The 72,089-nt window shown below is 36.8% G+C and overlaps 1 protein-coding gene and 4 non-coding genes across 7 annotated transcripts; 4 read left to right on the plus strand and 1 right to left on the minus strand.

Annotated features, from left to right (window-relative positions):
- Window positions 1-14,655: 14,655 nt before the first annotated feature.
- Window positions 14,656-14,728, plus strand: TRNAM-CAU. The gene has a single exon. It is a non-coding gene; the product is annotated as a tRNA-Met (tRNA).
- Window positions 14,729-15,637: 909 nt separating this feature from the next.
- On the plus strand, window positions 15,638-15,710 carry TRNAM-CAU. The gene has a single exon. It is a non-coding gene; the product is annotated as a tRNA-Met (tRNA).
- A 491-nt stretch (window positions 15,711-16,201) lies between these two features.
- TRNAM-CAU lies at window positions 16,202-16,274 on the minus strand. The gene has a single exon. It is a non-coding gene; the product is annotated as a tRNA-Met (tRNA).
- Window positions 16,275-22,327: 6,053 nt separating this feature from the next.
- On the plus strand, window positions 22,328-44,550 carry LOC582205. Of its 3 annotated transcripts, XR_004064718.1 has the most exons (10): window positions 22,329-22,867; window positions 27,126-27,444; window positions 28,971-29,069; window positions 29,550-29,642; window positions 31,550-31,726; window positions 33,018-33,521; window positions 33,968-34,163; window positions 34,705-35,268; window positions 38,307-38,309; window positions 44,538-44,550. XR_004064718.1 is itself a non-coding variant. In XM_011666404.2 (8 exons), exons 1-8 carry the CDS (start codon window positions 22,823-22,825, stop codon window positions 34,808-34,810), a joined length of 1,527 nt encoding a protein of 508 aa, XP_011664706.1. In that variant the 5' UTR covers window positions 22,328-22,822; the 3' UTR covers window positions 34,811-37,545. The 3 variants fall into 3 exon arrangements, 2 of the variants coding, with proteins under 2 accessions (XP_011664706.1, XP_787258.2); XM_011666404.2 differs by lacking the exons at window positions 38,307-38,309; window positions 44,538-44,550 and having other exon boundaries at window positions 22,328-22,867; window positions 33,018-33,509; window positions 34,705-37,545; XM_782165.5 differs by lacking the exons at window positions 38,307-38,309; window positions 44,538-44,550 and having other exon boundaries at window positions 34,705-37,545.
- On the plus strand, window positions 40,029-40,101 carry TRNAM-CAU. Its single transcript has one exon. It is a non-coding gene; the product is annotated as a tRNA-Met (tRNA).
- Window positions 44,551-72,089: the final 27,539 nt, after the last annotated feature.

Consider the following 72,089-nt stretch of genomic DNA (forward strand, 5'->3'; position numbering starts at 1 on the left):
CAATGTTAATAATATTGATGATAATAATAATGAGGATAATAATAATGAGAATAATAATGATAATAATAACAATGATAAAAGCAATAATAATAACAACAACAACAACAGCAACAATACTTTATTATACATCTTGTTTATATATAAGTTGTATCATATCATTATTAAATTGTACATCATGAGATTCACTAAATCCACTAGCACAAATTCTTCATTCAATCAAAGAATTATAAACTATGCTCTAAACAAACGGACTTACATAATTTCAAATTCATCATTATTGCGGGGGGTTTCCGATTCTGTTTGGAATAAATCATGTTTACTTAGCCCCTTTTCACCCCAAATATTGTTCTGCAAATTTTATTTGTGTTCGTCCATTCATATCATCGCCATGACTGAGGTTTTGTAACAATGTTGGGTAAATAGTTAATCATCACCTTTGATCATACAAAACAATGTTGAATAATTCCCCTTTGTTCCCTTTTTGGGAGGTCTAAATTAGTTTCAACTTCGTAATTAAGCAAATATTTTCGTTCACCAGCATCTGAATGAATGGTATTTTCGTTCATTTATCACGTCTAGTACAATTTTAATTTCAATTTCAATTTAATTTATGTTTTCGACCACACATTACAAATCAATTATAATCATTTACACAAATTAAGGAATACATATTGGAAACAGAGGGGTTGATTAAAAAGCAATGCTTGTACAGTTGTGGACCTCTCAAATGAAACCACCGGTAGGAATAATAAGTAATTAAATTAACAAAATCGAAATTACAAAAAGTACAGCAGACTTCTGGTCTTACCAAACATGCTACAGAAACTTTGACATTCTCCTCCAAAGGAATAATAATAATAATCTGGATTTATATAGCGCTAATTAATACGAAATACCGTCTTTAAGCGCTTTACAGAATGATATCATTACCCCTGTCATCGGATTCATTCATGCACAATGTGCACCATCTCCACTTCCCGGAGAGTATTTCTGTATGGTCACCGTGAGGGCATATGGCAATCACTAGAACAAAGGCTTTCGTCATCCTACCAGGTCCCCATTTCAATCCTGGGTATGGAGTGGCAAATGTAGATTAATGCCTTGTTGAAAGGATATTAGTGACGTGTCAGGGATCGAACCCATGACCTTTACATTTCACGTCAAGTGCTCAAACCACTCGACTACGACACCTCAGTACTAGTCATACATGTTGAATACAAAACGTAATGTGGAACCTGAATTGTATCAAAACCATGTGCTTATCATTTAGCTCATTTTGTTTTAAATGATAATTTCCATTGTGAATTCAGTATATCTCCAATTTGCATAAACAATCAACATACTAGTATCGGTTTGGGTATTGAATGGCAAAAATGCTTACAGGAGTAACTGAGAAAGTTATATGAATAATAATTACATTTCATGTTTAATTTATGTCAACACTTACGATGCATTGAACACTGGCATTCATTTCCTACATGTTCTTCGGTGATTAAACTCACTTATGGAATGATTTCTCTCTATCCATGGACCTACTACATTTAATTCCATGCTCTATTTCTCTCTTGGAAGGGGGAGGGGGGGGGGGGGTTATGGCCCCTCTCCGATTTCCCCTCTAGAACCGCTACTGGCTTTGCTGAAGTAGGCATATTAAAACTATTTAAAATACATCAAAGTATAATATCTTACGGGCAAACAATAGATTGGCGTGTGAACCAAAATATCATAATCGTGAAATCACGCCTCGATAATCTCTCTCGAATGAATCCATCGATTGCCAAGTCCTGAAAAATTTGAAAAGAATGGACACTTTTAAAAGATAAGTATGAACGTAATCTTCAAGTTGAGCTTATTTCAACTTCGATTTTCTTTTTGAAAACGTTAATCGGAGCAAGTATGCTTGACGGTAGGGGTGCATGTCGGTCAAGTAAGGAGCATCAATGAACAATTAGGTGGGGGTATAGAGAGAAAGAGAGATAAGGGGAGAGAGAGAGAGAGAGAGAGAGAGAGAGAGGGAGAGAGAGAAAAGAGATGGGAAATGAGAGAGAAAATGACAGAGAGAGAGATAGAGAGAGAGAGAAAGAGAAAGAGAAAAAAAGAGAAAAACTGTGCGAGAAATAAGAAAAGGGTCTGTGTGTCTATTTGTTAAATTTGTTTATGTTAATATGATTTGTTTCTGTTAAAGCCCCACTGTACTACTTGTAGCTACTTGCTCCCTCTATATAGAAAAACTTTCCTAATCGGTGTCTGTTGGTCCCCCATGATCCTCTTTTTCTTATGTTAATTGAGAGCTGATTTGATGAGATAGCCACCTGTCAGTGACCTCGCTGTGTGGTCTAAATCTCGTCTGGCTAAACTAGTACAGATGGCCTTTAATATGTCTCTTTCTCCCCCTCTCTCTCTTTCTCTCTCTCTCCCTCTCTTTCTCTCTCTCTCCCTCTCTCTCTCTCTCTCTCTCTCTCTCCCTACTTCTACCAACTAGTCTATCTGGTGAAAATTATCCATCTTATCCAGCCGATGAAGCGCAACACATCACAAGAACAAAGTTTATGTTCCGGCGCTTGTCGCCAGAATAATGTCCTTAGTGTGGATTAGGTGAGATTTTGCCCACTTTCTGTTACCCCTTCACTACCTGAATGGATTAGCAAAGGGGCGATTTAAAGCTCAAGAGGACTACAGATTACGGTGTTCAAGCTCAAATCTCAAGCACGTTATGCAATGGAAGACTTGGCTCAGCAAGAGTTTGTTAATAGTTCTCTGTTATTAAAGACCATGCCGTCAGTATCCTACAATATATTATGACCGTTAGAAAACTGGTTTATTTTAGTCAGGAATTTGATTTACACGGTTTTCTAAATGTACACCGACAAACTCTCAGTAAAATGTGGATTATATAGCGATATTGTGTATGTGTGCGTGTGTGTGCGTGTGTGTGTGTGTGTGTGTGTGTGTGTGTGTTTGTTGGGCTGGAGCGGCGGGGGGGGGGGGGGGTGGTAGCTTCTCCGGCTCTCATTTTTGCCCAAATTATATCAAATCTAGTCCATAGATATTACTATATGACATTACAAATTAAGGATTGTCAATGTAGTATATTTTAACAAAATGTCTAAAAGGCCAAACACCGAAATCATCAAGATGAACAAATTCAAATAGACAAATAAAATTAAATAATATTTGGACCCGACTTCGTGGTCAAAGCCACAGCATTACTCTTACTCTATTCGTAGGCTCCATGCTCTATCCATCCATTTCTGTCGACGCCTGGCCGCCGAAATCCGCCTTCAAAGACGTCATAATGGGAGCAATTCAGTGCTAATCAACTCGCCCCATTCACGACTTGTATTTTCATCAAACGTCAACGTCATCGAGCAGTTTGATTCAGAGGGGCGATTTATCTTGAATGGAGGGGCCTATTCAGACGGATCGAGGGCAATCGGGGCGCCTAATTGTCAGGGGGTTCGTTATTAAAGAGGGCACAATAGACAGTTTATAGGATCAATGACTGCGACCACCCTAAAGCATGTATTGTCGCTTGTACCTGTGTAGTGTATAGTGCCAAAGTTGATACGCTAGAGTCCTGTACAGCCATGTGATACGTACATGTAGTTCGTTTTGGGAGAAGCGAGTCCAAGTTTGAAATCTACAATCTGTTAAAGATATAGACCGGTAGTGGTAAAATTGCGGTTCAAGGGTTTTTGGTGCAAAATATCCATTCAATATTCTTTAAATATTGCGGCCTCCAGAGGGTATAGATGGCAATACTTCAACCTGAATTCGCAGAACAACAGAAATATATGCCCAAATGTTCAATGTTGAAGTGCATTTGCGATATCTATCCAGGCCGGATCGATATGATAATTTACCAAATATATCAATATCAGTAGGCAGTTTTCCGGCAAAATTTATATCATCACGCATTCTTTGACATGATTGGTAACAAGAGCTTCCATTTCATTTTTTGAGGGGGGGGGGGGGGGGGGGGGGGGTTGGCAAACACTTTGTACTGATGCCAAGAGAGACGTTGTACTTTTTGCCTCAGCTTAAGTTTCAATGTTTGAACACTTTTAACACGGCTTAATCGAGATTGATGTTTAAAACCAGATGATCACGAAATATGAAGTTGCTGAAGAGCAGCAGAAGATAAGTACATCTGCAAAAATATGTTTGTTTAAGAAAGCATCCCACGCCGGAAGACAACCCTAGATAAAATGTAAATTGAGATGGGCGGTAAAACCACTATCAGACCGTTTAATAATAACTTGAAGAGTAATAATTATGTAGGACTGATAATTATTGTTCCAGTAATGATGAAAAAAGAATCTTTGAGCTGTATCATTCTTTGAGCACGGTTGCCCATAAAGTTGGAATAATTTGTTCTCAGCTATTTCATGAAATGATTGTGATTGTATGATTCACTCTTGGTAGTTAAAGATATAGACCAGTTTTGGAAACGCCCCCCCCCCTCCTCCCCTCTCAAAAAATGAAATGGAAGCTCTTATTACCAATCATGTGAAAGAATATGTTTTGACTAATACGCGATGTTACAAATTTTGCCGGGAAACCGCCTACTAATTGATATATTTGGTAAATTATCATATCTATCCGTCTGGATAGATATCACGTAGTCCCATATACATCTTTCTGTGTACAGTGCTTGCAACTTTACCAAGACTGGGCCGAATTTCTTATCATTTCGATGATTCCAGAACTTTGCAGTACATTATGATCAACTTTTTCTGATCCATTCCACAACGTTTCTTTCACAATGCCATCGCATGACCTGAACTGGCCTATACCTTTAAGTTTATTTCTTCTCAGAGGTTAATTGATAAATCTCTGTGACTCTTTAGATATATCAATAAACTCCGATAAACTCTGTCATACTCTGAAAATGAACTGCAATTTGTAACTGACATCTATAAATGTATGTTCTTATCATATTTTGAATGGCCAAGAATATCATTTTGAAATTCTGCATGTATATATCTCTTCTTGTACACATAATATGAACGATATTATTTTATAAAGGAGACCTGTGGAAGGGGGACAATCAAATAAAAGATAAAAAAATAAACTCCGAGAAGATATAAACTTTATCTTTAAACATGATCAAGAATACATCACATCATCACAATCATTTCATGAAATAGGGTTACCTGAATTATCCCAACATATTATGGGCAACAATGTATGTCTGTTTGGAAGAGTGACATAGTAATGATAGCAGATGAATGTCTCCTGAAAACGATTCCTCCTCCTCACCATATCGCTGAAAAAGTTGGTCCAAACATTTTTCTGTAGTCCCATATACCCTTTTCTGCGTTCATCACATGTTAACTCCAGGAAAAGTGCGTGAATTTCTTATAATTTTGATCACTACCAAAACTAATATCAGTAAACATCCATTCTAATGTACTACATGATACTCGACCTTTCCCAATTGTTTCCAAACATTTTTTTTTTGTTCCTCATTGTGATTCCCTGACCAGAACTCAACTTTAAAAGAAGGTCATGATTTATAATTTCCCTCGGACAAGTTAATTTCTTTACATGAACCTCATCTGAAGAGTCTTATTTCTCCCACAAAACTCAAAATTTAGACTGTTGCCCACAACATTTGAATAATTCTTCCTAACTCTCTTCATGGAACGAGCTTAAAGCTTATCTGCCATAGTTTACAGGAGGGATTAGAGCGCCCTGCAAGGTCACTGGCCAGGTGGCTATCTCATAAACTCAGCTCTCAGTTAACATAAGAAAAAGAGGATCATGGGGGACCAATGGTCACCGATTAGGCATTGTTTGTTATATAGAGGGCGCAAGTAGCTACAAGTAGTGCAGTGGGCCTTTAAAGAGGCGGTTATTCGATATGCTCGAGACAAGAAAAAGTAGATCGAGGGAGAGAAGAGCAATCATGGCGCGAAAGTATAGAGGGAAAATTCTGACTTTAATAAATGACGATGATGGTGAATGTGACATTATGGTTTGATAATAATAATGATAATAATAACAAAACGGTGCTTATAATGCGCTTTTCCCTGAAGTCTCTAAGCGTTTATCCTTAATACTAAAGTTCTCAGAACCTTATTCATCTAGATCAATATATAAAGTGTCACAGCGATTGTTCATTTAAGTTCGAATGAACTTTATCTACCAAGAATAAACTATATGATTGTCACAATTACTACCTGAAAAGAGAAGAAAAAAAAACAATTTCGTCCAATTTAATGTGAAACGGTGCACGTACCATGCCTTGTATGCGACTTTACTTATATCAATCACACATTGTACAAGGGCGGAGCTTGGTATTTTTCTGAAAGGGCGGGGGTATATACCGAAAAAGGGACAGCAAATTGTTTTCATCCACCATCGCTAACGAAAAACTGAATTGCCTATCGTTCTTCAATGTTAGTTATGCCTCTCCCGACAAGTTTAACTTTCATTTTTATCTTAAACACTCGGTGAAATATCATCTCTATTTAGATAAATGAGGCACATACATTAATCAGAGTACTGTCTGTGATTCGACTGAATTAAAATGGTATGATTTTTATTCTGATGATTTAATGACTGTTACTTTTGATTAAATGTGGGTGGCAAAGTAAAAGCTAAAATTGACCAAGGCATATCAAATATCATTTTTTTTTCTAGATTCGTTCTTGTATGTTTCAACAACAAAGCGTCTGAGTTTCTTGTTTTTAATGCAAACAAGCTATCACTTCTACAGCGGATCATATTATTCTTGACGAGACACGCAAAGATGTTAGTAAGAAAAATAAATTTTGTTATTTTTGTTAATCGTATACACTGTATTAAGACTAGTATTATTTTCTATGTTCTGTATGTGCACCAAAAAGAGTTCACAATTTGGCCGGGGTGCATACGAGTACATTGGTAACTTGTTTTTGTTTTTGTTACTCAGATATATTTTAGTGTACGGACAGTTTGGTTTATGAGACTTCCCTACCCCTACCCCTACCCCTACCCCCTACCCCCTCCTCCCCCCTCCTCCCCCGGGATCCGCCACTAAATAAGCACGTCTGTGAAGCCAAAGAGCAAACCCCGGAATGATCGTGATGATGAAGAAACAAACTTGAGATGGTCATCAAAATCCAATCAAAAATATGCTAATTAGCAGAAGATCCGTGTTGGTGTTTATTTTAACAAACTTAAAGGCAAACTAGTCCTGAAGATGTTTTATCACCTCATTTGAAATTAATTTTAAAGCTGTCAAAAAGTGCTAGCCCTGCTTTTTCATTGCGTTCGGTTTTGTGGCACAGAACAAACCATTATCATGATAATGCATCTTCATGAAGCTATATCCTCGCATTCCTTTAAATTCTTTGTTGAAGTAATACTGTATTGTTGTTTAAGGACTATCAAACATCTTTATTTAATGTTTAGCTCTATACAGCGTATAAAGTGAGAACCAATTGTGCAATTCCCGTCTTGACTTTCCGAATAATACAATTTCCAGAAGGTCAAGAAATAACAAGAACTCAATTGAAAGGTTCCAAAATCTCATACACACGTTTGCTCCATTTTACTACATAGTCAACTGCTCAAACTAAATGCAACCACATGATCAATATACAACTTCACCTTTCAACACAACTATTCTGCCACTTACATTTTAATGCCTCTTTGAGTCGTATGTTTCCTTTAAGTTGTTATGTGACGCACATTAATTAAAATTGGTTCAATGTTCTCGAGTAGGCCTAGTTGTTTATTCAGATTTCATATCATTACGATTGGTAAGGATAATACTCAATGGATAGAAATAACAGAAGATAATAATAAATATGAATATGATTATGTAGCGCTTAATATAATACCGTCTCAAAGCGCTTAAAATATAAAGTGTTGCCCATCAGGTTGGAATAATTTTTCTCATCTCTGACTTTTGTAAGAATGTGGTTTATTCTTGCAATAGATGAAGTTGATATCTTATCAGACCTTTACCGATCAATGTAAATAGTCGTATCGATTGATCAGTAAAGTTATGAGAATTAGATATAAACTATAGTATCAAGAAAATATTCATGTTCTCACAATCATTGTATGAAAAGAGGTTAGAAAAATGTATTCCAAATTTTTGGGCAATGGTTTTTTATCATTACCCTGTCATCGAATTCATTCACAAACGGTGTACTCCATCTCCACTCCCTGGGGAGTATTCCTACCATATGGCCACCGTGAGGGCATATGGGAATTTATACCATCACAGAAGCTTTCGTCGTCCTACCAGGTCCCCATTTCTCTCCTTGCTATTGAGTGGCAATTTAGATTAGTACCTTGCCAAAGGACGTTAGTGCCATGTCGGGGATCGAACCCACCACCTTTTCAGTCAAGTGCCTAAACCACTCCAAAACCTCTACTTCTATTAATTCAATGGATATCATACCGTTTTGTAATAAACACATCCTTTTAACAATAAGGATATTCACTATTATAAACAGAGCGTCAAGTCGAGTGAATTAAAAATATAATCTATAATTATCTATACTTTTGCTTGGTATATACATGTATAGGCCTTCTATAGCATCTCCCGCGCTGTTTTGAAACTGGCCTACTGAAGCCGATGACCACTACAACAAGACCTATTCGTCATTTTCATTCTGAGAATAAAATGTCGTCCTGTTTCGTTTACAAAGAGCAAATGGTCTTTGACTTGTCATAGTGCCTTGTTCAAGAATAGACAGAATTAGCGTGGGATCTTTTACAACAAAGATAGATATCTGTTCTTGAAGAAATGAAAGTAACCAGGATTCTAATAGTTTGTTTACAAGCCTATCCATGCTTAACTAATATGCAGACAACTCTCGTGAAGTATGCGAAGACCATTTAGCGACTTGTTCTTTTTTGTCTTCGATCGAATTAACTCGGAGTCGGTGAGTAACAAACTTGTTTCGTCATCTGGTTTCTTGCTTTCTTTCATTTCGTGCTTTTGTTGGTTGTGTTGTTGTGTTGTTGTTATTGTTGTTGTACACTCTTTTCTTGTTTTACCATGTTTACTTGACATTTCGTTAGCGTTTGAGAGCACGCATTTGCCTTGTAATAAAATGACGATAAAATACAGAAAATGGCGTGGTATATCGGGAGAGTCACAGCTTCTAAATAATCTAACTTTATAACAAAGTATACAACTGTTCTTAACTTGGAAGACAGGTTCGAATAGGCTATGTAATTTGTAATTTTAAGTATAGTTTTGACTCTTTTAATTTGCCATGTTGGCAGCACATGCATACATGGATCTACATTAAAAAAAACACATTGGGGAGAAGCTTTACGTCTGTAGAATATAACATGAAAGAAAAGAAACGAAATTAGCAACCTGAGACGTTCCTTTAAACACTTACGATCCGAGGCAAAAGTACTTATTCCAATTGATTCATTGTGTGAAAAAATATAGAATTAAACTACTCAAAGAACTCTTAGCGTGAGCACATGATCAAGAGAATATTAGATTTATTGCATCTGCAAAGTAAATCATATCTAGTTATTCAGCTCGTTATTCATATTAATTTCAATGGTTAGTTGGTTCCGAGCCAAAACCAACTCGAAATGAATTCTTCACAGTCATGTGCAAAACGAGTATCATTCAGAACGGGTCGGCTCTGTCGATGGAGAGGAGGTGGGTGGAGGGAGGGAGGGGGAGTGAGTGACAGTGATATAGAGGTAGATAGAGATAGAGAGAGAGATAGAGAGAGAGAGAGAGAGAGAGAGAGAGAGAGAGAGAGAGAGAGAGAGAGAGGGAGAGATACTTACAAATAAAAGAAGATAAAAATGAAGAGGTTGGAATGGCAAAATTACCGTATGTATAAAAGAGAGAGAGAGAGAGAGAGAGAGGGGGAAGAGGTAGACAGGGGGAGTGAGTGACAGTGATAGAGAGGTAGATAGAGAGAGAGAGAGAGAGAGAGAGAGAGAGAGAGAGAGAGAGAGAGAGAGAGAGAGAGAGAGAGACATAAATAAATGGATAGAGATATTCAAAACTTCAGAAAGAGGGATCTAGGCCTATATAATAGAGAGAGAGAGAGATAGAGAGATTTAAAAAAAAACATATAACCAAAACAAAAGAGAAAGAGATGGGGAAAGAGAGAGACGAGAGAGAAAAGGAGGTAGAGAGAGAGAGAGAGAGAGGGAGAGAAGAGAAGAGAAGAGAGGAGAAGAGAGGAGAGGCAGAAAGATAACTTTGTGCACGCGCTGCTGTTGAGTGGCAGTGCTTACAGATTGCAAGGAATGTATTTTTTTGTTAAGTTTGGTTCCTAGGGTTTGAGACACTAAAACATATCTCATGCCGAATGAAATGTATAGCTGAAGAATCTATTAATATTACAAGCATAGATAAGTGCATTTGTCTATCCAAAATACTTGAAAGAGATAATTAACGATGCTTGAAAAACGACGAGATTGTCATTGGATCTTGACGAAAATGTCTAGCTAATATTCCGAACCACAACAATTATGTGTCAAATAAATCATACAGCCACGTTTATGAATGAAACAAACGATTTTATTACAATATCATAAATATGAACAGAGGACTTTAAAGCTCATTTTTGAGTAATAAATTTAACTACAAAGCCAACAGTACTAAATGATGATGGCTACCTCAGTTGCTAGATAATTTACACAATTATAAATCTTATAAAAATGCCATGGAAACTATAAGGAATGGCTGATATCTTATTCAATAACGTTCGTGAATGGCATCAAGACTCGGATATGTTGATGTAATTATTTTTTTTTATAGTTAATCTTATCTCATCCTCATTTGAGACCCGAGAGATAAATATTATGACACGGATACAAATTAAAAATATGGAACCTAAAACTATCGCCGTATTTCTAGGATGACTAGTGATTTCTTTATTCAAGTAATGTATCTTCCTGCGGTAATATTGAGTAGTTGTTGTCTTTTCCAATGTGTTTTAAAGGCATTGTTTAACAATCAATGCCAAATCTGAGATGCACTGCCCTATGTGTTATCAGCGTCTGCGATATGGTGTAATAATGGAACCCCTAAAAAAATTGTGCTTCAATATGATCATGAAGTGCCTCAAAAAAGTAAAAAAATCTTTGAGTGACCGGTTTTATCTTACTCATTTTCCCTAAATAGACTGTAGTGTTATAAAAACCGTTAGGAAAACGGTTTTTGAAATTTCGAATTCCCGGGCTGTCACAAATATCTTGATAATCAGACGGGCGATCGGCTTGGAAACGTCATGGGGTTCCTGACTGACCTAACGGTTTTAAAAAGTAATGATTGCAGCATGAGCTAAGTGCATGTAGGTCCATGGCTAAATCCAGGATTTTGTTTAGAAACTGAGACAAAGATATCCAATCCCTTTAATAGCTGTTTTGATTTTTTTGACAATAGATATTATCATATCCACAGTATAAACATTCCACAGAGCAGATCATAATTTCCATTATGATAACAGCAAGAGCATATAGTTTCATGCTCGAAAAACAACAAATATTGAAGGACGGTTTTTAATTTCGTTCGTTATTCACCGCATTCACCGCGTTCACAACAGTAATTACAAAATACAAATATCATGCAAAGCGGGCCACAATCGACCATTTATTTATAGAACGACTTGAAACCTACATTTCATTAATTAGTTGAATGTTCTAATTATGTGTCGAAAGCACGTTGTGTCAAAGAACAAAAAAGTTGTTTGTACTGTGCAACAATTCGTCCAACCATGCTGAATGGGACTTTAAACAACAACAAATATCCCCTTCCACATGGTTCCTTTATTAAATAATATCGTTCACATAATACACGAAGAGATATGTATACATGCAGAATTTAAAATTGATATTCTTGGCCATTCAAACTATTAAAAGAATACATTGATATATATCAGATACAAATTGCTGCACATTCTTAAAACATCACAGATTTACTTGGCGAAACAATTTAGAAGAAATAAACAGTCAGAAACACTAAAGAAACCTTTGGTGCTCATGATTTTGACGTTGTTTTGAGACACATACAGTGAGGGCGATTGGGAGGGGGGATGGGAGGGGCATCCCTGATCGAACCGGTATACCCTAAATACGCGAATGAGAATGCACCCCCTAGTGTTGTGCCCTACCTATACTCAGTACAGCAATTTTGGAACGCAAAAAAGGCATCTCAATCTTATATAACACCAGGGAGTTGGATAACACAGACCTCATAGAATACGCGAAAGTCCGTTATTGCTCGCAGTTGCCATACATTTAGACGTTAAAGGTACTATGTTCCTTTTGCAGCAAACCTCAAATTCTGTAGAACTTTGCAGGAATTATGAATATGTCATGTATGTCCTATCTGTGAAATTTAAACGTTAGCAGTGTCCTCATATTCAAATTATGCAGGGAAACCCGTTTACTTGCTAGACTTCACTGTCAGACACTATTGAGTGACTGACTGGCTTTTTTTCTTCTTTGGTAATAACATACACGAAAAGAGTTGTAAAGGGTACATGAGCATTTGTCTTCATCAATAACCCACTTCTTGTGATGGCCAAGATTAAACTGATTGAATCTTTGCGCAGCATAAAACGTATGACCATTCGGTACAATTGTCTGAAAATCAAGACTATTACTTTTGGGCTCTATAGCCCTAAAGTCGATTTGACAACTAATAGTCGTTATTTTCCAACTTGAAGACATTTTCAAGCCCTACCTTTTTTAGAGAAGTTCTAAGTTAGTATTATCTTTCAAATGCAGTTGGAATTTAACTTTTTCATTTTGGGGCCTGCAAATGGGACATAGTACCTTTAAATGTACTGCGTCTTTTCTGGACAAGCCTCTTGGGTGTATTTCTTTTTCTGCGAGACCGGATTTGGGAAGTCCTCTTTGATCTATAAACCTATCTATCAGTGCAAAACCATGTTCTCTCCGTGTCAAATGAATCTATTCTTTTCTTGTCATTCGTTCGACCTTTTCTTCTCCTGAATCCTCTATTAAATGGCGTTGAATTGCAGGTTAAATGGGCCCCCGTCATGCTCTGATTGAGCCACGTGAAAAGAAGGGAGAAGAAAACACGTTTTAATTGGTACTTTATCTTCGCAATGACGCGCAATACATATTTATGATGTATCTAGCAGCTTTGTCTCTGAAAATGTTTCTATTTTTACTTTTAAAAAATGACAACGCCGTAGCCTCTCTCCCAAATGGTTTTAATTTTCTGTCATTAAAAAAAAAAATCCTATTTTTCATCTCTCTTTTTTCTTCTCTAATCTGTATTGATATAATCTTATGTGTGTCTGTCTGCATGAAGATAATAAGAGAGATATAGAGGAGAAAAACAGAGAGAAAAGGAGAGACAGACAGACAGAGGGGGGGGGGGGGGGGAGAGGCAGACAGACAGACAGAGAGACAGACAGGCAGACAGAGAGGAGGGGGAAGGAGAGAGAGAGAGACAGAAAGGGGGAGGGGAGATAATATATATATATATATATATATATATATAGAGAGAGAGAGAGAGAGACAGACAGACAGACAGAGAGACAGACAGAAACAGAGACAGAGACAGAGACAGAGACAGAGAAGATGTTTGGGGAGGGGGCGGGGGCGACTTTAATAGTGCGAAGGGTGACGAATGAACGATGATAACAACTTGGCGGGAATGGATGAACCCCCCGAATTAAAATAGTCAACCAGCTCTAAGCCCAGCCTAACTGTTGTCATGAAACGGTCCGTGAAAATAATCCCCAAATTCTTTAATAAATCTCCGTGACCAAAAAAGAAACCGGTCCATTAAAAACAAGGTGATTTACAACAGATACCTCATTTAAGAGATCACCCTAAACCCAATCGCAGCTCAAAATATGTGCACAGCTCAAAGTAGCAAATATATTTCGTTTTGGGCGACTTGCTTGCTGGGTATTTTTACGAATATAATTCGATCTGAAACCTCGATTGTAAAGAAACTTCAAAAGAAAGGATCAATGAAGTCATACATGGGATTTAAAACGGAGAGAATTATTTTCTCCTGACCGATTGGACTGTTGGGAAGTAGCAGCTTATGCCGCATCTAAGAAATTATATCGGCGGTGTGAGGGTGTGCATGTGAGAGTGATTTCTTACGGACTCGCATAAAATATTCAAAAGATAGAATCTGGACTTCTTTCGTTGGGAAAGGATAATAATCATATCGACTTTGCACGGTGAGTTGAACTTATTTCCCTATCCATTGTATTCCACTTTTGACTTATTTGAGTTGAGTTCCAACTTGATTTTTCGTAAATGAATTTCGTAAATGAACCGATGTCATGTTACCTTGCATTTTCGAAGATTTGTTCATTTGTTCATTAAATTCTTTGGAAGCACATGTTAATTCTACTGAACTAAATTCAGTGAATCTACGATCATTCTTACACAACTATTTAAGCATTACTAGTACGATCATCCTATGGAGCATTACGGTGTATGTGTCAAGATAAGATTTAGATAAGGTTTCAATATTCATACCTCTAGCCAAAAATCAAGCTACACACATATTCACAACAATATTGTAATTATGTTGAATGTACATTAAATATAGTGTTGACTGTAAAATTTGATTAATTTTGCTTTCCTCTTCTTATATTAACGGATTACCGGAACTGAAGTGCTCATGTTCATAGTTTGTAATCATAACAATCGTCATTATCAGCAGCCTCGTTAGCGCAGTAGGCAGCGCGTCAGTCTCATAATCTGAAGGTCGTGAGTTCGATCCTCACATGGGGCATACTGGTCAGTTTTTTGCACTCCCGGCCTTAAACACTGTTGCCCTTAAATTTGAAATATTATTTATTTTGCTTTCAATATTCATACCTCAAGCCAAAAATGAAGCTACACACATAAACACTACAATATTGTAATTCTGTTGAATGTACATACTGTTGCCTATAAAGTTGGACTAATTTTGCTTTCCACTTCACAACGGATTACCATGCAGAACTGAAAAGCCCATGTTTATATTTGGTTATCAAAAATACCGTCACTATATCGGCAGCCTCGTAGAACCCTCCGTCAGACTCACAAATCTCGATACATTTCGATAGCGCATTAGCCAATCAGTGCCATCATTTCTATCGAGAATTATCGAGAATTATCGAAAATTGACCAATGAAACGACAGGATTCTATCGAAATATTGCGTACAGGCGATAGAAATTTGCGGCTAGCTAGTTATGGGCTCGCTCGATCTCCATCTTTCATAGCACGTCATTATCCGTCACTTTTCTGTCTAAATCGGAGGAACCTTTATTTTTTTTAAATAGATAAACATTCAATTAGGTTATAAGTACGTACATAATGGTTCCTTTTCAATCTGTGCGGGACTGAATGGCTACGTACAATCTGAAAGAGATACAATTCAAGTCTCCGTACAACGAGATGTCTGTTGCGTGTATAAATTATACATTGTCCCATCTATTGCTTACGGTGTTAGTAATTTTCAGTGGAGGTTGCTTTATAGCAAGATATTCAACTGGCGTTGCAATTTGCGGGTCCAAAGTATCTATAAAGATAAAAGTCTGACTAAAACATGGAATGACCTTCGGATTTAGACCAGAATTAATGCTTCTCAACGAATTAAAAACAACAGAAAAGCCTATACGAATATGGTATTATTACAACACTTATGTAGCGTAGCAGCCTCGTTAGCGCAGTAGGCAGCGCGTCAGTCTCATAATCTGAAGGTCGTGAGTTCGATCCTCACATGGGGCACTGCTCATTTTTTAATTTTTTTTTGTCTTCTTCTTTTCATAAAGTGATGGTAACAATACGATATATTTTCATATTTCAAGTTAAATTTGTTTCCACTTTATCAAAATAACATAATTGAACATAATAAACATACAATATAAGAACATAATGTACATGGTATTAGTTTTGACAAAAGACATTTAAAAAAAGTAAATAAAGTGGGGGATCTATTAAGAAGCAAAGCTTGCATTATGTAGGTCCTAATTAATGGTTGTGTACGTAAATTAGGATATCTGAATATAATCTTGCTATATTAGAGTTTATATCTTCCCAATAGTGTAGTGATCGATATAAAGAGTCAAAGAGATTGATCAATAAAGTTCCGAGAAGATATGAACTGTATATATATATGAAGAATAAATCGTATTGCTAATCATATTTACTTCTGAGGAGAGAAAGGCAAACAAAATATATTCCAACAGTGTATAAGGAGTCCAAAAATCTGAGCAGTTTGCCCCATGTGAGGATCGAACTCACGACCTTCAGATTATGAGACTGACGCGCTGCCTACTGCGCTAACGAGGCTGCTGATATTGACAATAATCTTGATTACAAAATATAAACATGGGCTTTTCAGTTCTGGTAATCCGTTGAGAAGCATTTTCTTAATCCAAAGGACATATAGTTTTAGTCAGACTTTTATCTCTACGGGTACTTTAGACCCATAAATTGCAACACAAAATAGTAACTTGCTAGAAAGAAGAATATTTCATTTTCATGAGTGATAGTGTATTTTTGTTCTTTCTTGAAAATAGCCATAATATAATTTTTTTTTTAATGAATTTCTATTTCTGGAATGACTAGCACATTGATGATAAGTTGCATTAAATCATAAAGACTGTCCATCTTCATACTCCTAGGAGGAATAAGAAAAAAATACTACAGCTTGATTATACAAAATGTACGTTTTCAATAAAAAAAAATCTTCCTTCTAAATTTGTAGTTACCATCCATTCTTTATTTCATTTTCATTTTATTTTCATGTTTAAATATATTTTCTCTTGATATTGAAAATCCATTCCCATAGGCCTATTTCTTTTAAATGATCAAGGGTAATTCTTGAATGATCAGTTATTTCATGAGGATACCAATTAATTTGTATCATAACTGTTTATATGTTTGTGTATTTATCAATTTTGTTTTTACTGCTGTTATTTGTTTTATTCTTACCAGACAGGGCATCATGGTAGACCACCAAATTGGTGAAATGTGCCACCCTGTATAAATACAGTATCAGTAATAAATAAGGGTGATTCCCATGCTTCAAACATATTCACATAGAGCTAGGGCCGTTACCAAAGCCACAGGAATAGTCAATGTATTCATACTACTAAGCTCAATCCTAATCCCAAAGCCGATTATCTCTTTTTTGTCATAAATTGACTGGTAGTTTTGTTCAGGGTCAAAACTGAGACTCGGCCGGAAAGGATTAATGTTTGCAAAGAAAGAAGTCAGCGAAGAATTCTCATTAAAATCAAGGTTGGCATTATATACGTCTCTATACCACAGATTTACATGTTTTCGTCTCCTCGGTTCGCTATCTTCAATCAATACAACTGATTTTACGTTTTTTGAGTAAGTATTTTTCTACAAATACAACTGATTGCTGACACAAATGGATTACAAAATTGAAAAAAAAATTGATAAAAAGCACGCAATCCTTCTTCTCTTCGGTTCGTTATCTTCAATCAATACAACTGATTTTGCATTCCCTTGAGTCGGTATTTTTCAATAGATACAACTGATTGCTGACACAAATGGATTACAATATTGAAAAAATATAATAAAAGAAAGGCAATCCGTAAATACCCTCGCTGCAATGTACATTACACATTCAGTCTGTAAAAAAATAATCCCGTTTTCACAGGACTTTCCTGGTAGTCGAAACTACGTGATTGACTGTTAACTTTATACACCGCCAAAACATGCAATTATAATTTCCTTTTGACTTTTCCCCGTCAGTCAAGACTTCAGTGATCACTGTGTATAGACAGGTCATGTTGAAAAATAACAAGTTCCGAAAATATATATGCGTATATATCATATTTATATAGATTTAAACAAATACTTTATACCGGGAGGCTAAGATTCCCCATTAATTTATTACAGCTGTTACATTACCATGTATATAGATTTTAGTGATATCGTAATAATGTGCACCATCTCCACCTCGTAAGGAGCATCCCTTCTTATTATAATGTGTATGGGTATAATCAGGACATCATGGGGAGGGGGAAGATTCATTGTTTTAGAAAGGAGGGGCAATGCTATAGACAGCAGCATAATTTTACATGAATACGATTATGATGATATGATTTGATTCGTCATCAGCCTCCCCGACCCACTCAGTTTGTTCTCCACAAGGGAGAGACGGGGGGGGGAGTATTATTTTGCCCCTACCCCCTCCAACCTCGCCCTTCCCTGATCTGCTGTTCGCAATGTATTTCATATGGATTATCTTGCCTTTGGTGAATGAAAAAGACGTGCAAATACAAATTCCCCCAAAAGGCAAAATAAAAACAAAAAATAATAAAACAAAAACCCAAACAAACAAAAGATCAAACAAAGAAACCTCACTCGAACAAATTTACATTTGAAATATATAAATCACAAACTAAACTGAAACAGAAAACTCTCGAGTCAGTAAATACCAATGGTATCACATTCCATTCCTCATGAACTTACTCTCACATACATTTCCGGAATTTCTGAACGCGAGAATATATGAAAATCAATGAGCATAGAGAAAAATTAAAGAAAAACTAAAAATAATTTACCAATATTTCCCTACACTCTGTGAATTGCAATGCAGCGAAGCAAATCTTAAAAATCTATATCACAGAACTATAACCTTTCGTAGAAATCCCGATGTTATGTTTTCTATAAATATTATTTCTTCATCGTCTAGTTTCAAATCGGAAGCTTACCTTCTACACTAACCTTTCATTAACCTGAGTGCGAATGAAATATCATCCTATTAAGTCATTAGATATAGTGGAAGTCTTAATGTCATTGGTGTTTGATTCTAAATTTTCGATGATCCGTTTTTATTCTTAAATTTCGTTTTATAGGTATCAGTCTTGATTTCACATCAAAACTACATAGGAATTACACATTCGGGTTTCAAACAAACAAACAAAACAATAAAGACTGAAAGTATTTTAATTGAGAAAAACACTTTGTCTTTAGTACCAGCCTGAAGAATATCAGCCCATACAGGGGGAAAAAGAAATAATCGACCGACTGACCCAGGTGCCGACTCCTAAAGGGCAATACAACATTCTTTTTTTTAAAGGCCTGATATATGTATATTATATATGTTTTCATTTATTGTTTATTGTTATGAATTTATGTTCAATATTTTGTTATTAATATTATTATGTATATATTTGTAAAACTTTAATTATTTGTTAAACTATAATGTACCTCATTATGTTTAACAGGTTCTCACGGAAGACCACCGTTATTGGTGATAATTAATGAGCCACTCTGTCTAAATATAAGAAATAGATTTAAAAAAATAAATGTTGTTGCTCTGTCGAGCACGCATCTCAGTCAGATTAGGTTTTTAAAAATAATTTATGCTTAAGTTTACTGATAGTGAAACAAGTCACTGTGTTTTTAACATATTACATCAACACACTAATCATAACTTCGTAAAGCTGGGGATTGTTTGTGTGTGTGCGTGTCGAGCGCGGGGGGGGGGGGGGGGGCTATGAAATAGATGTAAGCCTATAGGCCTAGAGGACTTTGGGGGTAAAATCTGACATGACGAAAATTTAGTAGCCTTTTGCGGTGACCCATATACTAATTGTAAGCGTGAAATGTGTGTTTTTAATTAGCAAATCCAACTCTTTTTTTTTGTATACATTTTTCCAACATAACCACTGCCTATTGCTAACTCATCCACTGGATTAATCATAGAACATGGCATGTTTTTAAATTCCCTCTTGCGTGTTAACCATCGTCCCACTGAGAACAAATAAATCAAAGTTACCATGGTTACAACTCATTTTTAAGATGTACACAATGCCTGAAATGGTTTTTCACTCCTCCAGCTTTTCGCCATCCTGTACCAGCAGTTTACGGTGTAAATAACCGCAATGTCAGTGTACTTTTAATTCTGACAGCAGACATGTACATTTCAACAATTGAAAACATTCCAACGCGAGCACGTCACTTGTAATGGTCATACCTGTATATCGTGGAAAACACCCTGATTTAGTCTACATATTCAGACTCTTATTCGTTTTTTATTTTCATTTCGTCTGTTTGGAGCCAGAAGGGTGCTCATCATATTATTTCGACACCGAGTTAACGCCCTTGTGGCACTAAACTGACGATCTATCTGTTTATTTGATATGTGTTTATCTTATTACTTGTGTTTTTATGTTATTTTGGAATAATTGGTATTTGTACCGTAGACTCAACTTTTTGTATGTCGAGTTTTTCTGTGCCTTCAAAAGTGGTTAGATTGGGGGGGGGGGGGGTTACGATGTATCCAGTCTCCGTCCTATCTTGGATACGCCATCACAATCAATGATTTATATCAAATGGTTCATTATCACGATCACAAAGACTTTCGAGAAATCAACTCAATTGAAATTTCAGTACCCTTTGTATACGCCATAGAAATCATGTTCACATTACGTAATACGCCATGGTAATATTCAAACATGTCAAAACTTGCCGGACAAGGCTATAGAATTTAGACACTACCAAAGGTTGATTTTTCGAAAGTCTTTGCGATGTGGTCTTAATAGAGATCGTATGAAGCACTGTTCATACAGATTTGATCAAGAAATAAATATCATATAAACAGATGAAAGGATCCGGTATAAAAGACAAAACTCATCAAATTAAAAACAAAAAGTTTGTAGAACAAGACTATCATCGTTAAGGCCCAGAGTATAATAACTACGCATTTTGCCAGTGGTCAGAATACAGCAAATCGGATTTCAAGCATCAACCTGTTTTCTTCGGATGTTGAGATTAGGGTAATCCGTAAAAAAGGACTGAGGATTAGTGCAGATCGGGATCAGGTGGTTTGTATAGATGAAGATGTTGGACAGAGATTAGTTTAGAGTCGCTGGGGGGGGGGGGGGCGTTGAGTACCCATGTTAATCCCAAACCGCAACAAGTATAAGAACATACGTATGAACATTTGTTTATCATGATAGCATTTCATTACAGAGATAAATCAACAAAAAATGTATTTTATCTCGATTTTTATAGTATATTAGCTACATTACTATTTTATTTCTTCTGAACCTAGATTTGAAAATATTGAAAATACACTGATGCCCATAAAGTTGGAATATTTTTTTATTACATCTTTTCATCAAAGTGATTGTGAAAATTTGGTTTATTCTTGATAAATAAAGTATAAAACCTTTCATTAAACGATCGAGTTCTGAGAAGATATAAGCTTAATTTAGCAAGAATAATGTTGTCACAATCACTTCATGTAAAGGGGTTAGAACGAATTATTCTAACTTTATGGGCAACAGAATGTCAGAAAGCCACCCAACCCCTCCTCCCCCCCCCCCACACACACACATAAAGCCTATTCCACGTGGAGTTGATTGTGCGCTAATTGGGTTGTGGGTTCGAAACCCAGCCCGGGGGACATGGATAATACCATAGACCTACCACCAGTCTATGATAATACCGACTTATTAACGCAACAGAGTTGAAGTTGCCTGGATTGTTTTGACGTAACTTTAATTATTATTAAATCTAGAATGCAAGCCCTCCACCCATACCGTTCCCTTTTTCTGAATTTGCCATGATAATGAAACAAATCTGACATGTTTTGCTTATCTTTAAGTCAGTGGTACACTGTCATTCTGGCTACAAAAACAAACATATGTTTCTCCTCATTTGAAATGGTATTCCCATCACTGAAACAATTAAACATGAAGTATTCTATTGTTTCGTGAAATGATTAAGCTCATTTGAAACTGTAGAAACCGACCCCAGTATTTGTTTTAATCAAGCACTCGTTTCCTCCGTGCAATAAGCGCAATGAGCAACAAAATATACTCTACTTAAAAAAAATCTTTCATCCACTATCATTTGCTTTCATGAAAAAATAAATAAACGAAATTAATAAAGCCTGTTTGCAATTTATTGTAAAATCATTTAGATAGTTATCGCACATTTTGCGAAGTGAAGTGATAACAAATACAACAACAACAAAAAAGCATACAAAATACCATAAGCCTCGGCACGTGCTAAGACGCTGATAAGTTGTAAGTACATGTACACGGAAAAAGAATGACGATTATAGATTTCGGATTACGGCGAAAAAAGAAAAGAAAAAATGAAAGGAGGGTAACAAAATTCACTCAATTCGGGAGAGAGAGAAGTAAAAAGAATAGCCTACAATCGAACGTACACATTACACTGCAACCTGCTCACTGGTCGATCATGCATGTACGCATGCGCCGCTTTTTGTTGGGGAGCAAGCTGATTGGTCATTCTGGCACGGTCCCAACTTGTGGCTCAGCCAATCAGCGGCGCGCAAGCCAACAGTGCGAGCCAGCTGATCCCTACGCTAACTATATGACGTGTATTTGACACGTGTGTGTGAGTTGAAGGCGTGTGTGTAAATGATAAGGTTACTGTAAATCAGTGCATTGGGGTGTTATTGTCATCGACGGTGTGATTTTGACCTAACATCGCCCAGGGGTTCAAACAAGTTGCCTCTCTCTCTTTTGCCTCTCTGCCGAGCATATAAACTTTGAATTTTATTTAGATACTGTCATTCTATATCTTGTTGTCTGTTCCAACAGGTTTGGAAAACATATGATTCAGAGGACCTGGAACTGATCCAGGGGTTCCCGCAGACAGGACTTGGACTACTTCTACCACTCCATAGCTTTCACTTTCACCCGCACACACTTTCCAATTGGATACCACCTGTTTTTTGATCAACAGTTGCCTCCTTGAAAAACCTTCGCCAATCATCTCCTTCGCTTCAAGTTCTTTACATTTTGGAAACGCTCTTTTGGATTGTGAGTTCAGCATTAGAACATTTTGAGAAACAATTTTGGTATCGGATCCATCAAATGATGATGGCTCAACTTGCGGATTATTGCCAGGAGGATTCAATGGTAAGTTTTTAAAATTATTTGTTTACACCCTCCCCGACTCTCTATATCTCTTTCTATCTCTGTGCTCTCAAAATGTATCTCTATCCTACCCGGTCTTCTCTCTCTCTCTCTCTCTCTCTCTCTCTCTCTCTCTTTACCCCGCCCCCTCCCCTTGTCCCTATCTCCATATTGTCGAGTCATTTCAATCGCAAGTCTTAACTTGATTGAATTTCGTCCTCCGATAAAGTTACGTACAGGTTTTACATGCAAATTATCAAAACGCAGAATATTATAAGCTAAATAGGGGCAAGATCTAGAATGAAGTATGATATGGAATTGCAAGAAGGGGTGGTTAAAAGATGAAGAGTTTGATAGATCCTACAGAATTCGGAGAAGTGTGGTAAGGGAGATGAGGAGATAGAATGAAAGGCGGTGAAGACAGGATCAAGAATGAAAGAGAAGAGGGAGATGGAGAAGAGAGGGAGAAATAGAAAGAGATAGAGAGAGAGAGAGAGAGAGAGAAGGGGGTAACATGGATTAGGAAGGGAAGCTGGTCACAAAACGAGAGACCCTGTTTAATTAGAAGGAGAGAGGAGGCGGGGAGGGGTATATAACTCTGATAGTATAGGGAGGGGGGGGGGGGGGGGGGAGATGGGGCGTAGGTGACATAATATACACATTGAATAATGGGCCAGAATACATTTATTATCATCAGCAATTCATAAATAAATGTCAGAAGCACGATGTCTCTATTTTTTCATATAGGTTCGTAATAAAAGTGTATCTACTTCATTTCAAAGTTGTATCATAAATCAGGTGTTCGTATTTTTTTTCTTATCTTGCTTACGTGAGTTGAATGCACTAAGAAAGTAGTAATTTGATTTCAAACACCTTTGCTGGTCTATATGAAAATGACGGCTTCTATGATATGTATTCAATCAACGATGTAAATACCTGGGAAGCAAATGAAGATATTATGAAAGTCATATTTACGATGTTTACAACGAAAGTAAAATAGAAACGCAAATACTTAGAGTGACAATATTGCATACACTAGTCTCGTATCCTTAAACACACTAATTGGGAGTATACTTGCAATTTCGATTCTTTGGTGTTCTATTTCTCTAAGTTATGTTGTTTTTTAAAAGCCTCTTTTCCCGTTTCCCTGGTATTAGCTGGAACTGACAATTCAAAGAGAAATCAGACCGCAATTAACTGTCCATGGTTAAAGCGCCTCTTCTCTTTTCTGTGAATTTTCGGTTTGAATTTTGAAAGACCCGGATTTGGAGTGCAGAAAAGAGGTACATCGTTGCACCTATTCAGAGTCTCTGACAGTTGATGTGCATTCGTTTCACGGACCGTCAGTTTTGTCTTTCATTCTACCGGCTCTTTTAAAAAAAAATAGACTTTACCCCCATTGATCTGGCGTTAACTGACACCTAAACAATATACTGGTACAAGTAAAGCATTAGAAAACCGGGATAATTCAAAAGCTATTGTATATGACAGCAATTAGTTTACGTTTGACATGTACACAAAAACACGTTTGAGCTGATATACGTTCAGAGAGCGTGGCATGGGTTTGTCTCATCCCTGACAGTAGATGGCGGTATTGAATAAAATGAGTCGGTCTTTGGCGTTCAAAAATGTATTTGTTTCTCGGACGGATTTAATAAATCTAAAATGAGGATTTTTTGTTGATACTGAATACTTTTTTAAAAATTAAACGATTGTGATACAAATTAGGCATTTATATTAAGTGATTTAAATCAGGGTCTACAAATTAAAACGGTGTTAATTGTTGCAGGGTCTGCGGGAAAATGTTTGTATGAGTTGATTTGTCGTATCACGGAACATTTTTTTCGAGGATTTTATCTTCTGAAACTCCTTCAAACTTCATACTATCCAAAATGTCGAACCATAATTTGTGTATCGTAATATTAACATAAGAATCAATGTAGATCATAAAATTAGGCAACGGTATTACGTCAGTGTTTGATGTCTATGACAACATTAGTATTATTACGCAATTATTTTATACCGTCAGTTATATGACTCAACCAATTTTCAGACGCTTTACGAGTTTATATTTCTCTCGTCAAAAAAACCTAAACATATTTTGTTTAAAAATTGTGATTTTATTCCCCTGATGTGGGGGGGGGGGGCATTAACTTCAATTTCTACACACAAAATCAATCACAACTACTGCAGAAGTTTGTGTCCTGTATGTATCCATATCATAGGAAAATTCGTGCTGTATTTTTTGTTATATACAGCTTTAAATGTGACCCCGTAATTCGATCCCGAACTGCCGGCAGCATTAATCTTACGATGTCAATAAATAGCACCTCATACGACTCTCGTTCATCACTTATTTGCTTGTTAACATCCAAACAAATTTCTGATGTGGCTTTTTCTTGTTAAACCCCTTTGATATTCCATAAATCCACCCTTAAAAAAAAAATCAATATTACTTAAGCAACGACAACTGATAAAAGGACTGGAGATGGTACACACATTGTATGAGCGAATGAACCCATCGCGACGATATTTCGTACACATTATTAGGCGCCATTCAAATCCCGACAATTTAGATAATGTGCTAAAAATACCACTTGTTAGAGCTTGTCATGTTTCACCTAAAGTTTTTTTTTTTTTTTTTTTTTACTGAAAGCTCTATAATGGAAGTATTATTACAAAATGACCTATTTCGCCCTCGTGTTGGTATATTATGGGATTTTCCCTTTTTTCAAGGTAATATACAAGGGTGGGGTGTAATTTGATGTCACTGGAAGTAAGCCATTCCAGTCTCGATAACCGATACACCTGTAATTTCCTTTGCTTATTTTTGATTCTTGGAAGGACTTCCTATTGTCACGGCAAACTTGTAGTACGATAGGGAAGTTTGCGGTCAGGTATATAAAGAATTCAAACCCGTCATATCTGAACCATGTCCGCACTGAGAATTCAAATCTGTTATAACTGAACCATGTCCATACTAACCTTTAAAAACTTTATCTATGTCCCACAATGTCTCGATACTTACCCGACATAGCGACAACTATAGGCTCCTTAATTGTCTACCACTGTTGTATAGTGGGGGGGGGGGGGGGGTTAACGGGATCAATTTACCTCCATAATTATATAAAATACATAAAGGAAAGGGAATCAGTAAGTTGTAGGCACTATTTTAGATATTTTCTTAGAACCCTTTGATATAATTTACGTGTGGAAGTAAAACTAAAAATCAATGAACAAATCTGTGACGTGGTCTTCGTTTCAAGTTTCAGCCATAAATTTCCAAAACACTTGTTGAGAAGAACCTTTCAAAGTGACCTTTTAATAACGGGGCGATGACTCAACAGTCATCAACGCAACGGTGTGATTCAAGTACCCACATAAATCAATTTAGGCGGACAAATTTAACAAAAACCGTCTCGGAGCACTAGATACGATTCATGCCGCTTGCAGGCTTTTCTTTGTCATTTTCTGCCACATTATTTACTGCAAGTGCTTTGTTATAGTCAACAAAGTTTGAAGTATGGTTCATGACATGTTACCCTTTGTATGAGAAACACTTGCGTTTAGTTATATTAATACAGGGCACCGCGGTTGTATGAGAACACATCGTTTTAAAATGAACGAGAATGGCTTTTCCCTTCTACGCATGATAGAGAACTGCGTCAGTGGACTTTTATGAGCTGTAATGTAAGCAAATTAAACTAATTATTGAACTATGTTGATTGGACTCTATTGAGTGCCATTAGCATGTACATAATTAGAATTTCAATTAACGCGCTGACTCATTATGGACTCATTGGCGATCTATTGTTTCGGCTTAGATTTCATCATGTAGTCTATTTATAGAAATCAAAGTAAAAACATCTCCATTATATCTCCTCACGCTATGCTGTTACTTGAAGTGTAAAATGAAAAATAATATGACGAAGAAACATAAACATTCACTTTAAGTTAATTGACGTACCGAGGTTTATTAGCAATGTATTTTTGTTTCGTTATCGAATTGTGAATTAATCAACTGTTCTTCTCAAAACGATATCATTAATATGATCAATATGAATGGTGTAGTAGAGTTTATTTCGGATCTTGTATTTTGAAGTCATACATTTTGAAAGTACTGTTTTTTAGGATTATCTCCACGGCGGGTGCCGCTGATTTTCTCCCCGACACTTCTCCCAAAAGGGGATTGAATGAGCTAGCCTTTTTTATTTTAAAGACATTGATTTAAAAAACATTGTTATCACCATTTTCTCGACAGCTTTTCTCGGACATGTACCATGACCACGTCTCCGGCATGACGGGAGAGTTCCCCACGCCCAAAGCCTTCCGAGTTGGGTCGTACAGCGGAAGCGATTGCGAACGAAAATTTCAGACCTTCCCTACCCCGCCTGACTCCCCGGTTCTCGCCGAGCTTACACCGCCCAACACACAATCGGCCAAGCAACAAGGCTCGCAGCCAGTGAATGGGTTTGCGCACGCACGGTACTTACTAAACGAGGATTGCTCAGTTTCTAGCAGCAGTTCCCCGGCAACGCAGCCCGCTGAAATGGACCTTACAATGCTCATGGAAGACCTTCGTAAGTGCAATTTTCTTTCATTTCTCTTCAATACTTCCATCTTTTTTAAATGATGCCGTCCTTATTCACGATTTTCTTACCCTTATTTTTTTGAACTACAAATTTTCTCAGTTTTATTTTGTCATTCATAGATATTGTTATTCTGGAACTTTCATATCCGTACATTTTCCTTATCATATAGGGCCTAGTATCACTTTGATATTCTCCCGAACTTGTTCCTTATTTTTCTGCTTCTTCTTCTTCTTCTTTCTTGAAATCTTCAACTTCAAATTTCTTTTGCATATCGTCTCCAAGTTCGTGTATTTCTCTTGGACTCTCGTTTTATCAATTACTAGGTCCTTGAAGAACCCTAATTACCACAACACCCTGGTACCAGACCGCTTTAACTGGTCATTAATCAACCAAAGCGCATGAAATTATAGTTTTTCAAGAGCCTAATATTTCACTTTCGATATCGCTCCCCGCAATAACCATGGCAGACGATATGAAGCGTTTTTCAAATTTGTGTTTCAAATGAAAGTCTAAAGACGCGCGCTGTCGGGTTTATATCGAAAGTAAGTGCGGCTTGGCTGGTCTTCAGATATTAATATATTTCATGAAGACACCTGCAATTTTGAAGAACTTGTGGGTTTTCACATTATTCTGATTATCTTTAAGGTTTATAGACACGTATTTAAGAGTATTTCAAAAGTTGAGTTTGTGCAAGGATTTTTAGTATCTCCTTAAATATTAAAAAAAAAAAAAATCCAAAATGGCATCACTGTCGTGACTGTACAAACTAAAACACAATCTGAAAAGAGCCTCTTAAAAATTCCACTTCAAATCGTACTTTGAAAACTCCTCATCATTCAAAAACTTCAGTATGCAATTAACATGATCATGGTGATTAATGTGGTTTATACATAAGTCGGTTTGGGTGTTGATGCGTTAGGTGAAAGCCACTTCACCGTGTTTGCAAGCATTCCAGTTTCGTATCCGCAAGCCTCTCTAACGCGACGCCCTTCATGCTAAAGACATTAACCCTCACGTTATGCCAAGGAGGTATTCATTGATAAAATGAAGCCATTTTCATGTTTTGGTCGATGGCAAGGTTAAATATATACGTGAGCGCTTACCCTTCAAAAGGAGCTCTTGCAGATGTTCCCTTTTTCTTTTCAGTTTTTTTAATGATTATGATAACACATCTCAATTTGAAATCTAATGTAAACCCATTAAGTTCTTTGGCATTAGTATAATTTAACGGAATTTGTTTAGCGTGGTTTGATTTGGACCAAATCGGTATTATTGTTCCGTTTCAATAGCTACAGCATCCATTTTAAAATCATCAACGCCGTCGCCGTATTCTCAAAGATTCAAGCATGATGATCGTTCATGCTCATCGCATTATGAAATAATAACTAAGTCACCTAACCAATCCACCATTATAAGTAAAAACGTAGGATTCACTTAAACGTTCCACCAGCATTAGAAAGTCTTAGAGAGTGCACAAGGGTAATAACGTGCCCCCCTTTTCTTCCACCACCCAGTTCACGGTAACATGACGGACCACTTCAGCCACCAGCTCTGTGATAATCAGTACCATTCGAACGTCGGTCTTGGCGGCAATGATGGACTCCACAAATCAGGTATGTATTGCAAAATATTTTTAATTTGATAGAAGCAACCTTTAATTTCATAGACACCAGTTATAACACTGACGTACATGTATACGAAAATGATCCTCTTGTGTGACTGACGATGTTTCGTGCAAATAGATTTCTCCCTTTTCACCAAGAAGCAGTTTTAATTTTCGTAAAAATGCACAGAGATACCGAAATGTTTGTGCCTTTTCCCCCTTCTAAATTGAAAGGGGAGAGGGGGGGGGGGGGGGACCTGAGCAGTCGAATTATTCAAGTCGCTGTTTGTATTCTTCTAGATAGCCGATTATATGCCTGTGATGAACTGCATAAAGAAACCAAACAATAGAATACATTTTATTCATCAATACTTGAAGCTACTCGTATATTTCTTATCCTATCCCACACGTATTTCATCCAAAAACCCATGAGTAGAGCGCGTCATCATCTCTAAAATGCCCTTTCTTTCTTTTTCTCTCCCTTGGACAGATTTCTTGGATAACCTCACCCAGTTCTCACCCAACTCTCCTATCAACCTCTCTACATCCATGTTCACATCCTCGTTCAGTGAAAGTCTAGACGGTAAGACAATCCCTCATCATTTGTCACCATAACAGCCTGGGCAGGGTTTCACGAATAGATCATAAGTACACGTTCGCGATCAACCCATTGAAACTCGTGTATTAAATCCAACACGTGTTTCAATTGGATATCGGTGAGCTTGTACTCGTGACGGTTTCGTGAAACGAGCCCCGATCGGTTGCTTGTTTTTCTGCAGTGCTGGGTGGATATTTGTGTGGATGCGTTGAGGCTTTTTTTCCCTTATTATAAATAATTATGCGGACTTTTCAAAAGTTTTGCTTAACGGTACGACCATGAATAAATACTTGATAAGCTAAACCAGTTTTTATTACGATGGCAGAAAATTTAGAAAAATCAAACGAGGGCAAGTTAAATTCATCGCCGTTTGAAATGCACGAACATTGTATATTTCGAACATGATTTTTATTGGATAGGGCATTGGTAGTTTGGAATTACACTGCATTAAATTAAATTTTTTGCGAGCGCGTTCACTTTTGATATATTTGATTATTTGATTCAGAATTACAAAAAATAAAATCTCTTCAGTTTCCTTTCCATTTGATATCACTAGTTGATGAATGTATTGATATAATACATTCATTCAAGCATATCTAAATGACATGTTTATGATAATTATAAGCATGTCAATCTAGTAAGCTAAATTAAATTCGCACCATTTTAAAGGAAGATTTATGCCAATTTCTATTTAATGATTTCCTTCACCATCAGCATATAATTATGCTGCATTATTGTAGAGCGCTTAGAGACTTCTGATAAAGTAAGTGTTAGGCGCTATATAAGCAAATATAATTATAATTATTATAAAAGATATGGGATGAGGAGAGAATCAAGATATCACGTAAACATGGACAAACAAAATCTTTAGAAAGTTGCGGGTTAGATTCGAGAGTTGTATCGGCGCTATGTTGACTGCTTATTGAACTTCACTAGTCTCGCCTCTAAGCTTTTAAAAATATTAAAAAATATCTTTTCCGTGCGGGATGCAACCACAATGCATAGCACAGCCTCTATTTGCCTTTAAAATGAAAATTCAATTTGAGTATACCAAATATTTGTGCTTTATTTTATTATTTAAGCGTAACGTTGCAGGTACATGTGATAATATTACTTGAATGAAATTAATAAAAGCGTTGTTTTCCTTGAATTAGGCTAATCGATACTTGCCGGATGAAATTACAAACGCATGCCAGCTTTCTCTCTCCATATTGTTCAGGTCAAGACAAAAGAAAGGGTTAACATTATATCTTGTAATAGGACACGGACATCTCTTCGTATACCTAGTATTAAACTATCCGACACTCAAAAGTTGTGAGCAGTTTCACTTCTCCTAGGCCTATGTAACGGCGCAACGTAGGCTTATAGCAAGATAAAAGTTATATATGCCATCTACTTCCTGTAAGTCGGCACTGCAGTACACATGCAATTACATATCCCAAGCAGTCTACCAGAACACTTGACGAAAAGAGCTTTTACATTTTCTGCATCGCGGACTTCTTCAGTTTGTTTGCTCTATATTGAATTCATCGTAATTAAAAGAGGCAAGTGAGTTATTAGAATCGCCAAGCATCCGAATGAGTTCTAATTTTACATTGCACTTTACCCGATTTCCCAAGTCCTTTGATCATAATTATTTCAGTATGGGTATGGGCAGCGGTGATTATCAAAATACTCTGAACTACGATTTTCAGATAGCGTCGTGGCTGACTGGCTGGTTCAATTCCGCTAGTTCAGCATACGGCGCCAATACGTGAAAATTATTCGGCATTTTGCATTGTTCAATAATCAGAATCCATGGCGTTTTGTTTTAAAAAATTATTGTTCTACGTTTGACCAAGATAGAAAATGGCTAATCGAATCTCTTTTCTGTTTTTCTCCCGTCTTTGCAGATTGCACGATCCCAAGCCCGTCGCCGTCACCGATCACCGTTTGCGACATTGACATCTTCGCCGGCGATCTTCCCAACCTCGACGATCTGACACTCGTTAGCGAGTTCGCACAAATGGAGTCGGCACACAACCCGCGGTCTCAGCGTGGGGCTTTCGGCATGGGCTCTTCAGGAGAAGGTAAGTTATCAAAAATTGTCTCCTCGTAATTATTATAAAATATTGACCTGAAGGTCCGCTGCTGCACACGAGGCGTCAATTGCTAGACGCAAGTTTGCGCCAATTACTGAAATGGTATCTCTACAGACACTGATTCTAGAGTGGAAAGTGAATACGTTGCGTTGTAACTTTTAGTAGCGCATGGTTTCATTCAATTTCATTCACAGACTTTGATTAGCGCAATAACGCAAACGCAATGACGCCTCTTGTGCAGTGAGCATTGATGAACTGTTGTGTCAATATTCTAACTTTGGATGCTGTAGTATAATTATACAATTTTAAACTATAATGCTTTCAGCCATATTACATGTGCGAATATGATGAATTCGATCTAATTACGCTAACAGCTAATTACGTGAAATAACTCTTTTCATTGAAACCTACTCGACATGGAATTCATGAAACGCTGAACCAGATTTATTCCACCATTTTGCAATGGTCATGACAATTTTGCTTGTTTGGACAGTGAAATGCTAGCGAAATTGATAACAATCGTAGGGTATGTGCTAGTGAGTAGCTATGACCGTTATACTAGTGTTCTGAAAATTACTATTAATATGTGAAACGTACGCTTACATTAATATCAAATAGGGGATCTTTTCTCGAACTCGTCATAAGTCTATCTTCACGGACATCCCGTTGGAGCACATGTTATAGAATTAACACGCGTTTCTATATGGGATGTTTACGAGCTAAGACTAATGACGATTTCGAGGAACTGGCCCCCAGCACTATGTGAAACTAATGTTTTATGACACTAGACATTATGATAAAATCATTATGTCTGGACGTTTCATGGCTAGCATGTAGGCCATTTTCTCAGCGAAATGTATTTGTTTCAAAAATCAAAGCATTGGACCGAATGGTTATCTGTATAAGGTGAGGGTATAGTTCACTTTGAGTGATATCAAAGCAATATACGGGTAGGCGTTGAAGGTCATTTGCGATCATATATGAATCCGACCCCACCCGCTCCCTGTCACCAATGATATAATGGAGGGGGGGGGGGCTCTTTGGTAAGTATAAGTTGTTTTTTTAAGGAAAGAATATTCGGTTACATTTTCAAAGGTACAACATGCTCATTATGTTTAACTTTTAACTGAATGCTGCATTTTTTAGAACTGCATTTTAAGTTCAACAGTCCTTTAAAATTTTCGTACGTTTTATAATTAGTGAGGTTGCATGTTGCTCGTGTTGGCTGAGAACACAACTTTGATTTTCATCTGTTTTGCTTCCTTGTATCTTTGGCTAGATTCAGACATCGACAGTGTCGTGTCCGGTTACTCTCCACCTATCGATGAGCTCCAACAATCAACCTACCACACTCTATCGTCCTCCGTTATGTCGCATCCACCACCGCTCTACCACGAACACCACCACAACATACAACAGTACCACCAGTACCGCCATCATGCACACCATCAATCGCAGACACCGTACCCACAACACCACAGCTTCGCAGCCGCCTCGGCACCCAACGGCAGAACGCACAACTACCAGTGCCGCGTGCAGCACACGACGCTCAAGATGCTGGATACGCACGCGGACGGAGTGGTGACGCAGGAGATGTCTGCGCAGCAGGGAAGCTGCGCTGGACCAATCAGAAAGCCGTTCCGCGCGCGACCCCGTAAGCAGTCTGTGACGTCGAGTGATGATGGTGGCAGCGACGAAGAGCACGTGGTCACGACAACAACCGCTTCAAGCGGGAGCACTGGATCATCACCCAACAGAAATAGAGGGCGAGGTAGGCGAGAAGGTAAATTATCAAACAAGTTTACATTCATATGAGAAATGAAACAAAAAATACAATTCCTAAATCCACAATTTGTTATTTAAAAATTGTAATAATAGTGGAGCACTAGGAGTCTCGACTGTCGCAGCCACGAGCATAATACCTAATCGTATACAATATTTTTGAAAGTCGACACACTGTTTTGTCTAGCGTATTTTTGTTATAATTACTTGGCCAAATTCATTGTGCATTTTTCCCGTATACCTTTAATTACGAAAGTGATGTCTGCGGTTTAATCAATTGTATATTTTCCGGGAGGGGGAAAAGGCGGATCTTCCCATGCAACCTTTTAAATACCTTGTGTTGTTATAACGTTTATGAAAGTACATACCGATTTAATGATGATTAGTTTTGATGACAAGTGCGGGAAATTTAATTTAATTTCTTTCCTTTTCTTTTCGTTTTTACAGCCATGAAGGGAAACCACTTGTGGGAGTTCATCCGGGACCTTCTCAAGTCCGAATCCTACTGCCCGAAGTTTATCCGATGGGAGGATCGGGAAGCCGGAGTTTTCCGATTCGTCAACTCGGAAGCGGTCGCCAACATGTGGGGACGCAAGAAAAACAACCCGCAGATGACCTATGAGAAGCTTAGCCGTGCCATGAGGTAAATTTCTTTTTTATTATCTCTCTCTTTCTTTTCTCTCTCTCTCTCTCTCTCTCTCAATCTCTCTCTCTCTCTCTCTCTCTCCCTGTCTCCCCTCTATCTTTAATCTCTGTTTGTCTATCTCTTCCTCTTCCCTTCTCTATCTTTCAGAGTATAATCTCTTTCCTTGTTCATATATCAGTAAAATTTTGAGTTCGTATATTAGTACAATACTACTATAATATAAGGTTAATATTTTCTCAGCGCTAATCATCAAAATTTAAAACCATATATTTAACATCCTTGACGTCACTTTATACTCTTTTTTTTGTTCCATTTCCCATAATTATTAAACATTGATATAAATTGCCCATTTTAAGATAAATAGACACATAGCCAAGAGTACTTACATGTGCCAAATATAGCCTATACATAAGTGATTTCTTATTTTAAAATCCGACACACTCTTAAAAGGCAATTACATCAGATATTAAAATGCCGAAAAAACACTCATTATCTGTAATTAATTTCCCCTCTTTATGTTATATTTTGAAACCCTCAGGTACTATTACAAGCGCGAGATCCTGGAGCGAGTCGACGGGAGGCGGCTGGTCTACAAGTTTGGCAAGAACGCTGAAGGCTGGAAGGAAGCCGCAGGATTACAATGAAGAGAAACTTATACACAATACCATTCATTTTGAATGGCAGAAAAGACGCTAATCACGTTCGCCATCTTGACTTTGAAGTAACATTGAACAAGGGGTGACGTCATAGAATGGGCGATAGGATATCCAGCGAGAGGTTGCAATCGACGAGGAAATCGCGTGGCGTACACGTTTCTGCAGTTTACGGCGAGTTGCAAACATATTTATTTATTGTACAGTCAGTGCAATTGAAGCGTGTTTATTTCATGAAGGGAATACTTTTCATTGGCTAACCGTGGCACTTCACGGAGGAATGAACCAATCAGCGTTCTTCTACTTCAACGCGATGAAATTTGTGAAATGCAGCTCTTTTGCAGAGACCAGCTGTGTGACACTTTATAATTTCTATATAACTTTAACACAGCAATATGTCCGATAAAGGATCTTAATTTTATGCTCCAAAAAGGGATGAAAAGGAATGTGTAGGACGATATAGGATGAGAATATAATTTTTCAGGATGCTAAATTCCTAGAATAATGTATTGTCGTATTCCTAAAAGAATGAAAGACATAGTTGCGGTTTCGATCCTATATCGGTTTCGATCCTATATCTATGAACAAGGTTTGTTCCCACATGGTTCTGAATGGCATACACCAAAATGAATGAAAGAACTCAGTTATGTCCTATTCTTTAGATATTCAAAGCCATTTATGATTATGTCCATAAGTTCATTTTGTAATTTTTTATAATGCCATATTTCATATGTGATTGTGTGGAACTACAAATTGCCTTACATTGTTAAAACAAGTGCCTTATTACCAAAGTCTGTTAACAATCAGTTAAAGTTTTAAACGGAAAAGGAATGGAAATTGCAGCTTTTGTGGAACTCTGTCTTCTCATATTAAATTTATTTTGTTATCGTATCAAGAAAAGAAGTAATTTTAAACGTACGTCAAAGATTTCGAAACAGTCTTCCATTTGTTTACTCTATATAAACTTTTCTTCCAATTCATTCCAATTCAAATAGTTCAATCAATATATTTGAATAAATGTTTATTATCTTAAGCATTTTAACGACGGTCTTCCATTTTGTACTTCATAAATGCTACTGTACATTTCATTTTTCCAAATTGTTTTTGAACATTCCTCGATGAGAAAAAATGTTATCATATTTACACTGCGATGTTCTTGACGTTCCATCCATATAACAACGTAATATCTATACACCTTGAGCATGATTTTATATCCACCGAAAAGGGATACCAGTCTTAGTCCAGAAACTGTTTAATCTTTAAAAATCGATATAGCTGTAATGGAAAATTCGTTATAGCATAAGCCGAGCTAGATCATTTTTACTTCACTGCTCACCCTATGTAAAATATTATTTAAATTATGTTGAGAAGAAACCACTATTTGTATTTTCTGTTAACAATTATTTGTAAACACATTGTTAAAGTCATGTCGTAACGTATTTTGGATTTTGTTTTCACAATTTTAAACGTAAAATGAATTTTTTTTCCTGCTGTAAAATAGCTATAATATTGTCACAATCAAATAAAAAGGAATTCTCCTTATTTGCACGCTTGTATAAGTGCAGCACCAGGTTAATACCACCAACCATGCAAGAATAAAAATCATTCACGTTTAAATGTAGGAGTACTCTATATTAGAAGTCACCATTCGTACTACTTTGTAAGTCATTTGATATCAATACTTGGAACACAATTTGTACTAGTTACCGTGTCGCTGTGTTTTATATATTATGCGACCATCCCATTCTGTATCAGTGCCTTTAAATCAGTAACTTACTGTTGGCGATATATATACTTTTTACGAGTAAAAGAACTTAAAGTACTACTTTTTACACATTACTTTGTGTCTTACTATTCGTGCAGATATATTCCAATTTGTGCTTTTGCTACAATATTTTGGAACTGAAGTTTTTTGGCAAGAGCTTGGAACAAATGTTGCTCTATGAAGACAACCATGCACAACATTGTAAATAGTGTAATAGCAATTTACTGCAATTTAGTGCCTTAGTCTTTTTACTTCAAACAACAATTGATTGTTTCTTTTATCGTATTGTGTTGTTTGTATACAGTACAAATTGTACACTCCAGCATTACGCCACAATAATGGTGTTATTTTTATTTTGTATCTTGCAAATACAATGTGTTATGTCTTTTGTATCCATACATGTTCATATGGTACCATGTCTATGAAGATGTGCTACTTCTACGTTCAATCATTTTTACCGTGCCACTGTACAGCTTTAGCCCCCGCGGGCGGGGAGTAAAACGCACTGTTGATAATTTAAAAGATATTTGTGAAATGTTACCTGTAATTGTTTCTTTTAAACAAGTTTAGTCTATAATGTCTCGTTCCTTTTCAAATCTTCTCGCAGAGAATACTCTATCTATTTCTTCTTTCTGTTTTATCTTAAAACACACGTTGGTTAATCACCAGCTTTACGTACAGAACGAACATCCACATTCCAAGCTTTCGATACTACGCTACTCTCCTCTATTGTCAATCTTTTCATATATTTCCTTTGTCAAATTTTCTACTTTCTTTTCAGTGATGTGTCTTTCGTTAGCCGTGTCTTCTCGTGTTTTTTGTATAATCATTTTCTTTCATCATACTTGATTTTCTGTAGATTGAGATCATGCCAAAACATTCTTCCGTTCCGTTCTGTGTTTATTTGTATTTATATGAGAATACTTCGATCTAATAAAGAATCACATTGTGTAACAAGGGATACCTTTTGTTATATGTAGTAAACATGATTTTATTCGTCAAGCGTATGTTAAAGCGAATGATATAATGATGTAAGTTTGCGTTGACAAAGTAATGGCGATGGTAGCGATGTTGATGATGTTGGTGATAATTATTATGCGGATGAATGATAATGGTGATGATGCAAATGGTGGTTGTGATGATGGTGTTGATGATGATGATACTTATGATGATGTTGCTGCTGCTGATGATGATGATAATGGTGATAATGATTATGAGGATGACTGATGATGATGCAAATGGTGGTTATAATGATGATGATGATGAAGGTGAGGATAATGAAAATAATAAAAATGGAAGATAAAGAAGATGATATTGATTTTTAAAGTGACACATTGATTGTGGCGAAGATAATGAAGAAAATAATGGTGCTGATGATATTGATAACGGAGATGACAATGGTCCTGGTGTTGATAATGTTGATGGTAGTGATATTTATAGGGGTGGTGATAGTGATAGTCATGATAATAATGATGTTGATGATAATGAAGATAATGATATAGACAGGTTCCCTTTTTACATTCTCCGTCTTACTGAGAATATTTAAACAAAGTTTTGTTAGATGAAAGGGTTACAAGTTAAACTTTTTGGTTTGACTACAAACCTCTATTCATTCAGTTTTACTTTAATAATTTTGTCGTTCGCACTGCGAGGCCTTTCGATTGAATCATAAATCTATCGGCCAAGAATTTTAAATTGTATCTATTGACATATGGCTTAAAGCTTGTAGCAATCTATTTGTCAGATTCTCTAAATTGCCGTTAATATATATCAAGAATCTGACCATTGTCTTTGTATCTTTTTTAATCTATTATTTTATCTAAATATGTTTTTCTCTAAAAATATTTTATCTAAAAGCATTTTCTGTCACTTTTTGTATTTATGGGTTTCCAAGACAATAATGTGACAACCCATGCAGGCATGGAAAAGAAATACATATCACAATTTAATCACTCCCATGTAATTCAGTTATTATGGACCAATTTGTTAAAATGTGTATCACCTGATTTTGTGCTTTATTGTTACATTTTGTCATTGTCACAATTTCCACAGAAAACTGAGAAAAAAATCTGGCACGATTTATATCGGCATCATGTTCGAAAGCACCATGCCAATCATAATATTCACGCCATAAAAGCTAAAAACGTTGAGATCAAAAAACAAAAACATTGTGGAGTCCCTTTTCTTGTAAGGCGATACGCCCTCGACTTAACGCGGCCGTGAAATCGTGTGCTTCATAAAAGAATGACCCGGATATTGGAACGATCACTCTATCTTTTCTATTTTATTTTCGCAGTCGCTCATCCTTACCTGAATTATTTTCATCTTGCCGCATTTAAAGGGAATGTTGTCTTATTTTTGTAATGGAAATAAATTTCGCAGGAAATTTTTCAATGCCAATGGAATTTCTGATTTTGTCTTTATTCATACATGTATGTACACATTGTGGGTATCTGCTTGGAAAAGGATGTATAAAACAAATTCTCCATGCCCAATGAGCTGAAAACGATAATGTGGGGGATGTCGTGGTTCAGTTGTTAATTCACTTGACTCTCAATCAACGGTCTGGGGTTGAGGGTTCGAACCCCAGCCAATGGCAAGGCATCCATCCATGTTTACCACTTTCCATCTATAGGCGAATATGGGTACCTGATAATCTGACAATCATGTTTTCTGTTATTATAACTTGAATAATATATTTTCCAATTCATATGATCAATATAAAGAATAATTAAATAAAAATTATTTACACTCTTAAAAATCTTAAAAATCAAATTGCATTTCTTTCTAATTCTTACATTCTTAATTTCCTTATATTCTCTGAGAAGTTTACCTGTCGCCAATGCAACTAATACAAATTACATTCAGATTTAAAGCTCACAGTATTTCTACTGAATTTGTCCCTGAATTAGAATAAGACTAATTTTATGATTTTCAGCAATACACTATCTGAGCTACCAGGACTAGTTTTGGTTAATGGCTTATCCTTAACCCAGATAAATTCAACTAACTTTCGTGGTCTTCTTCTTTTTCTTTTTTTTTTTTTTTTTTTTTTTTTACTGTAAACTACGGAATACTCAAAATTGATTTAGTATGCATACTGTTGTCTAGGAACTTGGGTGTATCTTATTTTCCATCTCATATCTTTAAAATATTATAATATTCAACTCTGTTTCTACCTTATTTAAATTAGGCCTACGGGGTTCTAGGCCTTAACATGTTTGATATTGATATTTATAAATATATATATATTCAATTGATAGATAGAACATCAATGGATCGAAATAAATGATTTATGAATGTGAATAATTTTGTGACTATTTTGTGATCACAATATAACTGAATTATCAGTGGAATATATAATAGCTAACCACGAAAGCTAACAATGAGGCCGGTTAAGCATTGTAGCAGTTTAATTATATTTCAAGATAATTAAAAAGAGCAGCCTCGTTAGCGCAGTAGGCAGCGCGTCAGTCTCATAATCTGAAGGTCGTGAGTTCGATCCTCACATGGGGCATACTGCACAGATTTTTTTGCACTCGTTATGCACTGTTGCGCTTAAAGGTAATACAAAGTTTTGGTATGGGGTCATGAATTTGGTTCAAATGAACATATTGGAAGCATATGCGATCCTACAATATTCAGTGGTCGCTGTCGCGGTTGAAATCGACTCTAAAGTTATGAAATTGTAAATAATGAAATCTTTATGTTGTATAGCTCCCTCTCAGGGTCAATATATTAATTAAGCTATAAAACAATGTTTCTTGACTAAAATCGATCAATTTATTCCCGTTTGGAAATTATATATCACAACTACATATTCTGAGATTTTCATGGTCGCAGCTACCATTGTACGGCCGTAGGCGCTATTTGAATTTTATCAAAATTTACCGGGAGCACCAGTAAATTTTTATATTTAATTTTTCTCGAAAGCAGAAGTGTTTTATGGGCTACATTTTCTAGTGCTTATAAAACCAGAACTCAACTTTATTTTTAAGTCTTAGTATGATACTGATATCATTACATCCTAATTCTCTCGGGAGAAAGTCTCAAATTCCAAGTTCTAACTCTAAGTTGTTTCCTCTTTTTGTGAATTATGAAGGACGAGAGACTGACGTAATCCGAATGTAGTTAACCTTTTCGCCTTTATTCAATTTTTAGGGGTTTTCAGTCGCTTTCAACCTCTCGGAAATTACTCGGAACTCGGAAGAAGCCAATTCAATATTTCATTCATGCTGTGCCAGACCGTAAACTTTGGTTAGAAATAAAATCCATATATGGATATCTTGTTATACGGAGTTCTAATCAACACATATTTCTTGCGGTATTAGAGGGACAGTGGTTTGAATTAAATAGAATATGAAATGAAACTAATTTGAGTTAATTTTCAAAGAGTACTCATTACTCATTTTGTATTTACTATTTAGTTAATCATTCAACTTACTTATTATGTAATTTACACTCTCTTCTTAATCTTGACTGTATCACCTCTGCCTCAATACCGTTGTTCTCCTGTCTCCCCCTCTCTCTCTCTCTCTTTCTCCTTCTTTCTCTGTTTCTCACCTTCATATTATTGTATGACTATGACACCATTTGCATGTATACCTGTAGATCTGTACGACACATTTGCTTGTTGTGATTTTACTTTGTAAACTCCGGGATTATGTAATAAATACCATATCAATCGATCAATCAATCAATCAATTTCCCTCTTTTTTTAAAGTAGCTTGCAAATTAATACAGTCCTGGGTGGATACATTTTTTCCGGGTAGCAGTTTGGAGAATGAGCCGGGTAGATTCTAAGCTGATCCAGTCAGAAGATGCATGTGTTCCTAAAACCAACTACCAGTATTTCTGAAGAGAAAAGTAGGTCATGTTTGTAAACGTCTAGATAATTTGTCCGCTCGATTTTAGGGGAAAGTTGTCCTAGTAAAATAAAGAATTGTCTGAGGTAGTCTTTGGAGACTATAGCTTTTCTGGGTGGATACATTTTGCCCGGGTAGATGTGTGGATAATTGCTCTACAGTATTCTGTGTTATTAATATAGACTTAGATGTTCTAGATAGATGATTATTTTATGTCCTTTGGTTAGGAGCTAGGTAGCTGAGCTCTGTTAATGGCTGCCAAAGACGTTTTTGGTGAGCAGTTGTCCTAGGTGAGAGATTGTCTTGGGTAGTTGCTCGTTTGTGGTAGCTGCCTTAAAGTCAGAAGTCAGCTCTCATGGGGAATTCGACACCGTTCAGGTGTTTACCCAATAACAGGTGTGGTCAATCACCAGGGTTAGCCTTGAGTTTTATGACCATTAGACCTTATGTAATGCTTTGCTTTTCCTTCGCCCGAGAAATCTCCGAGCATGCTCCGAGAGACTAAGGGGTAATTCTTGACTGGCCACCGGGTTTGCTGTGTGCAGATTTGTACTCCCATTAATGGTATTTCCACCAAGTCTGGTGTCAGCGAATTATAGCCTTCTGCACATGGAAACTGACTACCCACTCCCTTTAAGATGTCCCAGCTATCTCATATGGGTGATCATTTCATTTCGACTTATGTAATTCCTGGGGAGTCTTTCACAAAGACTAAGATCGACTTTAAGACGGACTTAACTATGGCAGGCTGTTCATGCCACTATTTGCTCTAACCATTATGATCTTTAGGTAATATTTTAGATAATATTCTCCGTCAATTACCCTTCTAGAGATTGTTCAATATACTCAGAACGAATAGTCATAGGCGTATTAACACTTTGCATGCCATGCCGGTAGGCCTACATAATGTTTCTATTGGCATTGTGTGTGTTAAGGCAGTGCAAAGTTGCTGCAGTGGCACAATAAAGGTTAAATTTTCTTGGCAATAATCATATTGTCCAGAGGGTAGAAAACGTAGAGGTCGGGAGGTTTTCCGGATGATGTAGGTGATGTTGAATAGGTACATCACAGGGCGGTGATGGCGGTATATAAGCCAGTTCGCATGCGCAGACACGTGTCTGTCGTTGTACAGTGCCTGCACTGTGAGACTAGGATGATGACATATTGAATGGCTATGTACTTAAGCTACTCCAGACACAACCAGAGACCATGGACCCTATCACAAAGGTGCATGCATAGACTGACAGAGCTAGGTTCTGCTCAAGACTTTAGGAGTTGTGGTAAAGTGTCAAATTAGGGTCTGTGGCTGCAGACTACTGGTAGGCTATACAATGAGAAATCAATAAGCTAATCATACTAGGCTGCATTTGAACATGTTAAACCAAGGTAAATTTTCGATAACTACAAACTTCCTCATGTCAACATGGGTGATAATTACGTCACTGTTTCGTCACAATGCATGTAATCGGATAATGTCAAAAGACGACGCCCTTCCCAAGGACACTGGAGTTTCTATGCTTTCATCTTGGTTCTTTGTTAAAGAGATCCCTAATTAGTCTGTCTATATATACGCATGTCTATTGAGTCATGCAAGAGGGCCCCTGCACATCCTCGATACCTCCTCAATGCTATGCATTGTAAATGCGTAAAACTTGCAGGGCCTGTCTCAGACTGCGCCGGGTTACCCTTATATGGCAGCGGACTATAGATGTAGTGCCTACGTTTCTTTGTAACAGGATGCATTTCTACTTGAATACTTTAATCTGATGTACGTCACATCTCGCATCATTGCATAACTCCTAAACATGAAAGTAAATGAAACGGAAAGCAGAATGGAGATTCTTGGTAATAAGATGAAAAAGGAAATGGAGACTAAAACAAGAACACTTTGTAGTCACCTCCCCATCAATATGATATTAAATCATTTATTTATTGCAACCATAAGTTGGATTTCATACAGTAAAAAAGGCAGGCATATAAATGGTTCACAATATAGTTATATGTATATATACCTTGTACAATAAAACTGTATAAATTGACACTTTAAATAAATAGATATGAACAGAAGAAGAAAAAAAATCAAGAGCAATCGCATTTAAACATAATTAAAAGGTACATAGGACTTCACAGGACCAATAATCATATATCAACTGACATCAACGTATTGTCCAACAATTAAAATTGAGAAAGATTTTGAAAGAAAGAGAGAGAGACAGTAAACCCAAATTGAGTGGTGGTATAATTCATTATCCGTAAAAATATATATATCCAGTCAAATTCAATTGGTATTAAATTTGTTACATTCTAAATTATTATAAAATACATATAATAAACAAGTGTGCAATTTTAAGTAAAAAATCTACACGGCACCTCAATTCAATATAAAATTGGCAATAATGATTATTAATTAAATGTAATACCATGTACAAAGCTTGAATACAAGTACCCCCAAGTTTGATACTAATCAACCGTGTCGTGTAATAATAACAGATATGTAAAATAAGATTTAAACATAAATATATAGACCAATAATCATATATCAACTGACATCAACGTATTGTTCAGAACAGTTACAATTGAGGAATATTTTGAAGGAAAAACAAAAAAAAGACAGTAAACCCAAATTGAGTGGTACCCCCAATATCCCCAAAATACTTACAAACCTGCATTTAAATAGTAACCACATTATTTTGTTTTTCTAGGGCGGTCTCTAATAATTATATAGGTTTGACTGTATACAAATACTACACAGCAGTGAGGTCATTAGTAAGAATTACCCACACAAGGTACCTTTAGAACAGTCTAACACGCCCCAGGCGATAGCCGAGGGTGTCTGGACTGTTTCGGAGGTATCGAGTGTGGGTAATTTTACTAATGCCCGAACAAAATGATGTTTATTATTTGTTTTATAAGATGATGTCTTATTTGTTTTATAAATTATGTTTAATGACATGATTTTACTGATGACCGGGCATTAGTAAAATTACGTGTAAGGCAAAATAAATGCCTGGTCACGTGTACGCTCTCAACCAATCATTTGATTAGGATCCTCATCTTATTATACATACGATATGTCACAATGTGACAGGAATTTCTTTCATTCTAAACCCTCATGACCCTGTTGAGTTGTATAGGCAGAGAATGTAATAGACATGTGCTAGCTGAATGGATGTGTTTGGCGGCAATTTAGGCAGTAACTAAGGCCTAGGTCAACTAACTGGATTCTCTAGTACAGCAGGTGTTTATCTTTGTATGCATGTGTGTGGAAAGGATGAGGAGAATGTTGATAGGACAGTTTTTTATAGAGGATTCAGTAAAAGTTTTGGCATTAGAGGAATATTAAGAATTTTAAGGAGGTTACTATTGAGAGAGCCAAAGTGGGTTGGAGATTTAGGGCAGTTTAGTCAGATTGCTTTAGAGATCTCGAAAGGATCAGACCTATCTTGGTCTGATCTTGGAGTGAGTGAGGGGTGTGGGCCGCGAAGGTGAATGTTACAGCCACAGGCTACATACATGCTGCTGCTGGCATAGCAGACTTTCCTTATAGTATGGGACCAGGCAAGGACAAGGCAGCACAGGCCGTACGTGCTAGAAGTCTCATCAGCCCTCACCTCATCTTGACTCGTTGTTTGGACATCTACACTGGACGAGCTGGGCTCGTATCCATAACCCTAGGCACACCTGCACGGACTTGTGCTCTTGCTCAGACGAAGCATGGACTTACTAGTCAACTAGTAAGTCCATGGACAAAGTAACGCCCGTTGCGGTCGTATACCGGTCAGGTTGGACAGAATTAGCAGTTCCGGGTTACTTCGTACTTCGTTTCACCTACTCAGAAAAAGGAAGAGGTTGTATTTACTTAATCTGGACTCTAAGTCTCACCTAACAGTCTACTTGTATATGCAAAGACCGGACTAGAGTGGGTGGATTATTGCGTGTACGAAGGATGACTTGGTCATCAGGTCATCGCTGATAATATCTATTTTCTTTGGGAAATATTGAATGCTGGAACTTGGAAGGATTGATTGGTATATATTGTGATATGATCGTGTACTGATAAAACGATATATACAATGACATGATATACTCTTATACTCTTATTTCATATTGAATCCAAATCATTTTATTTTGTCATTTATTTGCGTGTACACTACTATTGAGCAGATGGCTCTTAGTTAAATCTATGTAAACTATATTTTACCCTTGAAGTCGCTTGATTATTTTCTTGTGATACGTACTCATTTCAGCAGAACCTAATTTATCGCCAGACTGCTAGTATTCAAGATTCAAGATTCAACTGTGGTCTTATTCATGACTTGTCAAAAAGTCTAAAGACTAAAAATGCAAGTTTACATCAAACATACAATCGTATAAAAAAAAAGCATTAAAAAACAAATATTTATATATAAAGAAAACGTAGCAAATGGGAAATATATATATATATAAATATAAAAATGAATAAATGTTTACATAAAAATATCAAAGTGGTATAAAAAGAAGAAAAACAAGAAAAAATTAATTAACAGTACTTAACACTATCATCATCATGGTGAATTCGAATTTGACATTTTGTTTACATTTTGAGTGAGTCGTATAGGCGTAACAGCACACATTATTATATTCCTTATATAGCGTTATAGTGAACATTAATCGACATAATTATTTTAGTCTTGAAATAATGAAATTGCGCGAAGTAACAAATACTTCAAAAGGTGACATGTATTTCAGACATAATGCAGATTTTATTCGTGAAGTCAGGTGAAAGTTTTCTTGTCCTTGAATTGTGTTTCCGGAAACTTTTTAAAAATAAGTAAAAATTAGGTCAAAGAGACATTTGTATATATATAATATCTGTTTATTATATAAAGTTTAATAGGGGAGATGATTTTTATTTTGTTCATATGCAAATGCAAAAACCTAATCATGGTTATATAAAAATGATAAAACTATATGCTCTTTACCGAAGAGGAAAGATAACATAATATATTCCTTAGTGAACATTCAGCGACTTAATTACTAAAGTCATAGAATCCTAAAATGGCATGCAGTTACAAATACTTCAAAAAGCTGACATGAATTTCAGACATAATGTTAGTTTTATACTTTTATTCCTGTGAAATGTTTCTTGCCCTTGGATTATGTTTCCGGATAACTTTTAAAAAATTAATACAAATTACAAGAAAGTGAAAACTTCTTAGGTAAAACTATATAAGAGTTAGGTGAGATGATTTTTATTTTGGTCATAAAAAAGTGAATGCAAAATCTAATCATGGTAATATAAAAATGATAAAGTTATATGCTCTGTACCCGAAAGGAAACATAACAAATATGCTTCCGATCCTAGTTTTGTTCTTTCATAAGATAATTACAGTTTGTTAAAGGTAAAGACCAGTTATGGTCATGCGATTGAATTGTGAAAGAAACGTTGTGGAATCGATCAGAAAAGGTTGATCATCTAGCATCTAGCATCTGCAAGGTTCTGGAATCATCAAAATGATAAGAAATTTGGCCCATTCTTCGTAAAGTTACAAGCACTATACACAGAAAGATGTATATGGGACTACCCTATATCTCTCACAGGACCATGAGAGAAACAAATTTACCAAATATATGAATTAGTAGGCGGTTTCCCGGCAAATTTTTTATCATCATGTATTAGTCAAAACATATTCTTTCACATGATTGGTAATGAGAGCTTCCATTTCATTTTTTGAAATTGGGGCGTTACCAATACTGGTCTTTACCTTTAAGTATGCGTGCGTGCATATAACGAAAGTACATTGACTCAAATGAGTGATCCATTTTTAATCAATCGATTTACATTAAAGTGCAAATTTCTTAGATAAAAAATATACATGTTTATATAATGTCTTTTTGTTAGAGTGAAAGACTGCTGTAAACATTAGAGGGGTACCTTTAAATTATAAAAAAAATGTGAATACAAAAAACTTACCATGGTTAGATAAATATTATGCTATTTACCAATTTAAAGAGGAAAGATAACAGATATGTTTCCGAGTTTTATTCTTTTTAAAGGTAATTTCAGTTTGTTAAGTATGCTTGCGTGTATAGAACGAAAGTACAGTGACTCAGATGACCCTGAGTTTATAATTTGTTCACACCCAATCCACTTAACCGATTTTAACGAGCTTCTTGATATTTTGATACTTAAAAAAACTTCTTTTGTTCCACATGCTCATGTTTTATTTTTTTAACTTTATGTTTACACTGACGCTAAGTAGTTTTTTTTTTATTCATTTCTAATGTTGTTGCATGATAATATCCTATTTTTTATTCGGTTCCATTTATCCCCCAATAAGCAACATCATTTCAGTGTGTTAATGCCAGAATGTTTCTGATTTTTCATTTTTCATATAATTTTCATATAAATCTTATTTATCGACTATCCGAAGTCGGCTGATGCTGACTGTTATCTCATGTAACATTCCTAACATTCTTAAGGACCAGTTTCCGATGTACATTTCCCATGTTTCCTGTATATACATGAGATAAACATATTCTAATTTTTGGTATTCTGACTCATCTTAACATACATCTGGTATATTAAGGATAAAGGCGAGTTCTGGTAATGCGATTGCATTGTGAAAGAAACGGTTGCTGTATAATCAATCAGAAAAGGTTGATCATCTAGCATAGAAGTATTGGTGAGTACTGCAAGGTTACGGAGTCATCAAAATGATAAGAAATTTTGCCCAGTCTTGGTTGAGTAACAAGCACTGAACACAGCAAGAATAATATGGGACTACATCAACTTGTGGCAAACAAATCGTGTCTCATTTTTAAGCTACCCTAAATAACACTGGGTGGGGGGGGGGGGGGGGCAGGACTCAACCTGTTCTTCCAACATATGAGTGGGCTCTCATTAGAAATTTGACACCATTCGGGTGTTTACCTAATAACAGGTGTTGTCATAGCCACCAGGATTAGTCAGTTTTAATTTCAGTTTCAGTTTTATGACCAACAGGGCTTACCTTAATGCGTTTCATTGATTTCCCATCCATTTACCCATATGTTAAAGTCATTATCTCACTTTTTCCACCACCCGATGACTCTCCGAAATACTATAAGGAGTGTTTCTTGATAGGCCTATAATACGGGTTTGCTGCGTGCAAACTTGTACACAAAATTAATGGTAATTCCACCAAGTCTGGTGTCAGCGAATTATGGCCGACTGCACATGAAACTGACGACCCACTCCCTTTAACTATGTATAGCACATGAGTGCTCGCCCCCGCATATTACTCATATAAAGTTCAAACGAAATAAAAGTAATTATATTTCTCAAATCAAACGTAAACAGTCAAATGAAGGTAATTCCCCCTCCCTGAATGAATTTCGTTCTTCGGGTGGTATTTACTCGTCAAGCACTGAATTATCATGGTCACAAGGGCATTTTTAAAGCCCATTGTCCTACTTGTAGCTACTTGCTCCCTCTATATAGAAAACTTCCCCAATCGGTGCCTGTTGGTCCCCCATGATCCTCTTTTTCTTATGTTAGTTAAGAGCTGAGTTAATGAGATAGCCACCTTTCAGTGACCTCTCTCTCTCCGTCTCAATTATAAGTATGCCGTCATGAATTTTATGAAGAAGTTATCTGTTCATGTGTGGCTCTGTATCTCTGTCTATCTGTCTATAAATGTGTCCCTCTCCTTTTCCCCCTCCCCCTCCCCCCCCCCTCTCTCCCTCTCTCTCTCTCTCTCTCTCTCTCTCTCTCCCTTCCGTCACTAACTTATACTAACTCAAACAATCAAGTAATCCAGTTACTATACACATGTTTCTCTTTTAAAGCTTATCTGCCATAGTTTACAGGAGGGATTAGACCGCTCTGCAAGGTCACTGGACAGGTGGTTATCTCATCAACTCGGCTCTCAGTTAACATAAGAAAAAGAGGATCATGGGGGACCAATGGTCACCGATTAGGCATTGTTTGTTATATAGAGGGCGCAAGTAGCTACCAGTAGTGCAGTGGGCCTTTAAATAGCCAGCCATTATTATACTGTCTGCATTTTAGAGCTAGTCTAATTCCTTTTCAAGAGGACCATCAAAACGAGTTCATAGTTGATGATTGCAAAATTTAAATGAGTAGCGCCCCTCCCATCATTCATGAACCAAAATTAAAAGCATTTACCCTGAAGTATTGAGACCCCTTTAAAGAGAAGGTTGAGTTCTGGGAAGAGGTGAACAATAATTTGTGAGCGTTATCATTCTTATTATGCAAGTTTGGAAGAACATCAGATAAGACATGTTACCTGAAAAGCATGGCTCTTAAAATGACTTCATATTCTAAATAAGTCATGTAATATCGTTAAAATCTAGGGTAGGATTTTTACGCCACGTGTTCGTGTAGTCCCATATACATCTTTCTGTGTACAGTGTTTGTAACTTTACCAAAACTTGGCCAAATTTCTTATCATGTTGATGATTACAGAACCTTGCAGTACACACAAATTCTTATATGCTAGATGATCAACCTTTTCTGATCGATTCCGCACCGTTTCTTTCACAATACAATCGCATGACCAGAACTCAACTTCATCTTTAAAGCTTATCTGCCATAGTTTACATGAGGGATTAGACCGCCCTGCAAGGTCACTGGACAGGTGGTTATCTCTTTAACTCAGCTCTCAGTTAACATAAGAAAAAGAGGATCATGGGGGACCAATGGTCACCGATTAGGCATTGTTTGTTATATAGAGGGCGCAAGTAGCTACAAGTAGTGCAGTGGGCCTTTAAGTCCCCTCATCCGGGTGCAAGGCAACCAGGCTATATGCTCATATGCCACTTTTAACAAAAAATAGAGGAATTTTGACAATATACTAACATTTTCATAGTCTAAGGAACGACCAATAAAATAGATTTACTGGTACTAAACAGATATTTTACCGGACTACCCGGATTTAGTTTGATATTGTAATTTTAATTATGTAATTTGTCAAGTACTTGGGTTACAATGGCTGTCCTTCTACCTCAAATACTTTATAAAAGTTTGTTGACATATGATATACTCTGACAATTTATCTTTTCTTAAAATAGCAATTGTTATCTATCATGATTCATTGTCAGTAAGTACATTTTAGTATTTTGTGTTTGTGACGTCACCAATTTCACCAAAATGCAGACGAAAATAAATCAAATCAAAATATTGATTAAATGGTATTCTGGTGTAACCATAGAAACTGGCTTAAAAGACACTCTGCAGTCGACACGATCGCAAGGAGTTTCAAGAAATGAACTTCAGGGCAATCTCCATATCCTATAGTATTGCCCATATAGAAATCATGTCCAGATTACATCATATACGTCATTGCAATGTTCTCACTTTTGAATACGTGATCAACAAGGCTACCCTGAGAGTGCCTTGAGATGATTTTTTTAATGTCTGCAATTGTGTTTTTATGTGTATCAAGCAATATTAGGACGGAAGTGTGTGATAATGAATTATGAAAAATGAAGCATTGTAGATATGTTTCACTCTCTCTGTCTGTGTTTCGGGAAAGCTTGTTTTGGTCAACCCTAAGTATGTTCAGACTCTAATCATTATCATTTTTAAAATTTTATTTATTTACTCATTCATTTTAAATCATATTTTATCCATTTATTCATTTATTTGTTCATTTTATTTGTCTTCATCGATTCATTTCTCTGTTGAAAGATGTATTTCGTTATTCATTCATTTAAATATTTGTTTATTTGATTGATCATTGATCTATTTATTAATTGATTAATCTGTGTATTTATTTATTTATCTATTCGTTTATTCATCCATTCATTCATTTATTATTATATTTATTTATTCATTTGTTTATTTATTTATCTATTTATTTATGTATTTATTTATTTATTTATCTACTAATTCCTATGATATATTTCTTTGTTCCTTTATTCCTTCATTCATTCATCTATTCATGTATGTATATATCTACAGAACTGATGAACATTGGCGTACAAGGTGGGTTCAACTTGGTCGATCTACAATGATCAAATTGACTTTTTTGTATTTGCATTTTGCAGCCCTCAATAATCTTTTTCAAACTATATTGCAACGACTGGAATTTCCCAAACTAGAAGTCATGAAATTTAAGAATTTCACAAGAAAAAATTAGATACTTATGCTAAGAATAAATATGAAAACAAGTATGACGCCAATCGAAAGGAGAAAAGCAAACACAGAAATACAAACATTTATTTTCATTTCAAAACCCCATCCTCTACAATGTTTTTAATCCACGCGTTTCCTTTTCTCTGTTGTCGTGTTGTTGCGAGGGAAAACCTCTGGAGGTATTGCGTAATCAAAATTTCAACAAATGACGAAATTATTATGAGAACGGTCTGGTTCAGTGGAAAGGCCATAATCTTTAAATTGGACATTCCTAGGTTCAAGACTCTATCATTGTATGGTCCGAGGTTCGAGTCCCACTGCGGCACTAATATCCTCTGGCAAGACATTAATCCACATTTGTTACTCTTCACCCAGGTGAATTAAATGGGTACTCGGTATTATGGCAGCTCAGCTCCTGCCTAGATAATAATAATTAAGCGTAGTAGAGTATATGCAGAATAGTAGCTGCGCTATATAAATGGACCTATTATGATCATTATTATTATTTTCCTGAAGCCATTTCATATGTGTCAAACATCGAATCCCTAGAAGTTGTAGGTCCAATGAAACTCATCTTCAAGCATAATATTTTGCTTTCCCAGATGTCCAGTAAATTATAAACTTTAGTTATGTTGATTGAATGATTGCGAAGACTTTAAAAAAACCTGGGACCCTGAGCGTCATGCTTGACATACGTCTGATATCACTAAAGTTGAAAGTTGAAAGTTCAAATTTTCATTTCTATTTTCAACAAGTAAAATACAAATTATAAGCAATAAATATATTGTGTAAAGAGTGTACATGTCATTTTTCTTTGCATAAAAAAAATAATAAAAAATATTAATCAAACCGATCTAAGGCAATTTCAATAGATGATTTCTAAAATTATAGCAATTGGACCGCTTTTACGTCGATTTCTTGAAATTCCTTGCGATTGTGCTTTCAACAAAAATAAAAAATGAACAAGTATAATAAAAAGTAATAAGCGAACGGGATGTACACTGATGAGTAATGAAATAATGAAAATAAACTTAGTGTTCACATTTCAATGGATTCGGATTCCATTAATGCCTATTAATCGTGGTTTTAAACCGTCCCCGTCGTAATTGAAGCACGCGCCCTCTCGTGTTGGGTCAAACGTCTATTATTATTTGTAGTTATACGTGTACCATGACGCAGCATTTATTTTTTCACACGAGAAACAAAAAGTAGACCACCGATCATTATCAAAAAGTGACGATGCAAGTCTGTTTTATAGCCATTGTATCATTAGGGGCACCAACACGTCATGAAATATCAATTTCCATATTTTACAAAGTTTTAAAAAAGTCCCTCCGTATTCAAACATTGCATTTTACCAGGAAAGTCCCAAGATTTTACCGGAAAGAAAACTATGAGTTAGAGACCATTCTCTCTCGCTTTAATAATATATCGAAATGTCAGCTTATATCAACAGTAAGACTGGGTTTTACATTTTTGAGGAAAACAAATGTAATTACCTGAGTTTGGAGGAGAGAGAGGTGGAAGGGCAGAGGGAGAGAGAGAGAGAGAGAGAGAGAGAGAGAGAGAGAGAGAGAGAGAGAGCGTGAGGAGAGACAGATAGACAGAGAGGGAGAGAGAGTGGGTATAGAGACAAAGAGAGGCTAGAGAGGGAGAGAAAGTGGGTAGAGAGACAAAGAGAGGCTAGAGAGAGAGAGAGACAGACAGACAGAGACAGAGAGAGACAGAGAGAGACAGAGACAGAGAGAGACAGAGAGAGACAGAGAGAGACAGACAGAGACAGAGAGAGACAGACAGAGAGAGACAGAGAGAGACAGACAGAGACAGAGAGAGAGACAGAGAGAGACAGACAGAGACAGAGAGAGAGACAGAGAGAGACAGAGAGACAGCGAGGGAGGGGGAGACAGAAAGAGAGCAAGCTTCGTTTTAAAAAGCTAGCAGACAGACATCAGAGTCACTGCTCTATTTTTAGCTTTCAATAGAATTCCGGGGGCAACAACAAACGATTAAATAGAAAAAGAAAGAAGAAAAAAAAAAAGGAGCCCCTCACCAATGTTTGACCTTGTTGTACGTGTACAAGTGGTTCCATTGCACGGCGTCGCTTCAAAGCTTTCAACCAATCAGCGCGCTTGACGTCGTGTCTCACACAGACTACGGGGACCGGTAGAGGTGATTTGGGGGTTTCCCCGCAAATTGGCCCGTTCACCATGCTATACAAAGTCGTGATCAAATATCAACAATCGATCTTTTTCAGTACCGCTATTATACTCTCTTCAAACTATGGCGGTTAAAGATGAAGGTGGGATCTCGTCATGCGATGAAACTATAAAGAAGAAAAACAAAACTGCCGAAAAAGCAATTCGGAAAGGTTGAGTACATACACATTTTAGAAGTGGTGAAAACCGATTGTTCCGTGAAGATTTGGAATCGCCAAATGAAAAGAAATTGACGCTTAACATCACACGCTAATCACGTGTAATTTGGTATATGGGACTACACATGAACGTTTGGTGTAAGCTTTTTAGCTATTCCACGATGTCGTATTATAAAGGCGTTTTAGCTTTCATATTGAGAGCTATATTTACTGTAAATATTCTTCCTAATTGGCTTACGAACAATGTAAAACGTGTAAAGGCTGTGATTATTCTCCACTTTTCCTAGAATTCAACCTCTTTATAGAGCCTATCTGTACTAGTTTTGCTAGGAGGGATTAGACCTCCCTGCAAGGCCACTGGCAGGTGGTTATCTCATCAAATCAGCTCTCAATTAATATAAGAAAAAGAGGATCATGGGGCCCAATTAGGCAATGTTTGCTATATAGGGCGCAAGTAGCTATAAGTACTGCAGTAGGGCTTTAAAGATAAAGTTGAGTTCTGGTCATGCGATTGCATTGTGAAAGAAACGGTGTGGAATCTATCGGAAAAGGTTGATCATCTAGTATATCAGTATTCGTGTGTATTGCAAGGTTCTGGAATCATCAAAATAATGAGAAATTTGGCTAAATTTTGGCAAAGTTACAAGCACTGTACACAGAATGATGCATATTGGACTACACAAACACATGGCGAAAAAATCCTACCCGGATTTTTACGATGTTTCATGTCATATTTAGAACATGAAGGCATTTGAAGAGCCGTGCTTTTCAGGGAACATGCTTAATCTGATGTTCTTCCACCCTTGCATAATAACAATGATAACGCTCACAAATTATTTTGTATCTCTTCCCAGAACTCAACGGTACCTTCGCTTTAAAGCTTATCTGCCGTAGTTTATAGGAGGTCACTGCATGGACAGGTGGTTATCTATCTCATCAACTCAGCTCTCAGTTAACATAAGAAAAAGAGGATCATGGGGGAGCAATGGTCACCGATTAGGCATTGTTTGTTATATAGAGGGCGCAAGTAGCTGCAAGTAGTGCAGTGGGCCTTTAAGTTCTCTGTGTTGATTTGACCGTAATCAATGAATGTTTGAAGATGAAAATGATTTGTTAGTAGGAAAGGGATCATTACGAGAAAGGATCGGTCTACCATAGGAAGTGTGAACATTAATACAAAGATTAATTGGAGGCCGATCTTGTTTCAGTTTCAGAAGTTTTTGGAAATTAATTAAGGTCCCACACTGAACGCGGTGTAAAGGTTTTCATATTTTATTCTGCCTCTTCAAGAATATTCTATCTCCGATTCGCTTGGATACAATCATTGGCATTGAAATGTAAAGAAAATACACTGTCTCTCTGCATATGTGTATCTCTTTCTGTCTGTCTGTCTCTTCCTCTCTCTCTCACTCACTGTCTGTCTGTCTCTCTGTCTCTCTGTCTCTCTTTCTATAATTTTTTATATATTTAACTATCTCTTTATCTCTGTCCGTCTCCCCCATAAAGATGCAATAAGAAGCGATACAAAATCCCAGATACACACAGCCCTTTCACTTTCTCTTTCCTTATCTCTCTTTCTTTCTCTGTCTCTCTCTCTCTCTCTCCATCCCTCGCTCTCTCTCTCTCTCTCTCTCTCCATCCCTCGCTCTCTCTCTCTCTCTCTCTCTCTCTCTCCATCCCTCGCTCTCTCTCTCTCTCTCTCTCTTTCCCATCTCTATTTCTCCATCGATGCTCCCTCGACAAAATACCCGCTCAATAATCATGAATTATAAAACTATGATGTCATTAAACTAACTAGAACCTCCCCATCAACAAGTCTATTTATTCATGTATCTATGTATTTATATATTTCTGATATTTATACAGGGCGGCACATTTCAACGATTCACGAAAATTACTCAACGTGCAAATAAAATGCACAGAAAAGTCCCAAATAGAGCCAATTTTCAACCACAAAACCACAATTTATGGTGCGCAGTTTCGCCCATGCATTGGCAAATATAAATATTTTAATATAAAATCAATATTTGCTCTGGATACATATATAATTTCGTCAGAATTTCGCTCTATTCATAAATCAGTCGAAGGTTAGCTTTATCGTAAGAATCTTATGCAGTGGCAACGGATGGCCTAAAAGAAGATGAGGTAACCGATTTTCAAAATTTAAGAACTCAAAGAATATTCCATTGCAAGTCATGTCTTAATGATTGCATATGGCGTCTAAAGTGAGAGAGAGAGGGAGAGAGAGAGAGAGAGAAGTACGGAGGAAGAGATTACTGAAGAAAGAATAATGGTTATTCGCGCATATACTGTCTTGACAGCGTTATACCTACTTGAGTTGGCAAATGTAGTTCCGGTTTTATGCAGACGAGTACATGCAGTACTGCTATATGATGAGTATCACTGGCGTACTGGTGAGTGGGGGTGCCTGGGGGGGGGGGGGGGGGGGGGGGGGACCTTAGGGGGGGGGGGTCCCAAAAAAATTCAAACGTAGTTTATTCCTAATTTGATTTACAGATGTTGCTGAAATGACATGATTTTTTTTTCTCCCTTCCCCCCCCCCGCCCCTAAAAAAAAGTTTTTGCTCATTACGCCACTGATGATTATGATATCATATTACTATAGTGTGAAGATGCCGTTCATTCCAAGTCCTATATTCTGCGCTCTGGGGCATTATCATACATCATTAACTGGGTAGTAAAGTATCGCTCCTAACCGCACATTGTTTTGCTTTGTGGCGTTACGGTTGTAAATGCATGCGTTGCCCAGTTTCTTCGGTGCCATCGGACTTTTGGGGTCAGAAGCATCGCTTTTTCAAGATTAATTCTGCTGATTTTACAAAGACATTACTTATATCTTGCTGAGGAAACATAACCACTTGTGAAAGGTAAGCCGAAGTTGAATCTTTTCGCTTATTTTCAAGTTGATGACATTTATGATTGTCCTCTCTTTCCCATACTGATCATGTTAAACAATGTATTAACAGCTGTTAAAAAAGACAAGGTTAAAGCCTATCTGCACTAGTTTGGCCAGGAGGGATTAGATCTCCCTGCATGGTCACTGACAGGTGGTTATCTCATCAAATCAGCTCTCAATTAACATAAGAAAAAGAGAATGATGGGGGACCAACGGTCACCGCTTAGACATTGTTTGCTATATAGAGGGCGCAAGTAGCTATAAGTAGTCCAGTAGGGCTTTAGACGAAATAGTTTGGTTCATTTTCAAGTACTTGGCTTGGCTTGTCCTGTTTAATAAACGCAGTTGATATGATTACAAAGCTATGGAGAGAAAAAAAACACAAAAGCAAAGCAACCAACAACAAAAAAATGACAAAAAAGCAACAAAAAAAGTGTATGCTGGAGATGAAAGCATAAAAGGAACAGGAGGGTGCCTAAATTAGATCCTTGCGGGATTCCCCATTTCATCATCAATTTGCAGAACTGCGTGCATTATAAGCTGTAAATTGAAACCTTTGCAAGAAGTAATTCTTAATCCAGACGAATGCAATAACTATATTGGTGACGGGTCATACTTTGAATGATAATTAAGAAGGAATTATGTCTGAATTAATTTTTCGTCGATGAATGAAATGCAACTTGAATGCACTAATGGATGAACTAATTAGTAGATAACCAAATAATGATTGATTCAATGTCTGAATGAATGTAGAATTGAATAAATGAAATCGAATCAAAGAATAAAAAGTGAATTAATGAGCGAAGTGAAAGATGGTAAATTAGTGAATGAAAGAATGAGCGAATGAAAGAAAAAATGAACATAAGAAAATATATATGAGAGTAAATAATAAAAAACTTTTAAAACTACGCATACAAGTTTTCCATATGTAAATAATGTATTATTTGCATTATCTGGAACAAAAATTGTACCTTTTTATACAACTAAGGTATGCATTTTGCCAACCACAACTGTGCTAACAAAAGATGCTCTAATGACTACATTCTTAGCATTACATGAGGCAAACATGCATGAGTTGGACCTTCAATTCATTAAACAATGATATCTACAAAATACATTTACAGACTCTGATCTAAATATATGCTGCTTTTTGAGTGGATATTCGCCGAATGCATAACTGATGCTATGTTTTTAAGGACACCCTACTGCGTTGTACAGTAAGCGACCTTAAAGTTATTCATTTCATTTCTAGGCCGTCGTGAAACACGATATAAAAATCCGCAATCGAACACGATCTTGCTGGTACATAATAATATTGATATTCTGATTTTATACGATGTCGAGCTCCAGATGACGTCACAATGGGGGGGGGGGGGGGGGGGTGAGAGGTTGGGAGAGATGTATAATAGGGGATAGGTGCTTAAGAACGCATTATGCCATAACATGGCTCATATGGTTATAGCAAGCTATTTTTTGAGTGTCTGTGGTAAGATACCCCCCTTCTACATTATTTACAACAACCAAAAAAAAAACAAAAAAAAAAAAACTTCGACAAGTTCGATCATATGTACATTTATATACAATCACACAATAGGACCATGTCTGTAATACAACGAGTAAATAATGGCTAATTATGGACCATAAGATACCCCCCCCCCCTTCTACATGTTTCTTTATTTACTAAAAAAACAAACACACAGAGAAAAACTTCGGTAAGTTCGATCATATTCACCAATAGGATCATGTAATACATCGAGTAAACAATGACTAATTAAGGACCACCATGGCCCAAACTTGAGGGCAGAGTTATACACAAACACTCAGAAAGAATGATATATATATTATTTTCACTTTGAAGAGAAAGACAATTACTTATGTAAATCATTTTTCTGCCAATTCGACATTGCAGGTTTTATTCGATACTCTCCTTGTCAATAATGTTGTTTATATTGTCCTGTTTATCGTCGTTATATGCATGGAAACGCTGACGAAACTGAAAAGCAGTCTATTCAGCTGAATGTGAGATTTGCTGAGAGAAATTAAAGACAAGTACAAATATAAATAGAGAATAGGGCCATTTTGTTTTGTATACTAACTTATATTTATAAAAATTAATATCAGTTGATTTGATACGAGTCCATTCGCCTTGCATTCAGAGTAATGGTGGGGGTTGCACTGCCCCAAAAAGAGTTTTCTTATAAAATATGTGTATAACGTGTATACTTGTAGTAGTGCATTTGCCCCTTTTTCGACGCCTTTGCCTCACTTTGAATAGCCCTACATTTTAAGCCTATAATCTACTTAGTGAAACTAGACAGCGTATTTATGCATGCAGGCTGCAGCAGGCATATTCGCCCATTATTATATGGATACCATGATGGATTCACATTACAAATACAATGCCATGTAGTGACCTCGCATGACAAAGTGATCTGAACGAAACCCCAACAACCATTCATCATTACTTCGGCGGGTTTAGGTAATTGGTACTGATGAAAGGGGTGTCTTTAAAGCCCCACTGTACTACTTGTAGCTACTTGCTCCCTCTATAGGGAAAACAATGCTTAATCGGTGCCTGTTGGTCCCCCATGATCCTCTTTTCTTATGTTAATTGAGAGCTGAGTTGATGAGACAACCGCCTGTCAATGACCTCGCTGGGTGGTTTAATCCCTCCTGGCTAAACTAGTACAGACGGGCTTTAAAGGGGGTGTAGCATGGCAAATACACGTAGTCTCGTTATGCTACACCCCTTTAAGACATACGGTATTTACAAGACTATAACAGATGGAGAATTTATTGTCACCCTAATTATACCATCATCCCCATCATCCTTTATACTAATTAGTACATTTCAATGTCACTCAAAGTAATATTAATTTTCTTTCATTTTATTCAACGTCCATTACATTGAGTACTTACATAGATATATAAATAGTTTTGAAGAGCATTTTGATGAAATTACCACCACTACTAATTCCACTGCATGTAATCAATGTTTCATATTATCTTTGTTTGTTTTATCGCGTCATTTATAAGTTGCCTTCCTTTTTCAATACATTGGGGAGGGGAGGGGGCAATAGCTTGAAAATTCTGTAATTAGCAAGAAAATAGAAGTCATCACATTGAGGAGAGCGTTTGGAGTCTACAAAAATAGCAATCGGGGGCAAAATTAAGGGGCACTACTTTTGTTTTACTTTTCTTGTTTTACCAACGGCACGTGCACTCTGGCCAGAAGCATTTGCTTTAAAAAAAGAAAGTATAGTTGCCACTTTTGAATTATTTTCCTGAACACGATCACTTTTATTTTCGAAAAAAAAATCAACCGAAGGGCTTGTTGTTGTTGTTGTTGTTTGGTTTGTTGGCGCTATCCATCGATTTCGATGATTTTCGCCAGGCTGTGTGTGAGGGCGTCTTCCTCTCACTTCTGCTGCTCTACGTTTCTGTGATTCTGAAACTTGCCCAGTGTGTGAGATAAAGATTTATCTTGGCTTTTGTTATTGGCGAAGTGCAAGATTGAAGATTATGGGAGGGGGGGGGGGGGGTTAATGTGCTCGTTACTCATTATTTTTTAGTCACTTATTGTTAGAGCTGGTTGGAATTAATATCATGAAGTTTCGGTGTCAATTTATAGGGTTAACGATAAATAATGTGTCTTATGTTTAATAGTATGCGCATTTAATAATCGGCTGCCATCATTTATTCAGGCTTTCGTATGTCCATCATCTCCTCCGCCACTCTGTTACTTTTTTGGAAAAAAAAAATCCTGAAAAGCACAAGAATGATAACAACACAATGCTATGATACACTTTATAATCCTCGACATCTTCCAGTACCTTTTATAAAGGCAATTTCAATACTGTATCGTATGCCCTATACAAATCACGTTGGAATTACGTAATACCTCAATGTCATCGTCGCACAACGCTATTGAAATTGCCTAGGTTGATTTTTCGAAAGGAGTTCTTGAAGTGTCGTAGTTGTGTGGTTCGATCCCCGACACGACACCAATGTCCTTCGGCAAGACATTAATCTTCAGTTGCCACTCAATACCCAAGAGTGAAATGGGGACCTGGTAGGATGACGAAAGCATTTGTGAAAGTAATTGCCTATGCCCTCACGGTGATCAGGAATACTCCACAGGGAGTGGAGATGGTGCACATTGTGCGTAGATGAATCCGATGACCGGGATAATAATATTTGTAAAGCGCTTAGAGACGATAAACCGTATTAAGCGCTATATAAATCCAAAACATCATTATTGTGTACTGTATAATTCGTATCATTTGGGAAATAAATGTTTACTTGAAGCGAAATGAAAAATGAAAGAGTGAGGTATGCAATATTCAATTTTATCGGGGGCATGTGCCCCCTATGCCCCCCCGGATCCGCCAATCGATCCATTTCATTCAACCGCTTTGTATATCTCAAGTGCTTACAATAATGATGGACGCTCAATTCAATAACCACAACGCTTCATATTCAATGGGCAACGCGATATTAAAGAAACAGAAAGTGATACTAAGATTAATTTCGCATCAGATTCAAATGAAAGTATAGTGACGGGACATAAAGACGGATTACAGATATAATTCATACACATATAGGTCTTAGGTCATTCACTACGTTGAAGGCTGTAATATAATTGTCAAAAATGACCAAATGATACTTGTTACACAAATGAAAGTATAGTGGCGGGACATAAAGACGGATTACAGATATAATTCATACACATATAGGTCTTAGGTCATTCACTACGTTGAAGGCTGTAATATAATTGTCAAAAATGACCAAATGATACTTGTTACACAAAATAATAAATCAAATGTGATTATAAAACAAAATGTTTATTGACAAAAGACATTAGGGCAAAATTATGTAAAAGAAAAATAAGGTAAAATAAGCAACTCATTGTGTTATGCTAAGGATAAAGAGATGAACAAACACTATAGCTGCTTTTATAAATAAAACATTTCGTGCTTGATTATATTTACCAATATAGGCTTCTCAATAGTCAGAACAAGAACCATAACTCTCTAAATTTGTCAATGTTGAATTAAAGGGATCGTTTAACAATGTTAAATCTGAGATACACGGTCCTACATGTTACCAGTGTCTGTGATATGGTGTAATATTGAAGCCCTAAAAAAACCGCGCTTCAAAATGATCAAGAAGTGCCTCAAAAAAGTAAAAATCTTTGAGTGACCGGTTTTACCATACTCGTTTACCCCAATAGACTGTAGTGTTATGAAAACCGTTCGACGAACGGTTTTCAAAATTTGTTATCCCAATCATTAATATCTTGATAATCAGACAGGCAATCGGCTTGTAAAAGTCATGGAGTTCCTGACTGACCTAAAGGTTTATAATTATCATTGCAGCATGAGCTAAATCAAGGATTATTTCTAAAGGATTTAAGACAAAGTTACCAGATCCCTTTAAATCTCAATATCTAACAGAACTTCTAAAAAGTAAGGGTACAATTCTGATAAGAAAACTGCCCCTGATAACTTGGCCCTATCCAGGAGAGTAGTACGTTGTCCGGGGGTATTTGTCTCGGGGTAGGTGTACGGTAGCTGATACGGTAATAATACGCTTTTGAAAATACATTAATATTATTACGCCTTCATCATAATGCCATGGTTAAACTGGCTCACATAGCCTAAATGAGCTTTGAACCTAGGACCTGCCAGATGAAAACAACATAACGAACGACTGAGCCATCGGTGAGTGCCGTGCGAAAGAGAATGATGTTCCCAGCATGTGTATCTATCAATGTATTTGGTGTATTGTAGTTGTGCGGCTCCATTCTTTCCTGTATTTACAATAAGCTATTTTTCATCAAGATCATTATCATTAGCCAATGGACCAATGAACCATTTTCCCCCTATGAATAGATCATCCAGGGCCTCTAGTTCCCACGCACAGTGGAAAACAAGCTTAGGTCCAGAGGGAGGGCATTGACACCCTGAGGGGGGAGGGGAGGGGAGACACCAGGCTTACATGATATAGCCTACATGGGAACAAACAGATATGGCCGCGTCATACCAAAAGACGTTAAAAGATGGGAGTTGTTGCTACCTTGTTTGGCGTTCAACAATAAGGGGATAGAGCAACGTCGATCTGGCGCTGCTCAGTGGCTGCCGGGCTCACGATCAATTGGGCAAAAAGAATTTCCGTTTCGGTTTAATAAGATTTGGAGTGGACTATTAGGCTATTATTATTATTATTATTATTATTATATTTAGCTAGGGGTGGGAAAGGCGGGTGGTGTAGTTCTTGGGATATAATGTTGTTGTTATGATGATAATCACTAACATGTACGCACCTTGTTCAATGGTTTTTGTTTATTTTATCATCATTATTATTAATCAATTAATCAATTTATTGTAGTTATTTTGGGACCCCGAGTAAGAACAGATCAATTTTGTCGGTTGATCTGAAGCGGGTGAACCCTCGATCTTCATCTTAATTTCAACATTTTTATTTTTCTAGAATAGTCCTTGTAAAATATTCAAGTCTTTTGTTTCTTCTTGAGTTATGATGTTTGTATTTAATATTTCATGATCGTAAATAATACCAAACCAAACCAAACCAGGGCAACTATCATATTACTTTCTCGTTACCCCCCCCCCCCCCTCCACTCCTCATTTTCTCTGTTCACCCTTTTTTCTCTACTTTATTCCCATTCGCTGGGGGGGGGGGGGCACACGTACCCTTACCCCCTTCGCTAAGCCATTGCCCACGCATGGCTGGCTTATTTTTTTTGTTTTTTCATGCACGTCGCGCTTGGCAAATAATGTATGCATTTTGCCAACCACAAGTATACATCAATATAGTATCTGGGATTGCTAAAAATATATGCTTTCATGATTCCATTCATAACACCAAACCATAAAAAATTGTTGCCTTTTTATGTGTATCCGACAGACCGTTTTGTTTAAATACATTGAATTGAATTGAATTCATTTTCTTCTGCAACAAACATATCAAATTTCATTTCAGCGATACAACTTATTACATTTTTGTTGTTGAACGTGTATACGATATGGTTATAATAGAAATGTTGACATTGAAACAAAAAAACGGTAACTGATAACACTCTACACTTGCTTCATAGCGTGATAGCCCGTAGTAGGGGTGTGTGTGTGCGTGTGTGTGTGTGTGTGTGGGTGAGGGGGTCGATGATAAAAATGAAACGAAAATGAAGAACATGTTCTGCATTATCGGGAGAATCTAACTTTATAACATGATTGCGGAGAAATTATTCTGAAAAATTATTTAAAATTCCTCTACCCAATAAAATCCAAACCTACAGCGGAACTAATTTCAACCCTCCCCACGCCTCTAAAAAAGTATGTACGTGTTTAAAGTGTTTTTTTACGTTTATTGGACGAAAACAGATAACATAAAACTATACCTCAAAATTTGGATTTTGCAGTGACGGATTTGACACCTTTCAGGTACCTTCGCTGTTATTGCACCATTCTATATTTATTTTGAAACAGTGTTTCATACGGAAAATCGAGATATAGATTGTCGGAAATATGCATTTATTGGAAATTACATATAATAGTAGTCATTTCGTGCCTGCTCTGCCTAGGCATTGACCACTGTTCGGAAGGATTTATTAGCAAAGCATAATATAAGAGGAAGGGGAGAGCAGCCGGGTCATCGTGCCCCAGAAAAAGAATACCCCCCCCCCCGTCTTCCTTCGGCAATAATCGGGCAACAAGTCACAATTTGGGGCCAAAAGGTGAATAAATTTAAACTGGGAAAGTGGAAAATAAAGCAGCGGTGAAATAACGACTGCAGAATATCCCTCGCTGTTCTTTTTCGATAAGCCTAATATATAACCCGGGTGTTTATTTTATACCTCTAACATTTATACCTCTGACATTTTTACCTCTGACGTTTTTACCTCTGACATTTTTACCTCTGACATTTTTACCTCTGACATTTTTACCTCTGACATTTTTACCTTTGACATTTTTACCTCTGACATTTTTACCTCTGACATTTTTACCTCTGACATTTTTACCTCTGACATTATTACCTCTGACATTTTTATCTCTGACATTTTTACCTCTGACATTTTTACCTCTGACATTTTTTCCTCTGACATTTTTACCTTTGACATTTTATCTCTGACATTTTTACCTCTGACATTTTTACCTCTGACATTTTTACCTCTGACATTTTTTCCTCTTACATTTTTACCTCTGACATTATTTCCTCTGACATTTTTACCTCTGACATTTTTACCTCTGACATTTTTACCTTTGACATTTTTACCTCTTACATTTTTACCTCTGACATTTTTACCTCTGACATTTTTACCTCTGACATTATTTCCTCTGACATTTTTACCTCTGACATTTTTACCTCTGACATTTTTACCTCTGACATTTTTACCTCTGACATTTTTACCTCTGACATTTTTACCTCTGACATTTTTTCCTCTGACATTTTTACCTTTGACATTTTTACCTCTGACATTTTTTCCTCTGACATTTCTACCTCTGACATTTTTACCTCTGACATTTTTACCTCTGACATTTTTTCCTCTTACATTTTTACCTCTGACATTTTTACCTCTGACATTTTTACCTCTGACATTTTTACCTCTGTCATTTTTACCTCTGACATTTTTACCTCTGACATTATTACCTCTGACATTATTACCTCTGACATTTTTACCTCTGACATTTTTACCTCTGACATTTTTACCTCTGACATTTTTACCTCTGACATTTTTACCTTTGACATTTTTACCTCTGACATTTTTATCTCTGACATTTTTACCTCTGACATTTTTACCTCTGACATTTTTACCTCTGACATTTTTACCTCTGACATTTTTACCTCTGACATTTTTTCCTCTGACATTTTTTCCTCTGACATTTTTATCTCTGACATTTTTTACCTCTGACATTTTTTCCTCTTACATTTTTACCTCTGACATTTTTACCTCTGACATTTTTACCTCTGACATTTTTACCTCTGACATTTTTCCTCTGACATTTTTACCTCTGACATTTTTTTTCCTCTTACATTTTTACCTCTGACATTTTTACCTCTGACATTATTTCCTCTGACATTATTTCTTCTGACATTTTTACCTCTGACATTTTTTTTCCTTTTACATTTTTACCTCTGACATTTTTACCTCTGACATTATTTCCTCTGACATTATTTCCTCTGACATTTTTACCTGGCACCGATTTGCACTGGGTCGGTTACAAAGAGCAGATTATTCTGGGGGTAAAGAATGCGAACATGTTTGATTTTTATCCCTTAATCTCTGTCTTGGTTTGTATTCCGGCATTCCTGACACGGTATAGATCAATATTGGAAGTCCGCTACTGCGTGGGTTGTTTTAAAGATAAAGTTGAGTTCTCGCCATGTAAATGCACTGTAAAAGATGGTTTTGAAGTTATTGGAAAAGTTTGATCATGTATCAGATTAAGTATTGGTGTCTGCCGTGCGGCTTTGGAATCATCAAAATGATATGAAGTTGGCCCAGTTTGCTATGGTAACATGCACTGAACACAGAAATGTATAAACGGGACTGCACAAATCTGTTGCATGAAACTTGTGGTCCATGCACAACCTCTGTATTAAACTTGTAATATTTCGAATATGCGAGTTCATTTGGAGAGCCATTCTTTTCAGGGGACCTTTATTTATGTGATATCCTTCTACGCTAACATGAAAAGAATAACAAAGGTTCGTAATTTATTGCTCTCACCTTTCCCAGAACTCAATTTGCTCTTTAAAAGGGAAGTGCAAAGTACATTGTTACCCAATCTATCAAATATTGTTTACTTTAGTGTGTGTTTGTTATAAGTTGAAGGCTCTACTAATACATTTAGTTATTTATACCCTTACAAAGTTTTGTAATTTATGAAGTATGTGAACACATTGATTTGTCCCGATTTATTTTTCTTGAGAAGTGATGTGACATTTTGAAGCTTTTATTTACATCTAAAAGTATTCCACAAAGGCCCTGATTTAACCAGTCGGACTTTAAGGACAGGTTTAGGGTCAGAGTTAGGATCGCAACTTGGTTTAAGGTTAGGTATAGTGTTAAGTCCAAGGCTGAAGTTAGGAATTTCGTTGGTGCAGGAGCATTGTCGCAGGAGAAAATGTTGAACACCCGTTTGTGTATGTACAGCCCGATGAGATCAATATTTTGTCTATATTTCTTCGTATTGTGGGCTGTCGACCCCGTGGCCGTCGGTCTAAAGAATTGTTAGTACTTCCCTCTATTCACTCACTGTCACAATGCACATCACAGCTAGAGGAGGCGCGCTAGCTCAATTCGTAGAGCAGTGGTCTCGTAATCCGGTGACCCGGCATTTATCCTCATTACCAGGTCCCTTGGATTTATGCATTTATACTTTCTTAGCAGCCAGGTAAAATAACCACCACATTAGCGTTGTATCAACTATACTACGAAACCTCCACCTATACAAAAAAGGTAATTAATGCGTGGGAATAAAGAGAATAAACTATTCCTGGAGGAGAAAGTGAAATAATCTCAAATTTCATAAACATGAATATCATATTATATCATATCATATTATATCGTATCATATCATCACATTTGTGGCTTTTGTTACGTCTTCCTGGAAACTGGTATTTATCTCTGAAAGTGCTTTCAACGAAATTAGAAGTTGGTTTCGTGCTCTTACACAAGCAGATGAGAAGTGGGAAGAAATAGGGGGTGTTTCACAAAACTTGCCACCAGTGACAAATGACGGTTTTGTTATAAGATAGTGAAATCCTTGCTTCTGATAGGTTATCATGAAAATAGGCTTAGTGAAATGGGTCCCTGTGCTCATTGATTAATTTATCCCGTGTAACGTGGAAGGTACGTGTGAACAATGTGGATGATGTCCGTACGTTTGAGTTTGGATATTTTCCGTTTCGGGTTTAATTCCTTTCTTGTTCGCCATTGCTATGTCGGATATATCTCATGAAACAAAACAAAAATCGAATTTGAACATTTATGAATGAGGATTGACTGTTAAACGAAACAGATGCATCTTTGTTTTAATACCTTTGCAAATTGCAATGCCAACTTTCCAGTTTTTTGTTCCTTTGCGAGGGATTGAAGCGAGTGAGCGTATTAAAAAATTGGCTGCAGCCCCAGCACACACATCCCCCACCCACCCACTATGCACTGTGTACTTACATCAAAACATGGCAACGGGGTTTTTTAAGGATAGAAAACAAAGAATGTGTCCGAAATCGAAATTCATTTAGGTTACAAATATTCAGTAATTTTACAAAGCTTTAATATGCCATACTCTCTTTTGAACCTAAAGATAATTTAAGATAATTTCGTCAAATTTATTACATCTTGAAAGTTATTATCAAAGTCAAAACTGAGTAGGCGAGAGGAGAATTTTAATGGTACATAAAAACTACAAACAAAAACTAACCTTAAACAATGGAAAGGAAAAGTTGTTATTGGCTGACGAACAAATAAACCGCACAGGTATAGTTTTGTTTTAAAATAGTTTGTATTAATATGCAAATCAGTTCAGGGCTTTGTGATTAAGAAAAGGAGATGAAGACACTATCTCTCTCTCTATCCCCCCCTCTCTCTCTCTCTTCCCTCTCTCTCTCTCTCTCTCTGACACTCTCTCTCCCGTCTATCTCAGTCTATCTCGCTCCCCTCTCTCCCTCCCCCCTCTCTCTCTCTCTCTCTCTCTCTCTCTCACTCTCTCCCGTCTATCTCAGTCTGTCTCGCTCTCCCCTCTCTCCCTCTCTCTCTCTCTATCTCTCTCATTCTCACGCTCTCTTTTCCCTATCTCTTTCCTCTCTCTCTCTCTCTCTCTCTCTCTCACACACACACACACACACACACACACACACACACACACACCCTCGCTCTCTCTTTCTCTCTCTCTCTCTCTCTCTGTCCTTTTCTGTCTCTGTCTGTCTGTCTGACTGTCTCCCTCTCCCTCTCCTCCCTTTAATTTTTGGAAAGTCCAAGGTTGTGGAATTTTCCATAAACTCCAAGAACCATGCACTTGAAGCACTCAAAATGAAAAGTAGTGAAATCTCATTCATAATAATGATACATTGTATCTACAAGTCGTCATCACAATCTGACGGTTGCCATAAACGTGACAACCAGATGACAATACCGTAGTTTCATCCACTTCAAATTGGTGGTTTCCAATAAGCTTTCAAATTCAGTTATGATTGTATACATTTTAAATTATTATTGACCTGCACTTAACAAGCATTGCTTCGAAGTAGGTCCGTTTTTCATTTCCTGCCACTAAATAATTTCGCATTACACGACTAAAAAGAAAACAATCACAAAGATATTTATTTGCCAATTTTCTCTTATATCTTTACGCTTGTTATTGTGATTATCTTGTTATTGTTTATATTATGTGGAAAATAAAATACATTCGCTCTGTATAGTGCGACTACTAATACTTCTACTACTACTACTACTACTACTACTACTACTACTACTACTACTACTACTACTACTACTACTACTACCTCCACTACTACTACTACTACAACTTATACTACTACTACTACTACAACTAGGCTTACGGGCAGGAGATCAAATTTTATAATTCCCTTCCCAGTGATTTGAGAGAGAGATTCACTTTATACGGTTTTTCAGGAATGCACTCAAACTATATTTTCTCCACCAGTATGAACTATGAACCAATAGACAGTTCTTTAAAATTATTATTTTTACAAATAACTGCCGTTCGTGGTTTCATCTCACACCCATTCCTCGCGTGTCTAGCGAATTTACCAGTCCCAAGCACCTTACCCTAAACTACTACTACTACTTCCCACCTTCGCTTTTTTTTTCTCGCTTCATCGCTCTGTCGCCCCCCCCCCCCCATTTCACCCTTCCCCATCTCTCTCTCACTCTCTCTCTCTCTCTCTCTCTCTCTCTCTCTCTCCCTCTCTCCATCTACCCATCTATCTATCTATCCTATTTTTCCCTCTCTTCCCCCTTCCTCCTCTATTTCTCTCTCTTCCACTTTTAGCTGGAACATGTTTTATCTTGTTTCATTTTTCTTTTAGTCTTAGCCTAGTGTTTGTGTATTCTGTTTTCTTCTTCTTCTTCTGTATAATATTATCAAGTCAGTAGTCAGTCAGTCAGTGAAAGTACGTCTCAAGAAGCCTATAGCTATTAAGTAGGTTCACGTTTCATTTTCGTATTTAATGATTGACAGAACATTCTTGCATGTTATTATTTAACTCTTAAGCTGCCACCCATACAATGCACCCAATGCCACAGTGCTAAATGATTCATTATTTATGTCCACATGAACAAAACATTATTAATATTTTATGAAATATATATAATTAATTTTGCATGGAATACGACTCAACCAATCAATTATCAATCCAGAGAGATGTAACGATAAACCCACGACGTGGCGAGCAAGACTCTCTCTCTCTCTATCTTTGCGAATCCGTTACATTACGTTTATGGTGTCCTTAAATGGAACATTTTTTCATGGGAATATTTGGAGTAAAAAGAACCCGAGTTTTTCAGTTTTTCGGCCAACCTGGGCCCTGTATTACAAATAATTGATATCAATCGCAACTTATTTGTGATTGATATCAATCACAACTATACATAAGAGATTGGAGATTGCAAACTTGTGATTGATTTAGGGACTTGATATTGATTCGGATCAATATCAACTCTTTGTAAGACGGGGCCCTGGTCAGCGAAGTGGTCTGCCGTTCTCATCTGGTTGTATATAATACAATCTAGCTTTCCAGTAATTTAAAATCCCTGAGAAACAGTTTCCACATAAATGGACATGCACTGCGGCGGCCTATAAGGAGGTAACTCAGTTGTGCCATCATTTGTGTCATTTCTGCATTCCAGAAAATCTGACCATTATTTTAACTGATGAATATTCAACATTTATTGACTAATAAAGTAAAAGACAATAGGCATTCCTTTTCTCACGCAGAAAAGTAAGTATTTTGGTGTAAGAAACATATCGACACTTTGGGAACATCACAATACATTTTTTTTTTCCAGTTGAAATAAATTGTAAATGTTTATTCTTTGCTTTCGTGTTACTCTTACAATATTTAAAAACAATGACTAAACGAATATTTGTAGTCCAAGGGATGAACATTTCTTTATGTTTCAAAGCTGCGTTATCAGTTGCAGAAAACGGAGAAGTCTTAATTTTTGTTTGCTCCCACTGTGACTAGGTCTTGGCAAGTCCTAAAAGAAAACCCTAACGAAAGGATGAGAGGGGAGGGTCACAGTCCTGATTTAATCTCACACCTCAATCCGCCCCCTACAAACAACTGCGTCAAGAACAACGCCAATATATGGGGGGGGGGGGGCGATATCCAACCCTAGCCCCCCCCCCCCCCCCCCCCCCCATACCGGTATACCGGTTTCCCTCTCTGTCTCTGATCTTCCCACCTAGTTTTCTATCCATCTATGGTGTCTAGCTAGCTATGCATCTATCTTTCCAATTTCTTTCCAAGATTACTTTTAATTTACTTTTTCTTCAATTTCCCGGACCCTCCGACAGGCCATTTTATTGAAAATAAATCTCTGAATAACATATTTGAATACATGTACAAATGAATATCATATAATACTTTAGAAAAAGATAATACATAATACAGACTAAGATATACATGATTATCAACCATAATAAGCGATGACTGGAAGCAAAGCATATTGATAATAATAATATGATGATGATAATACTATACATACACAACATGATAATGTTGATTAATGCCTTACCAGAGGGCACTAGCCCATCAATTGGTTTCGAACCCAGGACTTCCCGGTTACGAGGCCACTGCTCTACCACTGAGCCATCGCGCATCATTATTGTTGGCGTACGGGGACATTTCGCCGGGGGGGGGGGGGGGGGTCGGTGTTATCACTGAGTTTCTTTTTACGTGAGAAAACAATAGCTTTAAATCACATTGATCAATATCAATTAATTGGGTACGTGCAAATCATTGTTCATTTTTCTACAAGGATATCATGAATTCTATTCACACCGCGTTTATAAATGAAAACTTTCATCACAAATGGAGAAGACATTGAATTCCCGCCCCCACTCAATGTTATTTAGGGTACGTATATGCTCGTTCCCTCTTTTTGAAAGCACCCCCTATCTGAGGACTGCCAACATTTTCGAACCCCCCTTTCGCGGGCTTTTCACGGGCTTTTCCTGCCT

The sequence above is a fragment of the Strongylocentrotus purpuratus genome, unplaced genomic scaffold, assembly GCF_000002235.5.
Source record: "Strongylocentrotus purpuratus isolate Spur 01 unplaced genomic scaffold, Spur_5.0 spur5_scaffold_18, whole genome shotgun sequence".
NCBI classification, from domain to species: domain Eukaryota; kingdom Metazoa; phylum Echinodermata; class Echinoidea; order Camarodonta; family Strongylocentrotidae; genus Strongylocentrotus; species Strongylocentrotus purpuratus.

Excerpts from the sequence above, each read along its gene's own strand:
- LOC582205 (XM_782165.5), top strand. The coding sequence starts at position 22,823 with ATGATGATGGCTCAACTTGCGGATTATTGCCAGGAGGATTCAATG. Across the intron at positions 27,445-28,970 it reads AATGCTCATGGAAGACCTTC|TTCACGGTAACATGACGGAC; the intron begins GTAAGTGCAATT and ends TCCACCACCCAG. Across the intron at positions 29,070-29,549 it reads TGATGGACTCCACAAATCAG|ATTTCTTGGATAACCTCACC; the intron begins GTATGTATTGCA and ends TCCCTTGGACAG.